General features: G+C 34.9%; 3 protein-coding genes and 2 long non-coding RNA genes across 6 annotated transcripts in view; 3 read left to right on the top strand and 2 right to left on the bottom strand.

The window, feature by feature from the left end:
• LOC136062208 (xanthine dehydrogenase 1-like) overlaps positions 1–3,413 on the top strand; it is a 4,082-nt gene extending 669 nt beyond the window's left edge. Inside the window, exons 3-6 of one of the 2 annotated variants that reach the window (XM_065761018.1) lie at positions 63–224; positions 652–723; positions 2,071–2,118; positions 2,786–3,413. In XM_065761018.1, the coding sequence (XP_065617090.1) occupies positions 102–224; positions 652–723; positions 2,071–2,118; positions 2,786–3,028 (486 nt within the window). In that variant the 5' untranslated portion in view covers positions 63–101 and the 3' untranslated portion in view covers positions 3,029–3,413. The remainder of the gene's footprint in view (positions 1–62; positions 225–651; positions 724–2,070; positions 2,119–2,785) is intronic. The other variant, XM_065761019.1, reaches the window with a different exon arrangement.
• An 18,514-nt stretch (positions 3,414–21,927) lies between these two features.
• On the top strand, positions 21,928–33,382 carry LOC111984282 (DNA (cytosine-5)-methyltransferase 1). Its single transcript, XM_024015905.2, has 13 exons — positions 21,928–22,385; positions 24,639–26,133; positions 26,493–28,008; positions 28,181–28,345; positions 28,523–28,724; positions 28,849–28,960; positions 29,030–29,177; positions 29,279–29,476; positions 29,638–29,916; positions 30,012–30,173; positions 30,284–30,502; positions 30,809–31,723; positions 32,930–33,382. Exons 1-12 carry the CDS (start codon positions 22,286–22,288, stop codon positions 30,944–30,946), a joined length of 4,734 nt encoding a protein of 1,577 aa, XP_023871673.2. The 5' UTR covers positions 21,928–22,285; the 3' UTR covers positions 30,947–31,723; positions 32,930–33,382.
• Positions 33,383–41,327: 7,945 nt separating this feature from the next.
• LOC111991008 (uncharacterized) lies at positions 41,328–43,389 on the top strand. The gene is made up of 2 exons (XR_002880724.2): positions 41,328–41,726; positions 42,937–43,389. It is a non-coding gene; the product is annotated as an uncharacterized LOC111991008 (long non-coding RNA).
• A 726-nt stretch (positions 43,390–44,115) lies between these two features.
• Positions 44,116–46,809, bottom strand: LOC111984284 (uncharacterized). Its single transcript, XR_010624018.1, has 3 exons — positions 46,258–46,809; positions 46,092–46,142; positions 44,116–44,572 (listed from the first exon to the last, which is right to left on the bottom strand). It is a non-coding gene; the product is annotated as an uncharacterized LOC111984284 (long non-coding RNA).
• An 8,387-nt stretch (positions 46,810–55,196) lies between these two features.
• Positions 55,197–59,868, bottom strand: LOC111984281 (uncharacterized). Its single transcript, XM_024015904.2, has 5 exons — positions 59,567–59,868; positions 57,356–58,232; positions 56,331–56,740; positions 55,676–55,745; positions 55,197–55,541 (listed from the first exon to the last, which is right to left on the bottom strand). The coding sequence occupies exons 2-5, from the start codon at positions 58,105–58,107 to the stop codon at positions 55,478–55,480; spliced, it is 1,296 nt and encodes a 431-aa protein (XP_023871672.1). The 5' UTR covers positions 58,108–58,232; positions 59,567–59,868; the 3' UTR covers positions 55,197–55,477.
• Positions 59,869–72,089: the final 12,221 nt, after the last annotated feature.

The raw sequence follows: 72,089 nt of genomic DNA, 5'->3' as shown, positions 1-72,089 counted from the left end.
ATGCCATATCATTTCCTCAAATTCAGATTTATTTTAATGCTTACCAATGACGGGTGCTGTAGGTGGTTTTCTTCTTCGAAGAACTCTTTGTTCTTATTACCATGACATGGGGGACATCAATGGCTGCTTGTCAAGGTCCAGTTGCTATGGCTGCACATCAGATATGTATTCAAGTATGGTTGGCTGTATCCCTCCTTACGGATGCACTGGCTGCAGCTGGTCAGGTATTTAATAATTTAATTTAGTTATTTTCTTATATAATGCCATAACATACTTATTTATATTCCCCATACTATGACCCCATTTATTTTTATTATGGTTGGAATCATTAATTTTGGTGTGATCTTCATGGATTGGAAGTGATTAAAATCAACAAATACAGATTGTTGTAGAATATACATAAACAAGGTGTAAAGTCTAACAACTAATTGGAGAACGAAAAATATGTAATAATGACATTTCGGAAAGATGTCTCTAATAAAAAGGAAAAGTGTATTTCTGCATTTAACCTTTAGAGTTTAAATTCCTCCAAGAAACTATATGAGAAGATTTAGTTTGCTTACCACAGAGCTCCCCCACATTTTGTTATCAGGACTAACCTACATAAAAGTTTGTGTTTTTGTTGACTTCCAAATTGTCATCTATTTGTAGGCCCTGATTGCAAGTTCTTTCTTGAAAGGTGATTATCAGTCTGTGAAAGACATTACAGATTATGTTTTAAAGGTAAGCTTATTGTGTATGCTTCTCCATTGTGTTCTATGTGTCTAATAGTCCTGTGTTTACTCTATATTGCATGTCGGATGGGTCATTTAAGTCCTTAGAGGCAGCTGGGTAAATTACTTGGCAGTGTCTTCGAAAGTTTATGCTGAGGTCATTTTAAATTGCTAAATACATATATGAAAGCAATGTATGAGAGTTGTATGTATATGTTCATCCACTTCCATGTTCAAATTTATCCATTTCTATTATAAAATGTTATATTCAGGATCTTCATTGGCTAAGCTCTTAGAAACTTGCTGCAGATTGATAGTCTTGTGAAGGGAGCTTCAGGTCAAGCTTTACAGAATCTCAATGTGATGATGGGATATCCAGAAAATAAGGGTTTCTGTACCAGCCCTTGTTTCCTTAATAAACTCTTTATTTCCATTTTCAGCAAGACTTAAAGCATGTAAGTCTACATTCAACTGTGCAGTCTATTTGGTAAAGCAATCTCTTTTTAACTGTTGTCGAGGATTGACATTTTGTTTTGATTAAACTCTATCAAGGTTGTTGCAAGTGACATTTTATTGTTTGTTGCAGGAAATGATGTCGCGGAATCTCTCTTGGCGTTAAGTATAATACTGTTTTGTTCTGTAATACTCATTAGTGAAAGAGTATTGTTAGAATAGTGTCTTCTATTAGAAATTATGTATGACTGATTTGACAGCGTTTGATCATGAATAATAGTCACATTTGGGAATTACAGTAGAGTTAAATGTAGCACCCTGATTCAGTGCACAGAAATTTGCAAAATAGTCACAAGTTAAATGAAAAGAATTATATATCACAAGTGTGCCAAGCCAAATTTTGATCTCTTGGTTTTCTTATATATAAAAAATCCTTGTTTGCAGATAGGAACCTTGACTAAGACAGTGAATACGACATTGGTGTCTTTGAAGGGCTGGATCCCATGAATGTCCTTGCTTTAGCAAAAACAAAAAACAAATAAATAAAAACCCACTTTGAGGAGCTCTTTCACAGTTTCTCTAACCAATTGATCACAAAATCCAAACTAACGCATATGCTCAAGGGCCCCATCCATGCATGTAACTTGCAAAAGAGAACCTGTATATTTCATTAAAAAAATCAAGCCCATTTGTGCGTTTCTTTGGTTCTCTTTTGCAAACTACTCGCATGGATGGGGCCCTTGAGCATATGCGTCAGCTTAGGTTTTGTGATCAATTGGTTAGAGAAACTGTGAAAGAGCTCCTCAAAGTGGGTTTTTATTTATTTGTTTTTTGTTTTTGCTAAAGCAAGGACATTCATGGGATTTAGTTGTATTTGCCATAAATAAGGTGTATTTTATTTCAGGCTTATGGAAATGATGGGTGGTACTTCTTTGAAAGTGATTCGCTCAAGGTTCTAGCTGACGCCCTTCTTGGCAGTTTGTTTGTTTTTGGTCTTTTTCCGCTTTTTTTAAACTTTAATCTGTCAAAACTACGTCTGTAGAATCGGGAATGATATGGTTATTTTGAAACGTGCATGTGGATTAGTTAAATAATCAATTAGTTGTGTTGTAAATTCTTTTTTCTAAGCTGCAACAAAGAAGAGTTTTTTTTTTTTTTTTTTTTAAAAAAAAAAAAAAAAAAAAAAAAAAAAAACGTTTTTTTTTTTTTGGTACTGCTATCTACGCTGTAATACAGGATTATGGATTTGCCTATTGTTTCCTCTCTATAAGCTGTGTTTTATTGGTACGCTGATAGACTATAGAAGACTATATTCTTAAACCAAAGACCATAATCCAAGAAACCAAGTGAATGCTACACTGCTTGTTACCTAGGCTTCAAACCATGTTTGCATTGCCTCCATTGATGACTCCCATTTGGTAAATTAAGTATATAAGATTAGGCTATTAACTATGGCTGTAACTTATTACGGATTTAACTTTTTGTATTGTTTTTTTTATGTCAAAAGTAAATTATTGTCTTCCCTTGCTTTTCCGAGTTTGCTGTTGGATTTCTGGTGTAAATCTATACAAGCTTACATTTTACTTCCCTGGCTCATGTGTTTTTGTGTCAATTGACAGGGTCATCCAAATGTGAAGGCCATCCATTCATCTAAAGGTGTTGGTGAGCCTCCATTTTTTCTGGCCTCCGCTGTCTTTTTTGCCGTCAAAGATGCCATTACAGCTGCAAGAGCAGAAGTGGGTTGTAATGACTGGTTTGCTCTGGATGATCCAGCAACACCCGAACGCATCCGGATGGCTTGTTTGGATGAGTTCACTGCACCATTTATTAGCTCTGATTTCCACCCTAAGCTCAGTGTTTGATGCAATAGCCTTATTTCAATTTAGCATATCTCTCAGTTCTCACTGTACAGTTTACTTGTGTTTAACAAAGCTTCCTCGAAATAAAATTACAAGTTCAATTGACTCCGCTAGTCAGGGAAGAGCAAGGGGAACACCCTTTTTGTAAGTTAAATAATGGTATTCTCGTTGTTTACTATGGTACAAGATGTACTTACATCAGCACAATTAGAGGATCTCAACTTACAAGATGTACTTAAATTTTGTTTCTAGAAAAAATATTATAATTTCATTGCTAATTGCTTCCCTGTTTGTAATATATACACCAGAAAATTCAGTTCTCTTTTTTGTCCATTTTGTTAATGGAAAGTATGAATCAAATAAAAATTGAGTGTTTTAGAATTTCTAATGCTAACCTAAAGCATCCTGCTTTCCCTTGCTTTCTTAGTGTTTTTGGCAGGAGAAGAATCTTGACAGCCTATGTATATATATCTCCACTAAATTTATTAGAGTAACATTGCGGTTGGCATTGGCTGAAAAGTGCAGTTTTTTTTACTGTATGTCACATTAATAAGTTTGTTTGATAGAGAATTTGTTCCTATTTATGATTAGTTTCTTCCCACCAATGGCAAATGAACAAAGATGTCACGTAATCTGAGCAATAAAGACCCTTCATAAACCACTTGTTCACCTCTCCAATTGATTGGCCAGGTTAAATTTAAACTCAATGCAGCTAGCTACCAAGTCAAACTGTGCATGAAATGGCTGTCTTGAGAGGAATAGCAGAGTGAAAATCATTGGTTTATGGGCGAAAATGCTATATGATACTCTAAAAATGGGAGGTTCTTCAGCTCACAAAAAAAATGCTAATTACAAAGGCGATAGAACTGATGTCAGTTATCCCACACAAGGCTCCTCCATTCATATTTGTGTCGGTTTGGGAACCTTTTATCTAGGTGAATATGCTAAATATTTTTTCATCAAAGTGGGTTACAGACCTACAGTATACTTTGTACTTCAGGAAAATTTGAAAAAAACGACAAAAAAGGGGAAACCAAAATGAAGTTTTAAAATGTTCATAATGGGGGTGTCAAAGCAATTTCTCAGTGTCAGACCCTTGATCCTTGAGAGGGGTGATTACATGTGTGGCACCTTCCATCCATGCCAACCACAGAGAAACTCATGGGCATGAAGGAAGGAAGCATATCATGGGCTGAGCAAGAGTCATTAAGGAAATAGAAGACTATGCTGCTTCACTCATTGTGGTGCATGCATACTCATGTTTGACTTTAGAGCCAATGTGTTTGTTACCTTGCAAAGGTAATGAATCTGTGGTCATGGTTTGGTTGATGATAAGCTATACGAGAGTTGTGCCAGTGTGATCTAATTGAACCACGTTAAACTCTATGTAGGTTTATTTGCATCCCATGATTCATGATGCACATGGGCGCAAGATGTCTAGGTCCTTGGGAAATGTCATTGATCCGCTTGAAGTAATAAATGAGATATCCTTGAAAGGTCTTCATAAGAGTCTAGAGGATGGGGTATCATCAGTAGTTCCATAACTTGTGGAATGCTGTACGATTTGCTATGACCAAGTTTGGGGATGATTATGTTCCCCCCACAAATGTAAATCCGGATGACTTGTCATTTAGTTGTCAATGGATACTCTCAGTATTAAACAGAGCCATATTCAAAAGTATTGCATGTTTGGAGTTGTATAAATTCTCAAATGTAGCAAGTACTGTGTATTCATGGTGGCAATACCAACTGTGTGATGTTTTTATTGAAGCAATTAAGTCTTTCTTTGCTCGAGACACACTTTGGTTATGTCTTGACAATGGGCTATGATTGCTTCAACCTTTTATGTTGTATGTTACGGAAGAATGATGGAAGCCCCATGATAACATCAAGGGACTAGACAAACAAGAGAGCTCTATGCAAGTATCTCGAAGCTTTGATCCTTATTAATGTGCTATTAATGCATTCAAATCATTCAACATTGATAATTTATGCAATTTGGTTGAAATGTACTATTCTCAAGTTTTTATCAAGAAAAAAACGCTCATATGAGACTTCAATTATAACAATATGATTTTGATTTGAAAAAAATGAGGTAACTGTTTTGCAAACAGTTTCTATATTAAAAAGGAAATTATGTATAATTTTGTTACAAAAATAATAATAATGAAGTTTATTACGTGAAGTATTATAGTCAATCATGAATTTGATGGGAGGTCTTCTTTATATTTATATGTTGTATACCCAATTATACAATGTTTGTATACTTATTAGAGTTTAAGAAGATTATAAGTTTCTTTTATAAAGAAGATCTTGTGTCTTGGTGCATATATTCCTCTCATTTTTAGGGTAGTGTCTATTTGTGATTTGAGTTTATCTTGACACAATAGTTCGGCCCCCCAACACTCTATTTCTGACTTTGCCATAGTGAAAAATTATACCCACCGTAAAATAGCAATAAGCAACAACACACACACACACACACACACACACACACACACAAAAAGAAAAAAAGAAAAAAAAGGCAATAGCTAAGAAAAAAAGCCCATTTGTACCAACAAAAAAAAAAAGAAAAAAAAGTGAGATTTAAAAAATCAGAAGAAATCGAGTGTTTGAAACTTGAGATCCTTAGGAAAAAAGACCAAGATTTAAAAATATATAGAAGAACTCGAGTTTCGAAAACTCGAGATCCTCAAAGAAGAACTCGAGTGTTTAAAACTCGAGTTCTATGCAAACATTAACTATTGAGTTTCTAATACTTGATTTTTATTTTGTAGAAATCGAGTCTTTGGGACTCGAGATCTATTTGGAATTTTAGTCCTAGTCACCAGTTGCACAGCAATTATAAAGCGAGTTTCTAAAACTCGATTTTTAAATAGATCTCGAGTTTCTAAAACTTGAGATGCTATTTTCCTTAATCCTTTGAAACGCCATAAAAAAAAAAAAAAAAAAAAAAGCGATAAACTTCAATATATTAAGCTAAAACGGGCATCTTCCTTACAAACTTCAGCAAGCCAGGGAGGAAGATTAGCTGAATTAAAAAAAACAAGAGCTATTGGAACTTGGAAATTAAATATCCCTTATTACATGACTTGCATATGAGTTTAAATTCCATTCAAATTAATATCCAACTTAACAATGGGATACAAAGTGTGCAACTGGTAATAGTTTAGGAGGGTAAGTGTGCATCCACATATTTTAAGGGGCTAAATGTAATATAAGGTATAGTTTAGGAGGGTAAAATATAAATTTCTCTCTCTCTCTTTTTTTTTTTTTTTTGAGCAGAACTTGAAAAGTTGAATATAGTATAATTATTAAATAGGCGAAAATGCACTTTTAGTCCTTATATTTGGGTCAATTCCCATTTTAGTCTCAAAATTGATTTCGTTGCAAATTTCATCTCTAAAACAAGAAAATCGTTTTTAAAATGGTCATTGCCGTCAACCCATTGACAGAAATCTCTTACGCGACAGATGGAGTGCCCTGCTTACTGACTTGGTCATTAAAATATTATTAAAAATAATTATTTGGCATTTTTAAATAATACATCAGCATTTTAATTAATAAAAAAAAAAAACATAAAAAGCCCAGAAAATAAAAAGCTAGGTTAGAAAATAAATAAAAAATTTACTTTTCATTTTTTTTTCCTCGTAAGAACATACATCCTCAAGCCCATAAAATTTCAAAACCAAAAAAATTCGCATCTTGGTGGACTTTGGAATCCTTTGATCCTAATTAATTATTTCTTAATCTAAATGAAGAACACACAAGTAAGAAGAGAAAACAAAATCAAAAGCACCAGTGCTATAACATTCATAGATTCAAACACACAGACAGCTGCAGACTCAAACTCAAACACACACACTGATATTAAAATCTGAGCTTGAGATGATAGCAAAAACCCAGATTGAGCAGGAAAAAAAAAAAAATTGACAACAAACGTTGCAACCAAAATCACAATGTTATTAAACTCTCCATCTCTCTATTATCATAAACCCAAAAAGTGAACACACAGCAAAAACCTAGATAATGAACACAAAGCTGTGTCCTTTAACAAGTTATACATCACCAAACTCTCATACAACAACCCACAGTTCTTCAATCACCAAATCAATACAAGCCACCATTCACCAACACCTCCCTCTCTAATTCTCTTGCTTCCGTGACTCACCCAACTACCAACAACCGATCGCAACTCACGATTCCAAACCAGTCCACAGCCACCACAGATTTGGGGCTTCACAACAACACACAATATCCACCACCAATCGATACGTAACCCATGAATCCAACTGACCCACCATCCAAACTGATCTCGCCGCCTTCACTCATCCATAAAAGCTCCATGGTCGAGCTTGAGAACCCGATTTAGACCAATCCCATTCCAGAGCACTCAATCTGTTGGGAGAGAGAAAGATCAAAGAGAGGGAGAGTGAGAATCAACAAATTCCTAGAGCTTAAAGTGGTTGTTCATGGAGGGCTCTGGGTAGAAGGAAGAGAGAGGAAGAAGTAGAACAGGTTTGGGGAAGAAAACATTCCAAAAATTCCCTCATGAAAAAAATGTTTTAAACAATTAATATATGAAAACTAATTTAATTAGAATGAAAAGTAAAAAAACAAAAATGAAAAGTAAAAAGAAAAATAATCTAATTAGATTAATGTTTATTTTAAATTATTTATTTATTTTCTGGGCTTTTATTTATTTTTTTTAATTTTTTATTAATTAAAATGTTGATGTGGTATTTAAAAATGCCAAATAATTATTTTTAATAATATTTTAATGGTCATTATCAGCGCCACATCAACAAACAAAGCACTCCATCTACCATGTAGGAGGTTTTTGTTAGTGGGTTGACGGCAGTGACCATTTTAAAAAAGATTTGCTTTTTTTAGGGATGAAATTTGCAATGAAATTAATTTTGGAACCCAAATGAGAATTGATCCAAAATATAAAGACCAAAAATGCATTTTCGCTTATTAAATACAGTGTGAGTGTGAGTTTGTCTCTCTGAATCCTAACAAACCCAAAAAAAAAAAAAAGTTATTAAATATAGTATGGTATTTACAGATTAATTATTAAATTTCATAGTCAACTTCTTTGTCAACATCCTAGGGCCGTGTACAACTCTTACACCGTTATGTTTTTTGGATAAACTTCAATTTTTATTCAAAATGAAAGTCCAGAGAGACAATCTCCCAAACAGGCAGAGTGAACAACTCTAGGGAAATTATCCTTATTAAAACAAAAGGACTCACTAGAAGCAAGATATAATTTTGTAGTGACATGGGCTGCAGGATTACTCTCCTTTTTAACCCAACGAAAACAACACTGAACAAAACAATATGAGAGAACATAGTATAGTTATTAAATATAGTATAGGTATGGGATTTACATATTAATTATTAAATTCCATACTATATTTAATTACTATACTATATTCAACATGATTTGTATAAATATGAGCATACCATGTGCTAGATGATGGTGACACAACAATATCTTGATGGTGGCAAGACATGATCTAGTGCAAAGCTCATCCTCGAGTTGATAGTCGAGATCTAAAATCTTCCGCTCCAAATAAACAAATACTTTGAATGCTTTAGTAATTTGATCATGTTTTGAAATACACCATAAATTTTTCTCTCATCCGCCTTCAATTTATTCGGAACATAATCAACAAAGGTCGATAATAAAATTAAAATTTTTTACTTGAAAAAAATCAGCATATTGTGTAGTCATTTTCAACAAATCAACTAAAACTTAGGAATTGTGAGTTGTGGACTCATCCTCATATTGGACATCAATTGGATTTTCCACAATATTCTCAATAATTACCATCTATTGATTTCTGTCATTATTCACAATTAACTCAAACTTCTTTAATTTCTTTGACCTGTTCATCAAATTTTTGACAAATGGTATCTTCAAGTTTCAATTCAACAACTTGTTGCAAGTCTTGATCTTTTTCAACCATTTCAAAATTTTCTTTAGAAATTAATTGGTGCATCTTGTCAATCCTTAAACCATTTTTTTTCTTGACATATGAACATGGCTGTAATAATTTTTGTTTTGTGGTCTCTCTTTCATGTTTTGAATATATTGCTTTTCATATGAACATACAGATCTGTAATCAACACTTGTATGATCTAGTATATCATAATAGTCATTAGGAAACCATAAATCAATTAACACCTTTTACATTCTTTGCCAAGAGCGGATTGGATGCTTACCTTGACACTTTTTATCGATTTGAATGTCTTCCCATCATTCCTCTTCTTCACTGTTCAATTTATTAAATGTAATCCATACTTTTTAATCATCACAAATCTTCCAAAAATTAAAATACTTTTCCAAATCAAGAAGCCATTTAATAAAATCCAACTTATGTATCTCTCCATCAAAGAATGGAATTTTCTTGTAGTTAGGAGTGCATCTTTGAATATATTGATCCATGTTGTTGTGAGATAATTTCCTAGTAAGAAGAGTAGCAATCACTTGCCGGATTTCACGCATTTCTTGCTGACCCTCTTCATGAAATTGTTTCATCTCTTCACGAAATTGGTAGAACTCAGCCCTAGTGAGGACTAGGTCTTCAACTTCGATGTTGTTGTGGTGGTGGTTACCGTCACGTTGGTTAGCCATCAAACCAGAGTAAGTCGAGGTTTTGATAAACTGTTAGTTTCTAGTAGTAAACCTCAAATCCATGAGGAGTTCGTTGAATTCACTAGAGAAAAAAATATATTCTAAAATAAATTCTAATTAATAGTTAACCATGACGGGAACCAAATTTGACCTAAAAAGCATTAAAAGTATTTAAGAATAAGGAAATAAATGCTCTAAACCTAAAATAACAAAAATTACATAAAAATACCAAAATTAATAAATTACATAAATCAAACAGTAGACTTTGTCCTGCATAAGAAAAATCCTTGATTAATAAATGTTTTTCAGATAAAGTGAGCAACACACTAACACCATTTAAAGTTATAGAAATAAAATAAAGTAAATGATATGCTTACACTATATTTGGTTTATAATTGCTCCTCATCACCATGCCCCACATGGTATTAGTGTTAGATTTTCTTTTTGAAATGAATCCGACCACAAATTGCCTAGTTTACTTGGTGTGCGTGAGTATATTAACAGCTCTGCAACTCTAACCATCTTGGAGTTGGTGTGTTGTTGTATGTTTGTGTGTTAAAAAAAAAAAAAAAAAAACTGTGCATGGGCTTTGTCCCACATTGCCTAGTTTACTTGGTGTGCGTGAGTATATCAATAGCTTTGCGACTCTAATTGCATTGGAGTTGGCATGTTGTTGTATGTTTGTGTGTTATGAAAAAAAAAAAAAAAAAAGAATCCGACCAAAGATTAAAATAGAGAGAGAGAGAGAGAGAGAGAGAGCTATAGCCTATAAGGGCATCCCAACATAAAGGCTCCACTCCAATCTCTCTCTCTCTCTCTCTCTTTCTATATATATATATAATAAAAATAGGTAAAACTGAGAGAAATCTAATTAGATTTCAAATTGAAATTCAATAAAAGTCTAATTTTGCACCACGTGTCCTAACTAATTTAAGTGTTTATTTTTTAATTATAATTTTAGTGTCAAGTGAGTTAATTTAATGTAAAAATTGGATTTCAATTTGAGTTAAATTTTGCGACATGTGTCCCATCTAATCTAAGTTTTTAAATTTTTGTGTCAAATGAATTAATTTAGAGTAAAAAAAGAGGAGTCCAATATAAGTAAACCATAAAAAACATAATTTTTGAATGTTTTTATATTTATGAGCATTTTTTATTCATTATAAGTCATATATATATATTATATTATAATAGGTAAACTGAGAAATCCATAAACCACTATTAGACTTTGCCATTCTTTGCTATAATTCATCGTGTTCCACCGATATGTTGCTTTCTCCACCAAAATTTTTGGACACTTGATCTTCAACTATGGATGACTAAATACAAATTCAATCAAGATTACAATTCATGAAATTTGCCAACACTAAAAGTAATAGTATATTATTTTCCATAAGTTGCTTGGGTGAATCCTTAATAATTAATATTATATTATTTTCCATAAGTTGCTTAGGTGACTCCTTAATAATTAATTTGATTCGAATATGTTCATGACAAAATCTATCCTTATCAATGCATGCTTATTTGATTGTCAGCTAGAATTGTCCAACCGTGACCAGAATCTGACTAAACCATCTGATTCGAAGGGATCCAAATTGAAGTTTAACTAATCTAACCAAGGTGGCAATCAGCGACAGGTCTTTGCTAACAAAATATGACAATCATGGGTCAAGTGTTGGGCCTCCTTACCTAAAACTGACTCCAATCGATCTGACCATAAACCACTATTAGACTTTGCCATTCTTTGCTATAATTCATCGTGTTCCACCGATATGTTGCTTTCTCCACCAAAATTTTTGGACACTTGATCTTCAACTATGGATGACTAAATACAAATTCAATCAAGATTACAATTCATGAAATTTGCCAACACTAAAAGTAATAGTATATTATTTTCCATAAGTTGCTTGGGTGAATCCTTAATAATTAATATTATATTATTTTCCATAAGTTGCTTAGGTGACTCCTTAATAATTAATTTGATTTGAATATGTTCATGACAAAATCTATCCTTATCAATGCATGCTTATTTGATTGTCAGCTAGAATTGTCCAACCGTGACCAGAATCTGACTAAACCATCTGATTCGAAGGGATCCAAATTGAAGTTTAACTAATCTAACCAAGGTGGCAATCAGCGACAGGTCTTTGCTAACAAAATATGACAATCATGGGTCAAGTGTTGGGCCTCTTTACCTAAAACTGACTCCAATCGATCTGACCATAAACCACTATTAGACTTTGCCATTCTTTGCTATAATTCATCGTGTTCCACCGATATGTTGCTTTCTCCACCAAATTTGGTGAGATTCTAACTAGATCCGAAGAAATCTCATCCAAATAAATCAAAATCCATCAGATCTCCAACGGAAGTATTAGGTCTACCATAATCATTGATATCTTGACCAAAATTGATGGTTTCAACTGATTTGCCTAGAAAAATAGGGAAGTTGTGGTAGTCTAAGGCCCGTATACCTTATGGGCGCAAGCACCCACAATGAGCCTTTTTGGCTCTTACTCGTAGGAAGTACACCTTAACCTAGGGTGAACCATGGCAGAGAGTGTAAATAGAGTCGCCACCTAGATTAGGTATAGGAACCATAAATACAGTGCCCTTGTGGAATGACTAATTTTTACCAGAGCATGTGTCCAAAGTTTAGGTATAAGGATGGGAAGGTGTTAGACACCCGATCCGTGGGTCGGCTTCCACTCATTGTGTTCCAAATCTTAATCTCATTAAAGGATCTTTTAACATGTTATTCTAACTCACACACACTCTATCATGCATCTAAAGCAATTAACATGGCTATATCATCCCCAAGCCTAGATTCATCTATCATGGCAATTAATCAACAAAGCAAAATGGTAGCAACATCACAAGGCATATGAAACAAACTACACATTCAAGCATTAAACCAAAAACTCATGGTATTCAACCAAGCATATCAAGCAACTTAAAGCTTAAACGTTCAAATGCATGTTCATGTGATTTATGCATGACTTACCTCATTGCCTCACAACACTTATACATCAATGCATGTTCATGTTCAAATATATGTTCATGGCATTCAACTAACAAAAACCCTAATCAAATATCTAAGCAAGAGAACAAAACAGAACATGTTAAAACCCTAAACCAGAACTCAAAAACATGAAAATCAAAGCTAAATAGAGATTAACTATGTAAAGGAAAACAAGAAAAAATAGAGGAAAATGGATCTGGGTTTTTGGACATGAGTGTGCGTGTGCATATGTAAGGTATGCATGTGCATCCCAACTGTATGTGCATGCATGCTACGAGTATGCGTATACATGCATAAAGTATGTGCACGCATACGTGCCCAGAACCCTAACCCAAGAACTCTTTAGAGCTTGATTTGACCGTTCCCTTTAGTTAATCTAATCAACAACAAAACTAGCAGGTTAGTAAGCTTTAGAACTCAAAGGCCAAGACCAAAATAAGCCCCAACCAAGTAAAACTTGACTTGAGGATGTTTTGTGAAAAACTCCCTCTTTGATTCACTATTTACTAGTGAATCTTCTGTATTTTCCCCCCCTTTTGAAAAAGTGCATATTATGGCTTTTTATAGTGGTAAAATAGGGGTGCGGGGCGGCTCTCAGACAATTTGGGATTCATTTCACACAAATTTATGCGCAAAAAAATTTTCATTTCATAGTTTTTGGAACTTTAGATGCGTGAGCATACTTGGGGTATACCTACGCATACCTTAAGTATGCGTACACATGGTTTGAGTATGCATGTGCATACACATGTATGTGTACACACACTTAAGGTTTCTTATCCCTTTATTTTCCAAAAATAAGTTTATATTTTCCATAAATAATTCCTCAAGTCAAGATTTTACCAGATAGGGCCTTAAAACAACCTTGGGCCTGTGAGTAATGTCATCATTGGGGAACGGGGGTCTAAGTCATAAGGGATACAAAATGAAGTGTCTACATACCCACGGTCAATGACGGGTGGCACAATTCCAAACTGGATATGATTGAGTTGAGTGACGATTTCACCTTAAAACCAACCTAAACCAACCTAAGCCAACCCATGGACAACCTTATTGTCAGCCTTCTTTTTTAATAAAATATGATTCAATTTGAACTTCAATTTTTTTTTTTTTTGGTGATACGATGTGATCTATATAAATATTTTATTGTATGTATTCCATTTTATGTAATAAATGCATGATTATGATAAAGATCCCTATAATATATTCCTTATCCAAAAATAATCTAATAACACACTAGTGGAGGCTAGCTCACTCAATGAGGTGAGCTTGAGTGTTTAACACCTTCCTAAGCCCATATTTGAATTCCAAACTTATAAACTGTTTCATTAGAAATTTGCTTAAGGGTCCAAAGTAATTGCTCAGCGTAACTAGGTGGCCAGTCCAACTCTTTACTCTAACTTTTAGTTAGTGACATACTCCTAGACCTATGTCTAGGATGGGCCCATACAAGCTTGCATTGTTTAACTTAAGGAACTCACATATGTACCATAGCATTCCACACATGTGAGTGTGCACATACATGCACACATATAGTCAAAATTGCATTGACCTCCCCTAAGGTTTGCTATAGTAACACTCGCTACCTTTCTAGTTTGAAATCAAACACTTACCACCCCTAAAATGCAAACTATTTACAATGGCTCCCTTGTATGTGTAATGTTGTTAGTTAACTTTAAAATAGTTAGAAAGGAACCAAAGTATTGCGAAATTCATAATTTATCCTCTCACTTGACAACTAGCTATTAGCCTTGTACATTAAATTGGATGTTGTTTGATTGGATTTTTAAATGGCTCTTGTAATCAAATGGTTTTTGTACTATTGGACGTCCATCCCTAAACTCTTCACACTTGATCTCTAATACCTGATATGTAAAAGAAAAACAATGCAAACAATGAATCATTTTTGCCATCATTAACCATTTCCTTCATTAACTATTAATAATCAACATTTAAAACCATCAAGTTGCAATCTTCCATCGATAATATTCTGGAAGCACCCCGACCTAACTCAACCATCCCATACCAACCACCTAAGATGAATTGACTCATGTTAACCCTAAACTTGTACCCATACTTATCAACTACATTGTACATTGACTAAAATCAACAGCCCACAAAGCAACTCACTTAAAAATCTAGCTTACCTAATTCTTGTTTAATTGGTATGCAGAGCTCCTTAAGTAACAACAATGCCAAACAACCCCTTTAACAAATGAAAAATATTTAACCAGCCCAAATCCCACAACACATTACCATTCGCAGTGAACCTTGATCATTCATGCTTTGTGGTCAAAGCTTGAACCACTGTAGAGCATTGCGCTTTGAGATTGATGATGCACAAAAATCGTCAGTGAGTTGATTGTCTACACACGCATCAATGGGTGTACCTGAAGAACAAAAGAGAAAAACTAATCAAAGGGCACTAGTGAGGTACCGGCCAAAGATTCTCTGAAGGTTAACTTAGTGAAAGAAGAATCTCCAAGAACTCAAGAGTGCAAGAGCTAGGGAATATTCACATACCTTGAGGAGGGTAAGGTTTGAGATTTATATAGTGGTAGAGAGCTAACCCGAATCCCTTGATTTGGGGGGGTTTCCTTACAGAGAGTAAGGTCCCAAGATTCTTGGGATCACCTTTCCATATGTGAGAGATTTGATGGTGTGACAGGATTTTGACCATGGTGTGTAAGTAGTTTCCATATAGGGGTGCGCAGGTGGATCCCGTACGTCTTGTGGAAACCTTAGGTGATGGGATATCATGATATTGGGGATCATTGGGCCTGACAACCCTTCAGGGAGTTGTCCATAGTTGGGACTGATCGTCCTCTATGGTTTGACTATCCCTATGGGATCGACTGTCCCCATGGGACTCGTTGTTCTTGGGGACTAGTCATCCCTTAAGGGTTGGTCGTCCCTTAGAGACTGATCATCCTTAAGGACTGATCATCCTTTGCAGGGTCAGTCTAAAATTTTCCTCATCAGAGACCAACCCATGCTTCATACGAGTTACCCACTCACATTGAAAAAGAGAGGAGAAGCCTGATATGAGAGAGTTATAAAGCGAGAGAGGGAGAGAAGGAAGCCAAAATAGAAATTTGTGAATTAGAAGCTTAAGCGTTGTTTGGTTCCTTAAAATTTTGTTTTTAGTTTTCATTTTCAAAACTTTGTTCTTATAATCCATTTTCGTTACTCAAAAAACCACTTGCATTTGTTTGACATAAATTTTCTAGAATAGTGTGTTTTCCCCTTCCCTCTTTTATCTTCCAATTAAAACTCACAACCACAACAACATCATTAACCACAACAATAGCACTACCAATGGTCGAATTTTCTCTCTAGATATATTAAACTCCATAGCCACAACCACATCATAAAATATCAAACACCACCAAACCTCAAAAGACCCCACAAAAACCCACCACCATGAAAACACAACCACACCATGAACCACAATCCAATGGATCCAAACACCATGAAAACATAACTAAACAAAAACCCACTAAGCTCCACCACCAAAATACCATAAACCCACAACTAAGCAAAAACCTACCACCATGGATCCAAACACCATGAAACACATAGACAAGCAAAAGCCCACAAAACCCTATCACTGAAATACCACAAACCTATAGCCAAGCAAAAACCCACAAAAGAAAATCCCATTAAACTCACATCCAAGCTCCATTCCAAGTCGTTGTTGATATATAGGAGTCACCGCTTGTGAAATAAAGAGAAAAGATATTAGAGTCACACACAAATAGAAAAAGGGAATTGAGAAAGGGGAGAAATAAATTTGTGTGTGTGAGTGTCTGAGAGAGAGAGAGAGAGAGAGAGAGAGAGAGTAACTTGAGTTGAGATGATCTAGGTAGAACAACTGATCTAAGAAAAATAAAAGACTGAGAGAAATGAGAGACTTCCTTTAATTTGTTTATGAGAATTGAAATAGTCGCTGGGGCTTTTAGTGCAAAGTCTGTCTTGATTGAAACAAGACATGCGTGTGGGTCCCAATGATTTCAGTTTTATTGCGAGAATGTCACCGTAACTCAATTCTCATAAGTCATAATTTGAAAACTCCAAAATTTTGTTCTCAGCTTTTGTTCTCTTTCTTATATTTTTGGATACTGAATACGAATAATTGAGAACAAAAAATGGAACCAAATAGATTTTCAAGTGGTGGTGCCCAATAGAAAACAAGAAATGAAAATTGAAAACAATGTGTTTTCAATGAAAGCAAATAGGTTCTTACCTTTTTGAAACCAAGCTTCAAAATGCTTGAGAAATTTAGAAAAATTAATAACCTTTAATTGATTGTGAGAGGTTCTTTAAGAGTATTTGGTAGATTAGCAAGTTGGGGATAAATGGTTTGAAAATTTTGTTATTTTATTTTGTCTGACTAGTGTGTCACATAGAATCCTATAGCTAGTTTTTTTTTTCTTCATTATTCTTAATTATTAAATGATTGCACAATTTTTTGTTTCCCTCTTTAACACCTTTAATTTCTCTTCCTCCATTTGATTATTCTTCTCTCCTTTAAGCTGGTTCAATTACCTTTCTTCCTCAATTTGATTATTCCTCTCTCTATTAAGCCAGTTCAATTGCCTCATGGCATTTTTTTTTTCTTTATATTTACTCTCCTCCATTATTCACATTTAACATTTAATTTTTTTCTTCTTTGTGCTCTTTTATTGTTTCATATTTTTCCTTCACAAATCTCTCAAATCTCTTTTATGTTATCAAATAGTATTGATTAATTGATACTTTAGTCTTTGGCTTCCTTCTAACGCCTTCAACTTTCCTACCCTCCTATGCCCCCTCTCCCCCCCCCCCCAAAAAAAATCAGCTCATCATCCCTCCATAAAAAAAAAAAAAAAAAAAAAAATCAATTTTTTTTACATTCCAAGACATTAAATTATTTTTCCTTATTTTCTTTCATTTACTTCTCTATTCAAATAGCTTCTCATGTTCCCTGTCTCTTTATTTCCACTTTTTCTCCTTACTTACCCTATAAACACAAATGGTATAAATATAATAGTGGTCGCCCCATAATTACAAATGATATAAATGTAAGAGTGCTCGCCCCCAAAGCAAAAATATATCAATATAATGGAATAATGGGTTCCAAAACATTTCCGATGAGTAAAGATTTTGATTTTATGTACCTTATTTTTAGATTTGCATAAGTTCTCTCTCTATTTTTTTTTTTTGTAAGTTGTTTTCATGCTTATCGGTTTATAGATTTTTTCTTCTTTTTGATTGATTAGGGGTATAGTTTCATAGCAAGAGATATGGGTCTTGCCTCAATTGCTTTCACTGCCCTCGACTGCTTTCACTACAAGCGCAAGGAGGCTTGTGACATCCACTAGAGTTTTCATATTGGTCGAAAGGTCTTCTCTCTCTCTCTCTCTCTCTCTCTCTCTCTCTCTCTCTTCATTTTCAATATAAATTTGATTGTTACTGTTTAGTGAAATTAAGATCTAAACTCTCTTTTTAGGGCTTGGGGTTGCATTGTGAATGGAATCGAATTTGGGTATAAAGGGTAAGATTTTGCGAGGAATTATTATGCCAAAAAGGCTTGGATGAAGAAAATGTGAGTCTGTCTTAATCTTTTTTCCCTCAATTTTCCTATTTCATTGTTTGTGATTTTGGTTATTTAAGTGCATTTTTATTTTTATTTTCATTCTCATCATGAATTTGTGACCTATTACAAGAAGGGTAAATTGCAATTACCTACAAATCCTAAATAAAATTGGATAATAATTTGTAGTCATATTTATTTTTATTTAGTTGTCAAATTTTGCCAAATTATAAACTCTTAGCACATGTTTGATGGAATTCCTGATAAATGTAATGTTTATAGAACATGTATGTAATTCTATACTTTGTAATTAAAAAAATGTTTCTTATAATGGAAATTTAATTAGATGGTTTGCGGGTGGGTTCTAGTTAGCTTAATTGGTAAAGTCTCTCATGGTTGAATAAGAAATCTAGGGTTCAATCCCCGCCTACACCAAAAACCGATAAGTGTCTTGGTCTGATGATAAAGAGCTATCATCAAAAGCGAATGCCATAGGTTGAAACTCTCTCGAAAAAAAAAAAAAAATTAGATTGTTTGCGTGAATTTGATCAATGAGAGGTTTTCACCACAAACAAATTACTCAATTTTTGTGTTTGACTCATTTCTTTAATACCTTTATCTTTGGGGTAGGGCGAAATCCATATTATCTCTCTTATTTTGATTTTTGACACCTTAAATTTCTTTCAATTTGCATGTCTCTCAATTGACTTAGATATTAGGTAAAATGTCAATTAGCAATACTCAGATAAAAAGGTGTGGAATTTATCTATGTTTTCTTCAATGGATAGAATCCAAGCAATTAGCCAAATCTTGAAATCATGTAAATTTTGTTTTCTAGATGAAGTGGATATGAATGATATCATGTAACTTATGGCTATGCTATTGGTTAGTAGCTTTTGACATAACTACTTTGCATAGATTATGAAATTGAGTTGGATGTGTGGATTTAGATGGATGAGTCTGTTAGGACATATGTGTTTCACTTGTTAAGAACATATGTCATTCTTTTATGTAATTGGCTAATATTTTGACAAAACACACTTTACTTGTAATTAGGTAGATCTAGATATTTTTAATATTTCAAGAAACAAGGTTTCAAGATCAAGTGTTAAAGCCATTCAAGTTTATCCAAGAAACAAGCTGAATAGTGCAAATTCATTAAAACTCGACAGCTGCATCTATCGAGCTTAAGAAAGCTGTCTCAGCCCGTGTGCTCGACAGCTGCTAGATAGCTCCTATCTGTTGAGGTTTAAGAAAAACAGATTCTCTGTTTTGTTTTATTGGGATCCGTGAATGTGTCTTTAGGCATTCTTTTCTCCTAACCTTAGACATATAAAAGGATTATTTTAAGGGTCGTCAAAGAGTACACAAGTTGCACAAGTGTTGAGCAAAGTTTGTTTAAGCAATTTGTGACCAAAGACAAAGTTTCACCATAGTTCATCATTTTTGTGAAGAAGTTGCTGTATTTGTACACTATAGGGTTTTGTGACCAAGCATTTTCTTGATCTTTATCGTGTGGATGAACTGAAGAACTTTGCAGCCAACAACCTTCTTTAGTTGGTGATTGAAGTTGCGTATTGGGATCCACATAATTAGTTAGTCACATTATGGGAGCCGTGCATCAAAAGGAGAAATTGTCACTACAGAACAAGTCCAATTGGGTATTGGGGTAAGGGTTCAACTGTAAGTTGGTATAAGGTACTGAGATTCCTTTACTTGTAACCGCTTGTTGTGATAATAGTGGAATTTCGAGAGTGGTGACCTTAAAATCATCCGGTGGAGTTTTTGCTATATAGGTTTTCCCAATTCGTAAACAAATCACCGTGTCAATTTATTTTCCACTGCATAATTAGTTTAATTGGTGATTTGTTTGTGCTACTACATGGTTGCATGTTAATTTGATTAATTAATTAAACTTGGTTAATTAATTAATTAATTCATCACAAGGTGTCAATACGTTTTTGGCCTATTAGAGTCTACCAATTTAATTTGTCTCTTAAAATTATAATTTATAAGAAATCTTGATACGCATTATTCTTCAATTTTATGTAAGCTTTGAATTAAAAAAAAAAAAAAAAAAAGCAGTGGAAAATTAGGTGTGAAGTTCACGAGAAAAATGCATAGACATTAGTGGCCATTTGTCAATTATTTTACAATCGGGAAAGTTTGATCACTTGAAAGAGGATGCAATTAATAAAGTTGTTTAAGACACTTCTCAGGAGGTTATAAGGGGTATTTGGTTAGTGTTTTTAAACAACTATTTTCAGTTTTTAAACAATATTTTACGCATTTCAATGCACTTTTTTATCTACACGGATTTTTACAAATATTTTTAAACAACAATTTTCAGTTTTTAAACACATATACCAAATGAGCTATGTCTTTTTTTGTTTTGAATTTTGTTATTGCACATACATTAGCTGGCATATATGTGGTGATGGAGTTCGTGGTTGTGTTTTCAATTTATTTAACAGGAGTTTTGAAATATGGGTTATTAAGAGTGATATTTTATTACAGTGATCTTTGTTTTAAGTTGAATAAATATATGGTATAGTGTATACTTTTATTTACAATGCAAATGTGTTGTGTTATTTACTTTATTTATAGTGCAAATATGTTGTATTATGTTATCTGCTCTTTTAAGTATTTAATTTTATGTTAAATAAATATATTGTGTACCATTATTTAGAGGGCAAATGTGTTGTATTAGTTATTTATTAATAGTGCAAATGTGTTGTATTATGTTCACTACTTTTTGAGTCATATACATTGATAACTATAAGATTACTTTATTCTATTCATTCCTCACGAAAAGCATGGATCTTTATTGTAATATGTTTATTTGCAGTATACCATCGTATATGGGCTTTAAGGTGCAACTACGAAAATATTTTCATTGTCAATAGACCCTAGGGTAGTGGTAGTAATCTTAAAGTAAGAATTTTCTTGAAGCTGCATTTCCATATTTGGCACAAGCACATTATGTCTTAGGGTTGAAAAAATATGAAAAGAAATGACCTAAACAAAAATAATTAGAGAATTTTTACTCAAAAAAAAAGTATAGAGAGAATTAGGTAAGATTTTATATGATTCTTAGAGTTGTTTCATTTTTTATTTATTTAATTTTATATATCGATAATTAGAGAAAAATGATTTGAACTTTAGATATTTTTATTGGAAATATTAGAAGGTGTAAATCAGTTGAGTTAAAAGACTTTTAACGAGTTGTTTTATTTAGTTATAATGTTTGATTGCTGAGTCTCGTCTTGAGACAAATTCGGATCACATTGACAAGTGCTATGTCAATAACATTTTGTGGTAGGTAACTTGTTATTAGTTTTAATTTGAATTTATCACTAAAATTATTTTTTTGCCTATTATTAACAACTTATTACTTAGAATTTTTTGTAAAATTATTATAAAAAATTGTGTCTATAATATTTCTCATATTAATATATCTATGAGTAAGTTGAATTAAAAAAAGAAAAAAGAAAAAGAAAAAGGTAACGATATATATAAATTAGGAGTCACGAGTCCTGAGGCCCATGACATGAGTGGCCGAATGTAATATTGATGTTGGGCTGGACTCATAAGAAGGAAGTCTAGTACTAGTGTATACTAAACAAAGTACAAAACTGTAAAAATGTTTGGTAGTCTGAAAGTGAAAAAAGGAAAATGGAAGAGGGAAAAAACAAACATGTTGAGTAGTAGGAGAGGGTGAAAACTCAAAAAAATGAAAATGAAAATGAAGGAGCGAATTTGCATTTAGGATTTTGGTAATTGGCGCCCAAACCAAATTGCATGTTCCCGCCAGTGTCACTGCTACTGTCCTTCTCTGTCCCTTTAAATTCGATTCATACTATGTTTTTTTATTATCAACAACAGCCAAACAAAGTCCAAAACTCCCAGACACCCATCAGATTTCTCTCTTCCCTTTTTATTTTATATATTATAGAAATATAGAATTAGAGGGTTTCATTTCATTTTTGATAAAAATTATTATCAAAAAGCAAAAGAAAAATGGGATCCGCAGCTCTCTTGGATCATGAGTCCACCGTTCCCAATGGTGAAGCAGCCCCAGCTGCAGCTAGTGCCCCTTCTGATTCTTCAATTTCTTCAGGTACCCAACTTGTTCTTTTCTCCTCAAATTTTCCTATATTTTGATTGTTGATTGCATACTGGTTGTGTTTGCTGTTTTTTTTTGATAAATCGACAATTGGGGTTGGGGAATTTGAGTCCTAAACTGACTCTAAGTGTCAGTTGAGTTAAAAGACTTTTTTTTTTTTTTTTTCTTTTTTGTGACACGATTTTCTAATAGAATCAAGAGAGACGCTCCCAAACCCCAACACCACTGCCTTGTTACAAAGCTGATTACCCCAATTTCTTTCCGCATGTTGTGCCCCCCTTTTCCTAAAATTTCGAAACCAAGCCCCAATTTGTTTCTTGAACCAGTAGTAGTATTAGAGCACTTATAGTTTAATTAGTTATGTAGGATCTCTTGCTCTTGTGCATGAGCATAAATTCCTTAGTTTATTAGGGGTGAATGCCCTTGGATTACCAGGAAATTGATTGTAGCGGGTGGGGTCAATTGTTCAGTGGTTTATTGGTTAGATATATGTCCAAAAGGGCTCTTCTTTATTGGTTAGATATTGTTCAGAGGTTTATTGGTTAAAGTATGTCTTTATATGTTATATTAATTACTCAAGAAAATTTCTCAAGGTGGTTATCTTCTCAACAAGTGGTATTAGAGTTCATAAAACCCACACACAACCTTGGAAAGACCCAACAAAGGAGTATGCCAATGGTGCTAAACAATGTTAAAGGATTTGGATTTGGCCATACCCACCTTGGATTTGAAATAACATCTAACCTGATGGAGTTTTAGAAATCCTTAGCCATAGTTCAATAGATTTGAAGTTCTCCTATGTAAAATTTATAATCAAAATCCAAATTTAAGTATCCAAACACAACCTTAACTTGTAAAAATTAGAAATTTGCCCTTGAATTCAGAATTTACTATTAGTTGTAAGAACCCAAATTAAAACTGTTACCCTAAAGCACATGTAATTAGACCCTTACAACCACATGAATTTGGAGTTCATAAGGGAATGAAATAGAATGATCATAAATGAATGAAAAGTATATTTAAGTAAGGGAAATGAATAAAAAAGAAAGAAATGAAATGGAATTAAATAATTTTGTTTAGATGTTTTAAAATAAGAGGAAATTTCACTTTATCACTCTAAAATATACTTCATGTTATACTTTAAACTTTTCAAATACACTTTTTGCACGCTAAACTATGACCATTGTTACACTTTGCACTTTGATGTTAAGTTTGTTGTTAATTTGGATGGAAAAATATGACATCACGTGAAAATACTTAATTACTCATTTTCTTAATGCATCAAAAACAAAAGATAAATTACAATTTAGTACTCTAAACTATACTCCTTGTTATACTTTGCATTCTAAACTTTAAATTTTTATTCAAGTTAACAACAAAATTAACGGCAAGGTAACAAGAGTCATAATTTAGGGTGTAAAATGTGTGTTTGAAAAGTTTAGAGTTCAAAGTGTAACATGAGGATGGTTAAGTGTATTTTTTCTTAAAATTAAGTAATGGAAATGAATAAAAGGTAAGTAACTTTGTTTGGGAGTAATGCAGAAGAAAAAGAATGTAAGTAACCTTGTTTAGTTTAATATTCATTAAATCTAATTTTATTTTCCTCAATTTTGGGAGAATAAAAATTTGAAGTTTTAAGGAAATAGAGAGGAATGAGTATTTCTTTTAACTTATTCTATTTTCTCATACTTAAACTCCCAAACAAGGGAAGTGAATGCTATTTTAAATTATTATTTTCATTTCTTTCTATTCCTTTCCTTTACTTTCTTCCTAAATTATTATTTTCATTTCTTTTTATTCCATTCATTTCCCTCCTCCCAAACAAGAGCTTAGTTAAATTAAACCTTGCAATTTGACTCTAAAAAATAAGTAGGGAATAGGCGAATTTGCATGGTATTAATAAATCAATCTTTCCATGGCTCCATGAGGGTGTGCACCCACACGTATACTCAAGTTTCAACCATTGGAGGCTTGTTGAGAGAGAGAGAGAGAGAGAGAGAGAGAGAGAGAGAGAGAGAGAGAGTTTCCAGCTCTCTCAGGTTTTCAAACTGGTGGGATTCTGACTGCCCAAAGGTTGGTATTATTTGATTGGGGTGAATTGAATGTTATTTTAGAAACCATACCTGCTTGTGCGTGAAAAAAGTATGAAGTTTTCCCATAATTACAGCAAGTCCTGTATTTGGCCATTTATGTATGTTGTCATGTGTCCTGCATCTTTTAAACATGGTTGAACTGATTTTGTTGTAGGAACGAAGAAAAAGAAAAGCAAGAAAAATTGTCCACAAACTAAAAAGGCATCAGCAACTAGCAAAGCAGGAAAGAAACGAAATGTGTCTGAATGTAGTGAAGAGCCAGCTGGTTCAAGGAAAATGCCTAAGCGAGCTGCTGCATGTAAAGATTTCAAGCAGCAATCTGTTCGAATATCTGAGAAGTCTTGCCTTGTTGAAACAAAGAAGGATCAGTTAGTTGATGAAGAGTTTCTAGCTGTACGCATGACTTCTGGAAAAGATGATGGTCGCCCAAATAGAAGACTAACTGACTTTGTCTTGCATGACGAAAATGGTGTCCCGCAGCCTCTTGAGATGTTGGAAGTTGACGACATGTTTATCTCTGGACTTATATTGCCCCTTGAAGAAGAAAGTCCAGACAAAGGAAAGGAAAATGTAATCCGATGTGAGGGGTTTGGACGGCTAGAATCATGGGACATCTCTGGCTATGAAGATGGTTCTCCAGTGATATGGCTTTCTACTGATATTGCTGATTATCACTGCCTTAGACCTTCAAGTAGCTACAAGAAGTTTTATGATCATTTCTTTGAAAAGGCCCATGCTTGTGTAGAAGTCTATAAAAGGCTGTCAAGATCTTCTGGAGGTAACCCTGACTCCACTCTAGATGAATTGCTTGCTGGAGTTGTTCGTTCAATGAGTGGAAACAAGCACTTTTTTGGTGGGGCATCTATCAAGGACTTTGTTACATCTCAAGGAGAGTTTATTTATAATCAATTGATAGGTTTGGATGAGACATCCAAGAATGATCAGATGTTTGCAGAGATGCCTGCTCTTGCTGCCCTAAGAGATGAGAGTAGAAAGCATGGAAGCTTTATGCAAGCAAAAGCATCATCTATGGGTGGGAGCTTAACAATTGGTGCAAAATTAGGAGATGGAGAGAATAAAAAGAATCATACTGGTTCATCCATAACTGCAGTGGAGGAAAATGAGGATGTAAAGTTAGCAAGGCTCTTGCAAGAAGAAGAGTACTGGAAGTCAATGAAACAGAAAAAAAGTCAGGGTTCAGCCTCCATGTCCAGCAAATTCTACATTAAAATTAATGAAGATGAAATTGCTAATGATTATCCTCTACCTGCTTATTACAAGAACTCCATAGAAGAAACTGATGAATTAATAGTTTTTGAAAGTGATACTATATGTGACACTGATGAACTCCCTCGAAGTATGCTTCATAATTGGTCACTCTACAACTCGGACTCAAGGTTAATTTCTTTGGAACTTCTTCCAATGAAACCATGTTCAGATATTGATGTCACTATTTTTGGGTCGGGAGTTATGACTGCTGATGATGGAAGTGGATTCTGTCTTGAAACCGATCCTAATCAGTCTTCTGCGTGTGGCTCAGTAACACAAGATGCTGATGGCATTCCAATTTATTTAAGTTCCATAAAGGAATGGATGATTGAATTTGGTTCATCAATGGTTTTCATTTCAATCCGTACTGACATGGCCTGGTATGAGCATTTTTCTCACATTAAATTGTGGCATACTATCTTGTATATTTCTTTCTCAATAGAGGCTACTGAAGATTAACTCTCTTTTGTGTGTGTGTGTGCACATGTGTATTTGGGATTTTTATGAATAAGTGGGAACCACAAATAAATTTCATGTTAAAGGTGTATGTTGGTATTGTGAATTATTTGTGATTGTGACTTATTACCTGCAATTTAAGATATTCATAACTATCATCTATGCATCCAAAAAAAAAAAAAAATGAGAGAGAGAGGGGGGGGGGGGGGTGGGCTTGACAGGAAAGGAATCTATATATGAAATATGTGTCAATAATGTTTCTGATTTCTCTCATTCTCTTTAGGTATAGACTTGGCAAGCCATCAAAGCAGTATGCTTCATGGTATGAACCGGTTTTGAAGACAGCCAGGCTTGCAATAAGTATCATCACATTGTTGAAGGAGCAGAGCCGAGTTGCACGGCTTTCTTTTGCAGATGTTGTCAAAAGAGTTTCAGAGTTCAAGAAGGATCATTGTGCATACATTTCTTCTGATCCAGCAGTTGTAGAGAGATATGTAGTTGTACACGGACAGATAGTGCTGCAACTGTTTGCAGAGTTTCCAGATGATAAGATCAAGAGGTGTGCATTTGTGATTGGTCTTACAAGTAAAATGGAGGAGAGACATCACACAAAATGGTTAGTGAAGAAGAAAAAGGTTGTGCCAAAGGGTGAACCAAATTTGAATCCAAGAGCAGCAATGGCACCTGTTGCATCCAAGAGGAAGGTTATGCAGGCTACAACAACAAGGTTAATCAACCGAATTTGGGGGGAGTACTATTCACATTACTCTCCAGAAGATTCAAAAGAAGGAACCACTTGTGATTTGAAAGAGGAGAAAGAGGAGGATGAAGTTGAGGAGCAAGAGGAAAATGAAGAAGATGATGCTGAAGAGGATAATTTATTAGATACAAAGGCAACTCAAAAACCTCGTACAATCTCAAAAAGAACTAATTTGTACTCTATGAACAAGGAAATTATATGGGATGAGGAGTCTGCTGGAAAAACATGCTCTGGTGAAGTGCTTTATAAAAAAGCCATTGTTCGTGGAGAGGTGATTGTTGTAGGAGGTGCTGTTTTGGTGGAAGATGATGAATCAGATGAATTTCCTGTGATCTATTTAGTGGAGTACATGTTTGAAACATTGAATGGAAGCAAAATGTTCCATGGAAGAATAATGCACCGAGGTTCTCAGACTGTTCTGGGAAATGCTGCTAATGACAGGGAGATATTTTTGACAAATGAGTGCATAACCTTGGGATTGGTGGATGTCAAACAGACAATTGTTTTGGATATTCGCATAAAGCCGTGGGGACATCAGCATAGGAAGGATAATGCTAATGCTGATAAAATTGATAGAGCAAGAGCAGAAGAGAAAAAGAGGAAGGGTTTGCCAATTGAATATTACTGCAAAAGCTTGTACTGGCCTGAGAGGGGTGCTTTCTTTAGTCTTCCATTAGAAACTATGGGTCAGGGTTCAGGCTTCTGCTACTCTTGTGAAATAAAAGAAGCACAGATGGACAAGGAAATTTTTAAAGTAAATTCAACGAAGACCTGTTTTGTAAACAGGGGAACTGAATATACTGTTCATGATTATGTCTATGTCAGCCCCCATCACTTTGCAGTGGAAAGTACGGAGCAATCAACTTTCAAGGGTGGAAGAAACGTAGGGCTGAGACCTTATGTTGTGTGCCAAGTGTTGGAGATTGTCACAAAGGAATCCAAACAAACTGACATAAAATCTACCAAGGTTAAAGTCAGAAGGTTTTTCAGACCAGAAGACATTTCAGTTGAGAAGGCATACTCCTCTGACATTCGGGAGGTAAGAGCTTGTGTAAAAGATCATTTGTCTTAAGTATATGTGCCTTTAGTTTTTCTTTTTTTTTCATGTCTTGATTATCTTTTGTTTGTGTTCTATGAATTCATTTATGATTTTACCATTGATTTCTTATAATCTTTGTTTCTAAGATTTTCTTTATATTTCAAATTTACAGGTATATTACAGCGAAGAAACAGATGTTATTCCTGTTGAAGATATAGAAGGAAAATGTGAAGTAAGAAAGAAGAATGATGTCCCAGCATGCAATGCTCCCGCCATCTTCCAACATATTTTCTTCTGTGAACGCCTGTATGATCCTTCTAAGGGGTCTCTCAAGCAGGTATTCTGTCTTCTGCTCCCTCATATAGTGTCACAAACTTATAAATTTGATCAAACCATGGAAAATGAGTAAACCATATTTAACTTGCAAATTATTTTATTGTATCATATACTGGATTTATAGAAAAACTGTGCTCTATTGGAGTGTAAAATTTTCTTCCATCTCTTTTGTGGACAGTTGCCTGCCCATATCAAACTAAGATACTCAACTGTAGATGAAACTGGTGATGCTGCATCTCGAAGAAAAAAGGGAAAGTGTAAAGAGGGAGAAGATGATTTAGAACACGACAATCAAAGAGAAGCTTCCAAGGCGAATTGTTTGGCAACATTAGATATTTTTGCTGGTTGTGGTGGTTTGTCAGAGGGATTGCATCAGTCTGGTAAATTCAACTCTCTTTTTCCCTTTTTTCTTTTGTTTCTTTTAATTGCTACAGTGATAAATTTGGTCTTATATACTATTAAGGCACTTGATGATTGGCTATTTGCTGCACCCAAAAAATGCAGGTGTCTCATCAACCAAGTGGGCAATTGAGTATGAAGAACCTGCTGGAGATGCTTTTAAACTCAATCATCCAGAGTCACTGGTGTTTATTAAGAACTGCAATGTTATTCTTCGGTAAATAGTTGCTTTGAGATGAAAACCTTCTGTAATTCTTGAGTGGCCTGCTAATCTTTTGTAATACAGGGCTGTGATGGAGAAGTGTGGGGATACAGATGACTGCATATCAACTACTGAAGCTGCAGACTTAGCTTCAGCTCTTCATGAGAAGGAGATTAATGATTTGCCTTTGCCAGGACAAGTAGATTTCATCAATGGAGGGCCTCCATGTCAGGTTTGAGCAGATTTGGCCTCTTTCCCACTTACTGTTCATGACTATTTGTCTTGGGAATTTGTTGACAATAGCACTTAAATGAAAGCTACATTTTTCTGTAGGGTTTCTCTGGGATGAATAGGTTCAGTGACAGTAGTTGGAGTAAAGTTCAGTGTGAAATGATCTTAGCATTCTTATCCTTTGCTGATTACTTCCGGCCAAAGTATTTCCTCCTAGAGAATGTGAGGAACTTTGTGTCCTTCAATAAAGGGCAGACATTCCGTTTAACTCTTGCTTCGCTTCTTGAGATGGGTTATCAGGTAGATGTTGCATCACTGGTGATGTATATCTTTAGAAGTATATATACAGATGGTTCAATACTTGTGCATGTCTTTGAGTGGTAGATGTATAGTGTCTGTTTGCATTTATGTATATGTGAGTGGAGATTGTGCAGCTTATGGGCATTGGTTTTTGATCTTAGGTGAGGTTTGGTATATTGGAAGCTGGCGCTTATGGTGTTTCTCAGTCAAGAAAACGTGCATTTATATGGGCAGCCTCCCCTGAAGAGATACTCCCTGAGTGGCCAGAGCCAATGCATGTCTTTGCTGCCCCAGAGTTGAAAATAACATTATCAGAAAATTTGCAGTATGCTGCTGCCCGGAGTACTGCCAGTGGAGCCCCTTTCCGTGCAATAACTGTAAGAGATACAATTGGTGATCTCCCAGCTGTTGGGAATGGTGCCTCTAAGGCAAATTTGGAGGTATGCCTAGTAGTTTCATACATGTTTTTGGTATTCGTTCACACTAATCAAAATTTGACTGGCCTTTAGTACAACTCTGACCTTCTGTTTTACAGTATCAAAATGACCCGGTTTCATGGTTCCAAAAGAAAATTCGAGGCAATATGGTTGTTGTGACTGATCATATATCCAAAGAAATGAATGAGCTCAATCTCATTCGATGTCAGAGAATTCCAAAGCGGCCAGGTGCTGATTGGCATGACCTTCCAGATGAAAAGGTATAGAATGAAATAAGTTAGTTCTGAGTTTATTAACCTATTGCTTGTGATTGTAAAGCTCATATATTTTTTTTCTTGTATCTGCAATTTATGATTTCAATAAAATGCAGGTAAAATTGTCTACAGGACAAGTTGTTGATTTGATACCATGGTGCCTGCCAAACACAGCCAAGCGACACAATCAGTGGAAGGGGTTGTTTGGCAGGTTGGATTGGGAAGGGAACTTCCCAACTTCCATCACAGATCCTCAACCAATGGGGAAGGTGGGAATGTGCTTTCACCCTGAACAGGACAGGATCCTTACAGTTCGTGAATGTGCTCGATCTCAAGTAAGCACTCCATGTCCTTTGATCATTACATTGATTGCCATCAGTATATGAGAATCGGAAATCATTTAGATGGAGTTAAACTTATTGAATTAATTAGAAGATGTGATGAAGTCAAAGGGCTATCCTCAAAGCGAAGGATTAAAGAAAATATGAGAAGTGAAGCATTTTACTATTTAATTAAACAAAGTGGACTAATTCTAGATTTTGAGAATTATTTGGAACATGATCTGATGTACATATAAGTAGTAGAAATAACAAGTTATAATAAAATGAATTCACAACCTAATCAAGATACCTATATTGCAGGGTTTCCCAGATAGGTATCAATTTGCTGGTAATATCATCCACAAGCACAGGCAGATAGGTAATGCTGTTCCTCCAACGTTGGCATATGCACTAGGGAGAAAACTCAAGGAAGCGGTTGACAGTAAGAGGTGTAAATAGTGGGTCGGCTATCTTTTATCATCCTTCTGATTGATTGTTGCATTGAAGCAAATTCTTTTAACGGGGATCAATGTAAACATTTTTGGATAATTCTCCATTTGATTGTTTATAGAAAGTGAAAGTTCACAAAAGTTGTAGTACTTTTTTTTTTTTTTTAAACGTAATAAAAAATCAACAATAACAATGCTACTCATTTTGAACTTGGTAACGGCGCTACTACGACAATAAAGTGAATAAATTGCATTTCAACATATCAAACCAAACACTCTTGTACACTTTATGGAAGGTTGGGGGGGATCCAATTTCATTGCGAGTATATCATTTGGAAAATTAAGTATGGTCAATTTTGTTATTTCATCATTTCTAGTAATTGTTAGAAGAGAAAACATTAGGTTCGGAGGTGGCATAAAACACTGGTTTTACGCCACCCAATCAGCCCACGCCACGTTAGAAAAAAAGCTCCAGCAATAATTCCTCTCCAAACAGCCAAAACATGTCACGCCAGAAATCAGAAAGACCCCAAAAGCTCTCACTCCTTTCCTCTGTTTCTTTCATGCCAAACCTCCATCACCGCCGTAGCCTGATTGTCGGAGCTTGAGCTTAAAGAAACAGTAGATCTCAAAAAAAAAAAAAAACAACCTGCTCGCACGCTCACAGCTTCCTTCACGCCGAACCTCCACCACCGCCACACAGATCGTCGGAGCAAAACCAGTTCGAAGAAGAAGAGTTCCCGGAGCTTGGAAACAAACCGGAGCCGCTGTAAGCCACGATCCAAAGGTTTGTTTTTCATGATTTTCCCTTTTCTCCAATTTGGATTTCGAATTGGGTGTTCTGATTTTTTGTTTGCTTCATCGGAAAGTTTCAAATTTTGAGCATTTGCTTTTTGATGAGAACGGAGGGTGAGTGTTTGTTCATATCTTGTATTGTTCTAATGGAAGATGTTGTGTTGGGTTTTGATGTGATTTGGGGTTTGTTTGGTTTTTGAATTAGGGATGTTTGATTGATTTGATTAAGTTAGATTGACTGTTAGATAAATTGGCTTTAGATGTACAATGTGATGGGATCGAGTTTGGAAATGATAATTGAATACTGAAATGGAACTTGCTGTGAAGAATCTGGCAATTGTGTTGAAAGTTTGAAAATTTGTTTTACTTTTTCACAAGTGGGTTTTTATTGGGTTGCTATAGCTGTATTATGCTTATAAGATTGATATTGTGTTTTTTCTGATTTCTTTTGTTGTGGTTTGAACTGGGTAAATTTTGGTTTTTGAAGTTTATGTTGGGTTGCTGGAGTATTTTTTTTGTATGTTTATTCATGTGTATGTGGATTTTACTTGGTGCAATATTGATATGTGTATGTTGGGTTGCTGGAGCTTTTGTATTTGTTTGCTAGAGATTAAGGGCACTTATTAGTCATTGGTATCCACGACAAAATTTTGTTTAGTGTTTATTCATCTATGCTTGATGCTACTTGGGAAGTCTTGCTAGCTTGCTATTTTGGAAGCAAACAAATTAGCTTTATCTTCTATATATGAATTTTGCTATTGTGGTTCTGTTTTGGTTCTGTAGGTTTGTAGGTTGTGTTGCTTTGTCTGGCTGGGGCTTATTTGAGGTTCCTTTTGGTTTGTTTTTGTTGGTCTCCCTTTTAAGAGCCTTGTCTGTATTGTTGCTGGTTTGGGTTGTGTGGTTCTGTTTTGTTGCTGGTTCTCCAGCTCTTTCAATAAAGATTCTTGATTATCAAAAAAAAAAAAAAAAAAAACACAATGTTAATAGATTAGGAGGAGGGTCTGTTAAATTTGTGCTTTGATGTGTGTGTTTATATTTTTATCTTTCGAAATTCATCAAACACTAGGTTTTTCAAATCTTTTTACAGCCCCACGTGTTCTAACATTGAGAATAAGAATCACCTCAGTATGGAGGATTCTAGTGCTACATGGCCATGAGAATCAATTACATATTCAGTTTTTGGTAACTTTGGTGGCAGGGTGGTGAAGCAAGAAATGGTGAATATTGGAAAGGATGTAACTGAGCTGCTATCACACCAAGAAACAAGCAAAGCATGGGAGAAGAAGTCAAAGTCTTACATCATCTTCAAGGATTAGCTCAAGAGCATTCTCCTCTTCTTTCCTTTGTTTGAATCTGGCATTATCGGAAGGCAGTCGAAAAAGAGGCATAGTTTTGCTCCTCAGGATTGTTTTTGGAGTGTTTGGAAGGAGAATGGCTGCCAATTTGTTTTTGTTTTTTTTTTCTTTGGGGCTTGTAGGGTAGGGGTTAGTAGGCATCAAAGAATTAGCTAGAAAATCAAAAAGTAATGATTTGTCATTGAAGATGGAGCATTGATCCCATCTGAAATTTGTACTCACAGCTTTGTTTTCCACAATATCTGTGCTAGAGTCTTTACAAGTGAATACATCAAGTTACAGTTATATATTGTTAATACTTCTCATTTCTATAGTTATTTCTTCTTTGGTGCTTATACATGTACAGCACAGTGAATCAAGTTATAAGTTTGTCAAACATTGGGAAGATGAGAAAATGTTTATGTTTCCCGTGTTTGAACTTCCAAACATAGAGAATACATTCACCTGAAATAAAACCTGTTACAATTTTTTCTATAAAAGTTTCTAATTGAGAATATATTCCCTTGAAATAATACCTGTCACAAAAAAAGCTTTCATAATTTTTTCTATAAAAGTTTCTAATTGAGAGTACATTCACTTGAAATAAAACTTATCACAATTTTTTCTATAGCAATTCACCTGAAATAAAACCTGTCACAATTTTTTTATTATAAAAGTTTCTAATTGAGAATACATTCACCTGAAATAAAACCTGTCACAATTTAATTCATAAAAGATCAAATGATTGACCATACATCTTGATATAAAATTTGTCACATTTCTTTTGGAAATTTCTAATTGAGAATACATTCATCTAGAATAAAACCTGCCATAGTTCAATATACAAAAAAGATGACCTTACGTTGGAAATACAAAAAAGAAGATGGTTCTATGTCTATCCACCACAATTTAAACATTATATAAAAAACAAAAGAATACAAAAGAAAAGAAAAATTCATATTTTGCAATTCAAGTAATTTTATATTTCAATATGACCTATAAAAAACAAAAGAAAAGAAAAATTCATAAGCAACAATTAAGAATACATTTAAAATTTGTGCTATTACAATACTAAACTTGCCCAATTTGGCAAACTTGTTCTATTACAAAATTAAAATTTAATTGGAAAATTTTACGCTAATATTACAATTATCATTGACAATAGGAGAAAATTGACATTGGTACATATAGCTCCAAGAACATAAAACAGCTATCAAATAGCTCCAAGTACATTGGTACATTTGTACATATAGCTCCACTCAATAAACTTTATTACATAAAACAACTCTAAGTACATCCTTATTTGCACTTTGGTACATATAGAGAGCAAATTGACATTACAAGTAGGAGAAAATTGACATTACAAGTATGAGTAAATTATATTTGAAACTAAAAATATTTTAATAGTTATCAAATAAATGATACCAGCTGTGTCCTAGAGGTTAAAGTTGACAGCAGAGAATTCAATAACCACGGTAAGTAAACTTGTCGGAAAGGCACCTGTAAGAAGCAAAATTGAAAGAAATACAAATCCAAGAAAAAAAAAAAAGGAAACAATTCAATCAAGGTTTTAAGTCAAGGTTTAAAAAAAAAAGGAAACACAAATTGAAAAATTGAAAGAAATATATATAGGAAACAATTCAGCAATCCTATCGTACAATAAGTAACAAACTCAACTCTGCCCTTCATACAGTGAAGCAGTCAAGTCAGTCAAATTACGATTAAATTCAACTTGCAAATGCAGTCCATATTATATTCAACCTCTCATTGTTCTAAGAAGTGTGTGTGAAAGTCACGACATAAATCAATCCACTTGTTATGTTTGTTTGGTGTGAAAGAGTGCTGTGTCATGGCACAAAATAGTGTTTCTCTAGTTATGTGTAAGAAAGATCTTTGACTGTATCTAAGCTTCAAGTTTATTGAGTCTTTGTACCGCTATTATAGTTCCCTAATCAGCTCACCAATCATTTTTTCTATCATCATCATATCCTTTAGGACACTACAGATTCACTCAATTGCTTCTCTTGATCAGCTCACCAATATTTTACTAAATCACTTCCACTAGGCTGCTTTTGCAATTATACATCCAAACTTGGTATCTCTTAACCCATCTTCAGTTCAAGTTGATTGTTGGAATATATCGAGTAGGCCCATACTATTGAGTACCACACTGCCTTGTACTTTTATACAATAGGTCTATAGGTGTAACTTATACTATCCTAGCAAGGTTAGTAGGCATATATATAGTGGCTCTCATGCACTTTATATTTACTTTTAATTATATTACTCAGTTTTTTCATTACCAAGATAAATTTAAAAAAAAATTAAAGAAACTGTGATACCATCTCTCCTGAGCCACTTGAAGAATGCTACTAGCCCACATATATGCTTAATGTCCTAATCTTTTTAGTGGACAGTCTGAAATATGAGTACATTAACTTCTAAATTCACAATCCAACTGACTCTTCCTTATCAACATATATCCTTGAGTATATCATTTGGAAAATTAAGTATGGTCAATTTTGTTTTTTTTTTTTTTTTTTTTTTAAAGTAAAAAAATGCTTTTGTAGAGTCAATTAAAATGCTTTCCAAGTGAGTGTTTCTCTGCTCTAATGGCTTTCGGGATATCATAACCTGCTAGCCTTAGACTGTAGAATTTTTAGTGTGAGTTTTTCTGTTTGAATCCTTGGAGTAACACTGTTATTACCAAGGCTTGTAGGGCTTGTTTCTTGGGGTTCTGGGAAACAGTGAGTGCTTTGAGTGGTAGACTCTAATAGCTTTTCTATGGAGGACATCACGAATAGTTGGAACAAACTATCCCTCTCCGATAGAGAAGGAGGTGAATTCAAATTCCGGGCACAGCATAAGTCTCAAGAGTTCTCGATCGTGGCAAGGTTCTTCACACCTAGAGCTCTAAATGTGGAAACTGTAGCACGTACCTTCAACCCTATTTGGCGATCTAAGAACGGTTTTCAGATCCAAAACCTTGGTGACCACCGGCTTTTGTTTATCTTTGATAACAAATCTGAGGTTGATAGGGTTCTACGCAATGAGCCTTGGAGTTTTGACAAACATGTTGTTGTACTCCAGTACTATAACAAAACCCTTCCGTTGCGTGATGTGGTGTTCAAGGAAACAGCTTTTTGGGTTCAAGTGCACGACATTCCAGTTGCATACCTGAACCAAGCCACGGCAGAAGAATTGTGTGCTACTATTGGTGAGGTGATACGCATGCCTGCTGGTTCCACCATGGGAGGACAAGGCTTTATGAGGGTGCGGGTACGAGTGGATGTCACTCAACCCCTTTGTCGTGGTAGGGTGGTGGCAATGGAAGACGGTGAGCAATCATGGGTGATTTTCAAATACGAGAGGCTGCCTAATCTTTGTTATTGGTGCGGCTGCTTAGATCATGCCGATAGGGATTGCGAAGCATGGATTCAAAGTAATGGCTCTCTCAAACCAAAGGATAAAAGATATGACGCTAGTATTAGAGCCCTGCCCTTCTATTCCTCAAACAAGAATATTGTGTCTGTGCCTGGATATTTTGAAACGCAGAAACAGAAACTCAAAGAGAGGGTAAGTTCTTCGATGAAGTCTAATCGGAGAGGGATGACGGAGGTCTCACGGCGGCAGCATGAACACCAGAAAAGGAAGATGCGTCTAATCCGGGTGACATTAATGCTGATTTGAACTCAGATAAGGCGAATTCAACGCCTTATTTTCAGAGTCAAGATGATGGCATAAATGACAATGCAATAAATCCCACTATTTCGGAGCGCACGATCAGGGAATTTGATTTGCATGAGGATATCCAACATGGAAAAACTGTAATGGAGGACACGGTGGATTCAACGGCATATCATAAAGTCAATGTTGGGCCTGCTTTAAACAGCCCAGAGAATAAGGCTACTTTTGTGAAACCGGGCTTGGTAAGAGAAGCTACAGCTAAGTGGGTTAGAAGTACTCGGCCCACTAGCTCACACGTAGAAGTTAAAACTAATGCACAGCTGGGAAAACGCCATCCTGAAGCTTTGTCCACTGAACATCCTGAAGCAAAGCGTCGATCACTGCAAAATGGGGTCCCTCAGTCACTCTCTTTCTCAACGGTGGAGGCTGTCCAACAGCCCCGCCGAGTACAATGAGTTGGTTATGTTGGAACGTGCGGGGGCTTGGGAACCAACGCACCGTTCATGAGCTTGCATCGATAATGCGGGCACAAGATCCTGCTGTCCTGTTCTTGGCCGAGACATGGGCAGACGAAGATAGGCTGGAAAAACTTTGTGATGAATTACACTTTGATGAGAAATGGGTTGTTCCGAGAGAGACAACGGCAGGAGGTTTGGCTCTACTTTGGAGGAACTCGGTTCAGATTGATGTGGACTCATCCTCACTTAACCACATAGACGTTGTAGTTAATAAAGGGAAGGAGGATTCCTGGAGGTTCACGGGCATTTATGGGTTTCCGGAAGCTAGTCGGAAATGCGAGACTTGGGATTTACTCCGAAATCTTCATCGGAAATACACCCTGCCGTGGTTGTGCGCCGGTGACTTTAACGAAATTCTAGTGTCTCATGAGAAGCTAGGAGGGGCTCCTAGAAGTGAAGCAGCTATGAGAGAGTTTAGAGAGGTTGTGGATGATTGTGGGTTTATGGACCTCGGTTATGTGGGGAAAAAATATTCTTGGCGAGGAAGGAGAGGTGAAAGCATGGTGTTGGAGAGGCTAGACCGTGCTCTTGCTACTCATTCTTGGCTTGCTTTGAATCCGGCAACAAGAGTTCTTTGCCTTCGATACAATGCATCTGATCATTACCCCATAATCATAAATCCTGAAGGAATTGTAGATAGACCTTGTAAACCATTTAGGTTCGAGAACATGTGGCTAAAAGAAAATGGATGTGGTGAAACCGTTAAGGCAGCGTGGCTATCTCCTTTCCCTCTTTCAAACTCTCCGTTGATGCATGAAAAGATAAAATTCTGTGGGGAAAAACTTATGGAGTGGAGCAAACATTCCTTTGGTAGTGTGAAAAAGCAATTGGAAGAAAAATCAAAACTTTTGGAAAAAGCTGAAATTGCAGCGGCTCAAGGGGCTGATTTGGAGGCAGTGAGATTATTAAGAATGGAGGTAAATGAGCTTCTTGACAAAGAAAGCTTAATGTGGCAGCAAAGAGCAAGAGCGTTGCACCTTTCGTGTGGTGATAAGAATACACGGTTCTTCCATAATAAAGCCTCTCAGAGATTTCGCCGAAATAGGATTGTGGGTTTATTTGATGAAACAAATTCTTGGTGCATAGAAAGTGCTCAGGTGGCTGACATTATAGTGGGTTTCTATACAAAGTTGTTCACATCTGAAAGATCCTCCAATGATCATGGTATTTTAGAAGTGATACAACCCGTAGTTACTGAGGAGATGAACACCAACCTGACCAGAGATTTTACTAAACAAGAGGTTGATCTTGCCTTGAAGGAGATGGCCCCTCTCAAGGCTCCAGGACCCGATGGTATGCCTCCTCTCTTTTTTCAATCTTTTTGGCCATTGATTGGTGATGAAGTCTCTAAAGCTGTCTTGGATTGCTTAAATTCATGTCACATTCCAAATGAGTTTAATTACACTTATGTTACTCTTATTCCAAAAGTGAAGAATCCTGAAAAAATCTCTGAGTTTAGACCTATAAGTCTCTGCAATGTAATTTATAAATTGATTTCAAAGGTACTAGCTAACCGTTTGAAACCCCTGTTGCCATCTATTGTGTCTGAGAACCAAAGTGCCTTCCAACCCGGGAGGGTGATCACAGACAATATACTTATGGCATTTGAAACTTTACATTACATGAAAACTCAACAAACTGGCTCTACAGGTTTTATGGCTCTTAAACTCGACATGAGCAAGGCTTATGATCGAGTTGAATGGTCCTTCTTGGATTTTTTGTTGAGAAAGATGGGCTTTCATAGTCGTTGGGTTGATCTTATGATGGAATGTATTACTACAGTGTCTTACTCCATTCTGATTAATGGGGAGCCTTCACAAACCATCCACCCTAGTAGAGGACTACGTCAAGGGGATCCTTTATCTCCTTACCTCTTCCTCCTCTGCACTGAGGGTCTACATGGTTTAATTTCTAAAGCAGCTACTTCTGGTGATATTAGAGGTATCTCTATCTGCAGGAATGGTCCTAGATTAACCCACCTATTTTTTGCAGATGATAGCTTGATCTTTTGTAGAGCTTCAGTCCAGGATTGTACTCATATACAAAACCTTCTTGCTACTTATGGAGAAGCCTCTGGACAACAGCTGAATAGGGAGAAAACCACACTGTTCTTCAGTAAGAATACGGATAGTGAGATCCAAGACTCCATTAAAGATCTACTGGGGGTACCTGAGATAAAACAGTATGAAAAATACTTGGGCTTACCATCTTTTGTGGGTAGGCGTAAGAAAGCAAGCTTGGCTTACATTAAAGATCGAATATGGACTAAGCTCCAAGGATGGAAACAGAAACTCCTTTCCCAAGCCGGTAGAGAAGTTCTATTAAAGGCCGTGGTACAAGCGATCCCAACTTACTCTATGAGTTGCTTTAAGCTACCCACTACACTTTGCCATGAGATTGAGATTATGATTAGGAAGTTTTGGTGGGGCCAACGTGGTGATAGGAGACGTATTCACTGGGTAAAATGGCGCACTCTTTGTAGGCCTAAAGCAATTGGAGGAATGAGTTTTAGAGAACTCCAAAAATTTAACGATGCTATGCTAGCAAAACAAGTTTGGCGCCTATTACAAAATCAAGACTCTCTTTTCTACAGGTTCTTTAGATCAAAATACTTCCCTCATGGGTCTATTTTTGATGCCAAGGATAATAAAGGGTCTTTCGCTTGGAAAAGCATTTTGAAAGGGAGAGAGCTCATTACTCGTGGACTGAAATGGAGGATTGGGAATGGTTCCCAGGTTCGAATTTTCCATGATGCTTGGCTACCTGGATCACAGCTTGGCAGAGTCCAATCCCCTGCCTCAGACAGCCATGCAAATGCCTTGGTCTCTAGTCTAATTAACCATGTGGACCGATGTTGGAGGGAGACAGAGATTGATAGTTTATTCTTACCTGAAGAGGCAGCAATCATCAAAACAATTCCACTTAGTCTATTCGATCAAGCTGACCTTCCTTTCTGGCCTTACACCCGTGATGGCCTCTTCTCGGTCAAATCGGGCTATCACCTTTTGATGGAACAGGATGAAACGGAGCTGACAGGGACAAGTATTGATGGTGCAACTTCACCGGTTTGGAAAGCTATTTGGCGCATGCATGTTCCAAACCGGGTGAAATCTCTTGTGTGGCGAGCTGGAAATAATGCACTACCTACACGGGTGAATCTGGTTCGGCGACACATTCTGACTGACTCGGTGTGCCCAGAATGTATGAATCAGCCAGAAGATACGATGCATGCCCTCTGGTCTTGTCCGAAGTTACAGGATATGTGGAAAGTGAAGTTTAGTAAGCTTGTGACAGATACGAGTTTCTGCTCCAGCTTCTACGATATTCTTGAATGTGCGTCGAAAGGAAAATCATCTTTTGATCTTTTCGCTATGTTGGTCTCTGAAGTTTGGCATCGCCGAAACAGAGTACGAGTGGGAGAGCCTACTGTACCGCTTAGTCAGATAAATTCCAAGGCCTTTTGTGCTCTCCAAGAATTTCAGCAACTTCGCCCCACCCATACTGTGATTCCTCGGACAGCACGTGCAGTAAAATGGAGGCCTCTAACTGCGCCATGTGTGAAGGTGAATTTCGACGGCGCGGTCTTCTCACAAGATGGACTAGCGGGCATCGGTGTGATAATCCGGAATGAACAAGGATTGGTTATGGCTGCTCTTTCACAACAAATTCCATCACCTACTTCGGTGGAGATGGTGGAAGTGTTAGCGGCTCGTCAGGCTGTGATGTTTGCTAAGGAGCTTGGTTTTGACAAGGTGGAATTGGAAGGTGATTCTGAATCTGTTACTAAGGCTATTCTCGGTGACTACATGGACCGTTCCTACATAGGTCATGTCCTACAAGATATTAAGTTTTTGTTTTCTAGTTTTTCCGTTATTTCAGTTAAGCATATTTATAGAGAAGGGAACTGTGTTGCCCACAAACTTGCTAGGAGGGCTGTCAATAGTCCTTTTCTTGTCTGGATGGAGTCTGTTCCTTCAGATATTCTTGATGTTTATCAGCATGACCTTTTAAGGATGCAATAATAATATCATTACCCCACTGGGGTTTTCTTTCTCAAAAAAAAAACATTAGGTTCGGAGGTGGCGTAAAACACTGGTTTTACGCCACCCAATCAGCCCACGCCACGTCAGAAAAAAAGCTCCAGCAATAATTCCTCTCCAAACAGCCAAAACATGTCACGCCAGAAATCAGAAAGACCCCAAAAGCTCTCACTCCTTTCCTCTGTTTCTTTCATGCCAAACCTCCATCACCGCCGTAGCCTGATCGCCGGAGCTTGAGCTTAAAGAAACAGTAGATCTCAAAAAAAAAAAAAACAACCTGCTCGCACGCTCACAGCTTCCTTCACGCCGAACCTCCACCACCGCCACACAGATCGTCGGAGCAAAACCAGTTCGAAGAAGAAGAGTTCGCCGGAGCTTGGAAACAAACCGGAGCCGCTGTGAGCCACGATCCAAAGGTTTGTTTTTCATGATTTTCCCTTTTCTCCAATTTGGATTTCGAATTGGGTGTTCGGATTTTTTGTTTGCTTCATCGGAAAGTTTCAAATTTTGAGCATTTGCTTTTTGATGAGAACGGAGGGTGAGTGTTTGTTCATATCTTGTATTGTTCTAATGGAAGATGCTGTGTTGGGTTTTGATGTGATCTGGGGTTTGTTTGGTTTTTGAATTAGGGATGTTTGATTGATTTGATTAAGTTAGATTGACTGTTAGATAAATTGGCTTTAGATGTACAATGTGATGGGATCGAGTTTGGAAATGATAATTGAATACTGAAATGGAACTTGCTGTGAAGAATCTGGCAATTGTGTTGAAAGTTTGAAAATTTGTTTTACTTTTTCACAAGTGGGTTTTTATTGGGTTGCTATAGCTGTATTATGCTTATAAGATTGATATTGTGTTTTTTTTTTTTATTTCTTTTGTTGTGGTTTGAACTGGGTAAATTTTGGTTTTTGAAGTTTATGTTGGGTTGCTGAAGTATTTTTTTTGTATGTTTATTCATGTGTATGTGGATTTTACTTGGTGCAATATTGATATGTGTATGTTGGGTTGCTGGAGCTTTTGTATTTGTTTGCTAGAGATTAAGGGCACTTATTAGTCATTGGTATCCACAACAAAATTTTGTTTAGTGTTTATTCATCTATGCTTGATGCTACTTGGGAAGTCTTGCTAGCTTGCTATTTTGGAAGCAAACAAATTAGCTTTATCTTCTATATATGAATTTTGCTATTGTGGTTCTGTTTTGGTTCTGTAGGTTTGTAGGTTGTGTTGCTTTGTCTGGCTGGGGCTTATTTGAGGTTCCTTTTGGTTTGTTTTTGTTGGTCTCCCTTTTAAGAGCCTTGTCGTATTGTTGCTAGTTTGGGTTGTGTGGTTCTGTTTTGTTGCTGGTTCTCCAGCTCTTTCAATAAAGATTCTTGATTATCAAAAAAAAAAAAAAAAAAAAAACACAATGTTAATAGATTAGGAGGAGGGTCTGTTAAATTTGTGCTTTGATGTGTGTGTTCATATTTTTATCTTTCGAAATTCATCAAACACTAGGTTTTTCAAATCTTTTTACAGCCCCACGTGTTCTAACATTGAGAATAAGAATCACCTCAGTATGGAGGATTCCAGTGCTACATGGCCATGAGAATCAATTACATATTCAGTTTTTGGTAACTTTGGTGGCAGGGTGGTGAAGCAAGAAATGGTGAATATTGGAAAGGATGTAACTGAGCTGCTATCACACCAAGAAACAAGCAAAGCATGGGAGAAGAAGTCAAAGTCTTACATCATCTTCAAGGATTAGCTCAAGAGCATTCTCCTCTTCTTTCCTTTGTTTGAATCTGGCATTATCGGAAGGCAGTCGAAAAAGAGGCATAGTTTTGCTCCTCAGGATTGTTTTTGGAGTGTTTGGAAGGAGAATGGCTGCCAATTTGTTTTTGTTTTTTTTTTCTTTGGGGCTTGTAGGGTAGGGGTTAGTAGGCATCAAAGAATTAGCTAGAAAATCAAAAAGTAATGATTTGTCATTGAAGATGGAGCATTGATCCCATCTGAAATTTGTACTCACAGCTTTGTTTTCCACAATATCTGTGCTAGAGTCTTTACAAGTGAATACATCAAGTTACAGTTATATATTGTTAATACTTCTCATTTCTATAGTTATTTCTTCTTTGGTGCTTATACATGTACAGCACAGTGAATCAAGTTATAAGTTTGTCAAACATTGGGAAGATGAGAAAATGTTTATGTTTCCCGTGTTTGAACTTCCAAACATAGAGAATACATTCACCTGAAATAAAACCTGTTACAATTTTTTCTATAAAAGTTTCTAATTGAGAATATATTCCCTTGAAATAATACCTGTCACAAAAAAAGCTTTCATAATTTTTTCTATAAAAGTTTCTAATTGAGAGTACATTCACTTGAAATAAAACTTATCACAATTTTTTCTATAGCAATTCACCTGAAATAAAACCTGTCACAATTTTTTTATTATAAAAGTTTCTAATTGAGAATACATTCACCTGAAATAAAACCTGTCACAATTTAATTCATAAAAGATCAAATGATTGACCATACATCTTGATATAAAATTTGTCACATTTCTTTTGGAAATTTCTAATTGAGAATACATTCATCTAGAATAAAACCTGCCATAGTTCAATATACAAAAAAGATGACCTTACGTTGGAAATACAAAAAAGAAGATGGTTCTATGTCTATCCACCACAATTTAAACATTATATAAAAAACAAAAGAATACAAAAGAAAAGAAAAATTCATATTTTGCAATTCAAGTAATTTTATATTTCAATATGACCTATAAAAAACAAAAGAAAAGAAAAATTCATAAGCAACAATTAAGAATACATTTAAAATTTGTGCTATTACAATACTAAACTTGCCCAATTTGGCAAACTTGTTCTATTACAAAATTAAAATTTAATTGGAAAATTTTACGCTAATATTACAATTATCATTGACAATAGGAGAAAATTGACATTGGTACATATAGCTCCAAGAACATAAAACAGCTATCAAATAGCTCCAAGTACATTGGTACATTTGTACATATAGCTCCACTCAATAAACTTTATTACATAAAACAACTCTAAGTACATCCTTATTTGCACTTTGGTACATATAGAGAGCAAATTGACATTACAAGTAGGAGAAAATTGACATTACAAGTATGAGTAAATTATATTTGAAACTAAAAATATTTTAATAGTTATCAAATAAATGATACCAGCTGTGTCCTAGAGGTTAAAGTTGACAGCAGAGAATTCAATAACCACGGTAAGTAAACTTGTCGGAAAGGCACCTGTAAGAAGCAAAATTGAAAGAAATACAAATCCAAGAAAAAAAAAAAAGGAAACAATTCAATCAAGGTTTTAAGTCAAGGTTTAAAAAAAAAAGGAAACACAAATTGAAAAATTGAAAGAAATATATATAGGAAACAATTCAGCAATCCTATCGTACAATAAGTAACAAACTCAACTCTGCCCTTCATACAGTGAAGCAGTCAAGTCAGTCAAATTACGATTAAATTCAACTTGCAAATGCAGTCCATATTATATTCAACCTCTCATTGTTCTAAGAAGTGTGTGTGAAAGTCACGACATAAATCAATCCACTTGTTATGTTTGTTTGGTGTGAAAGAGTGCTGTGTCATGGCACAAAATAGTGTTTCTCTAGTTATGTGTAAGAAAGATCTTTGACTGTATCTAAGCTTCAAGTTTATTGAGTCTTTGTACCGCTATTATAGTTCCCTAATCAGCTCACCAATCATTTTTTCTATCATCATCATATCCTTTAGGACACTACAGATTCACTCAATTGCTTCTCTTGATCAGCTCACCAATATTTTACTAAATCACTTCCACTAGGCTGCTTTTGCAATTATACATCCAAACTTGGTATCTCTTAACCCATCTTCAGTTCAAGTTGATTGTTGGAATATATCGAGTAGGCCCATACTATTGAGTACCACACTGCCTTGTACTTTTATACAATAGGTCTATAGGTGTAACTTATACTATCCTAGCAAGGTTAGTAGGCATATATATAGTGGCTCTCATGCACTTTATATTTACTTTTAATTATATTACTCAGTTTTTTCATTACCAAGATAAATTTAAAAAAAATTAAAGAAACTGTGATACCATCTCTCCTGAGCCACTTGAAGAATGCTACTAGCCCACATATATGCTTAATGTCCTAATCTTTTTAGTGGACAGTCTGAAATATGAGTACATTAACTTCTAAATTCACAATCCAACTGACTCTTCCTTATCAACATATATCCTCTAAAGTTATCAATTTGGAGTTTCAATTCTGACCCCTCACCACACACACACACAGACCTTAAACCAGTTTATGGAATTCATAGAAAGAATACGATGTGTTAACATATGAGAAAGGCTTTTTTTTTTTTTTTTTTTTTTTTTTTTTTTTTTTTTAACTTAACCAAAAACAATTAAAAAAGAAAAAGAAAATACAAATGTAACAGAAGGCTACAACCTAATTTCTTGCACTATCTCTTTCCTCTTTAAACGGGACATCCCAAGAAACTGATTAGATGGCAAAGATTGTAACATGCATCACTTCCATTCATACAAGATTTTCCCCAACTAGTTCTCAAAATTTCCTTGAATGTATCCCAATTCTTCATAAATCCAACACGCAATAATTAATAGACACAACATATATAATCAATACAATTTCTGAACCAATAAGATGACCACTAGTTGAACTGTTGCAACATTTGGACCAGAGTCTTGACAGGTTCAGGACCAATTGAAAACTGAAGAAATAAAAAAGCCAACTCTGGAGAGGATTACCTGTACATCTCCAGCAGCAAATAAACCTTCAACCGAAGTTTTTGCAGTACCCTATACGTACAGCAATCAGAAAATAGAAAAACCAAAATAATTCAAAAACTAAACAAAACCCGATCAAACATTCCTAATTCAAACATCCCGAAAGGGAAAATCATGAAAAACAAACCATTGGATCGTGGCCCACGGCGGCTCCGGTTTGTTTCCAAGCTCCGGCGAACTCTTCTTCTTCGAACTGGTTCTGCTCCAGCGATCTGTGTGGCGGTGGTGGAGGTTCGGCGTGAAGGAAGAGAGGAAGCAGAGGAATGGAGTGAACCGGCGATCTGTGTGGCGGTGGTGGAGGTTCGGCGTGAAGGAAGTTTTTTGTGAGCGTGAAGGAAGCTGTGAACGAAGCTGTGAGCGTACGAGCAGGCTGTTTTTTTTTTTTGAGATCTATTATTTCTTTAAGCTCAGGCTCCGGCGATCAGGCTACAGCGGTGATGGAGGTTTGGCGTGAAGGAAACAGAGGAATGGAGTGAGAGCTTTTGGGGTTTTTCTGATTTCTGGCGTGAGAGGTTTTGGCTGTTTGGAGTGGAATTATTGCTGGAGTTTTTTTCTGACGTGTCGTGGGCTGATTGGGTGGCGTAAAACACTGGTTTTACGCCACCTCCGGACCTAATGTTTTCTCTTGTTAGAACTTAGAACAATGTTCAAACTAATTATAATTGATGTTTTCTTTCTTTAAAGTTGGTTTTTTAGCTTTAGGTGAGAGGGGGAGGGGGGACTCTTTAGTAAAATTATTAGTGATGGACAAAAATTTCTCACTTGACTTGCAAGAGTTTTTCTTGCCTCGAAAAGGTGATGAGGCGGAAATGAGTTTTGCTTGTCTTGTCTCAATTGTGTGGGCATGTATATATGTATAATTGTATATATGTGTGTTTTTGTTACATATATATTTAAATTATGTGTATATATAATAAGATCTTTTTTTTTTTTAAATAATTAATTTCTTTTTTATACATAATATATTTATATGTTCATACAAAGTTAGGTTCATTTACAAATCTACTCTATTAACTTAAATAAAATAAAAAATAATAAAACCAACCCACATAGGTTGGTTCACCTTATGTGAAGACATGCCAATTTCCCGATGGTAGAAGGTCTAATCATTTGATAACCAATTGCCTCCCAACCCTGAACCCTGTAACAGGATTTTAATAAGTCCATTTTATTTTTATTTTGCTATAATTAATTAGTCCACCTTTTAACTATACTTAATAGTTTCCCCTCATCTTATTTCATATGTTAGTTTACCATTTCGTTTTTTTTTTTTTTTCTAATGCATATATTGTTAATTTATGTACCATTACCTATTGATAGCACTCTTAAGTCTCAACCAGTAATCTAAATTAGAGTTATTATTATTATTATAGGGTGTAGTGTAGATAAAAAGAGAAGATGAAAAACCCCCTCACATTCCGTTATGCATTTTTTTTTTAAAGCTACCGTGGTCTTCTAAACCATTGTAGCTTTTGTAAATCACTTTACCTTTTTTTTTTCTTTTAATAAATTCAATCGCTCTTGTTGGAGGATGATCCTATGCTATCCACCAACGAGTTAAGTTAGTCGGAGATGTTGCGCCTGTGAAGCCCAAGGTAGGCGTGAGGTGTTGGGCCCATAAAACAACTCAAGTGATGCTTGAGATGTGGGCTCGGGTCATGACCCGAGTTCTAGGCCCGCGGAAGGTTCTCGTGACTAGGATAAAGGATAGGCCCAATCAGTCTAGATCCATTACACCTAAATAAAGACGGCAAAAGCCTACTTAGCAAATTAAGGGCGCGTTTGGTAGACTATAATAACACTGTAATATAATAGATATTCCTATGGCATAACTATTCGGTTATTTAATTATATTTTTATTACAATGATAGTTATTCCTTATGAATAGCTATTCTTCAAAATGAGGAATAATTATTCCTTTCAAAAGTACTGAATATCTATTCCTTCACCTTATGTAATAACTTTTTAAAAAAAATTCCTAAAAAGTCATTAGTTGCCACATCTTCAAAAGGAAAGAAATAAATTTTCCTTGTTGTTAATTACTAGCTCTATTTTGAACACCCTTAAAATAAGAATATTTTAGGAAATTTAACTTAAAAATAATTTAATTACTCCTTCTTTTTATACTTTACTAAATTGTTGATGCATATCAGAATTTTATTCTTAAATGGTCACCAAATTAATCTATATATATAATAATAGGTGAAGCAGAGAAAATCTAATTAGATTTCAATTGGATTCTCAATTTTGCGCCACTTGTTCTAACCAAAACTCAACAAAAAAAAAATTAAATTAGATTATAAATTTGACTTCAATTTTGTGTCATGTATCTTATCTAAATTTTCTAATTTTTGTGCCCAAATAAATGATGCATTAACATTTAACACGGAAGTCAAGAAAACACAATGATAATGCTCATTGCCTAAGCAAGAACATCTTATTTGCACACTTTTATGGAGATTATAAATTAGACTCCAATTTTATGACATGTATCTTTCTAAATTTTCTAATTTTTGTGCCCAAATAAATGATACATTAACATTTAACACGGAAGCCAAGAAAACCACAATAATAATACTCATTGGCTTAAGTAAGAACATCTCACCTGCACACTTTTATGGGTGATCTCAATAGAGTCTGGAACTCTTCTAATCCCATAACCAGAACCAAGGAGTCCAACGAGAAAGACTATAAAAGTAAAATATCATCTTCTTCTAATTCCATATCGTCATCCCATGTCTCCTCCTCTCTCAACCTCTACCAACTAGATCCACACACTGCCCTCTCCTCCTCCTTACGGATTTCTTTGAGTAAGGTCGGGTTCAAACACAATGTTTAATCCCACTCTTTCTTGCTTCACACTCTTATACATTATGATAATGCTCATTAGCCTAAGCAAGAACATCTTATTTTGCACACTTTTATGGAGATTATAAATTAGGCTCCAATTTTGTGACATGTATCTTATCTAAATTTCTAATTTTTGTGCCCAAATAAATGATACATTAACATTTAACACGGAAGCCAAGAAAACCACAATAATAATACTCATTGGCTTAAGTAAGAACATCTCACCTGCACACTTTTATGGGTGATCTCAATAGAGTCTAGAGCTCTTCTAATCCCATAACCAGAACCAAGGAGTCCAACGAGAAAGACTATAAAAGTAAAACATCATCTTCTTCTAATTCCATATCGTCATCCCATGTCTCCTCCTCTCTCAACCTCTACCAACTAGATCCACACACTGCCCTCTCCTCCTCCTTACGGATTTCTTAGAGTAAGGCCGGTTCAAACACAATGTTTAATCCCACTCTTCCTTGCTTCACACTCTTATATATTAGCGCTTCATTGATGCCCCCAAGAAGATTCCAAACTCAATGATCAATTCTTATTTTTTAATAGATTTTAGTGTGTCTGGATTAAGATTTGTTAATTTGTTAAAAGTGACAAAAATATAATCATATATATTATATTAAGTTGAAGTTCAATTTTAGAATTCAAATCGAATCAAATTAATTTCTAATTGTAGTTTAATTTTGTACTATGTGTCCAATTTGATTTTTAAATGTTAGTGTTAATTTACTTCCCTGTCTTTTTACTGTAATTTTTTATTCAAATTATTACAATTTAATCCGAAATTTTATTTGAATTTTCCTATTGTTGTTACTATCATATATTATCATTCCAATTGTTTAATTAGAATCTGAAATTGGAGTCTAATTTTACTATACACGTGTACAATCTAATTATTTTTAATTTTGCTATCATGTGCAGAAGCCAATGAAATGAAATTAATAATACATTAAACACTCATGCTTTGGGAATTGGTAGTACCAATCTAAATTCATTGGACCTGCTTCGTGATAATACAACTATGAAGGATATATAAAAACACGCACAAACCCATCTCTCTATAGAAAGAGATTGGAGAGAATTTCTTTTATCATGGAATTTCAGAGGTTTTTTCTTCACACAAATGTCCATCATGTTACAAAATGACCCATCATAAAACTACAAAATGAGTACAACTCTAAGGGGTTTTTTTTTTTTTTTTAATTTTTTAAGCTACGAAAATTTCAATCACCAATAGAGATTAAAAATTCAAAAGCGTGAATGGATCTTTGGATAAATATTGTCACCAAAGTTCATTTTTCTGTGTAAAATATATATACTGCTAAGTTTTATTAATGAAATTTCTAGTTAATAATATGAATTTAGACTTAATTGAGTCTTTTAAACATGAATAAACTCATGATTAATAAATATCAATTCTCGTGCGGTAGCACAGGGCTACATACTAGTGAATAGTAATACTTATTACATTCTAACTTGATGTATTTCTTGTAATAATTATTCCTATTTTCATCTAATAATCATTACAGTGTACCAAACATCCCTAAGTCTCATTGATTATTCTTGACTCAAAAAACTACCAAGGGAGGAATTGCTAAGAATACAGTTGAGGAACAAGAGGAGTGGCCACAATCCAAGTAATAGTCACGTCTACATTAATGACGAAGGACCAGCTTGAACAATGTTGGACAGGAAAAACTCCATTTTCATCATAAAATTGGGGGAGGATACACCTGTGGGACAAGAATCTGCTGACATGTAGTTTGGTATTCCACTGAGGAGAAGGATGATCTAGAGATATAAATAAATCTATTCTCACTTACTGAACTGGAGAGAGAGAGAGAGTCTAAAAAAGTGTTCTTACATGGTATTTTCTCGCTTGTAATCTCGCAGAACATCAGTTACGTCACACACACACACACGTATATACAAGTGTTCATTTCAACCCATGATCTTCCTTGTTCATTCTTCCAATCGTGGATTACCCTTCCATCAACAAATTAGTTGTGACAATTAGATCCGTAAAACTCCTTTTGAGGTTCCATCATTTTTGACCCCCACAAATCTCTTTCCTTATATTAAAATATTCCACAAATACACACCTCTCTCATAGCAACAATTTATGGGTGGTCACCAAATTGCATTTCCACACCAACTCGAATCCTACACCATTAGCTCAAAGTGGATTGCAAAATGGAACGTTTATGATTCAAGTTTTCCAACAAAGAAAAGGAAGATCGGAGAGCCACTGACAACAAGGAGAGTGGCGGACATGAAGGCAAAGAATATTTCATCAATTGGTGCAAGAAGCTTGGAGACGCAGTGTTTCGAGCTTTGTCACTGAGATCTAACAACAATTTGAGTGTTTTTGACAAAGAAAAGGAAGATCAAAGGGATCCCATGACGAGGAGGTTGGTGGACTTGAAAGCAAAGGGCATTTTTGTAAATTGGTGTAGGAAGCATGGAGTGAATGGCAATTTGGTAATTTTGTTGGCAAAATTGAGTGACTTACCACGATATCGACGACGTACGTTGGCTGGTATTTAGAGTGGTTCAACAATATTAAATGGTTGGGTGTATTTATTTTATGTTAAAAAAAAATATAAAAAGAATTATTTTAATGTGATGTAATGTAAAATGAAGAATAAGATGTAAGGTATTATTAAAATAACTATGTAAATAGATAAAGTAACTTTTTAATAGTTTTACATAGACTTTTAACAAACTAGATGAAATTGTCTTTATAGGTCAATTATATATAGCATAATTTGAAGGATTCTTTGTTTTTTTTTAATTTTATTTTAATTTTAGCTGTAAATGAACATATATATATATATATATATTCTCAAACTACATGTAATATGCAAATGATTTATAAGCCACACGAGTTTATATGAAACACTTTCTTTAACAATTTACCCAAGTACATTGATTTGAAATTATGATTAAATTATAACCATAGACACATGATCAAACAATTGAAAACTACATGTATTTTTTGAAAAAAAATTTAAATGTCATAATAAGAAAACAATCAAAGTTGGAGAGATTATATTAAAAAAGAAGAAGAAAAATTATTTGGGCAACCAATCAAATGGGCTGTTTGATCTATTAAAATCCCTAGCACAAGACTTGGGTTTTCGATTTTGGGTGGGGTGTCTAGTTTTGGGTGGTCATTTGAAGTTTATTTATCACAAATATTTTTTTCATTTAACTTTTAGTTTATTTTGTTTATGTACAACTTTTTATAGCTCCATATTTTCAAAATATAAGTATACTTTAATCCACTTTTTAACCAAAAAAATTTAGCAAAAAAACCAATTAAATTGATGCCAAACAAACACTGACTGTGGTTGCTCAGCCCATAGATTTGAAGGTCTATTTCTCACAAGTATTTTTTTTCATTTAACTTTTAGTTTATTTTGCTTATGTAGAAGTTGTTAAAACTCCAAATTTTCAAAATATAAGTATACTTTAATCCACTTTTTAACCAAAACAATTAGCAAGAAAACAAATAAGTTAATGCCAAACAAACATTGACTATGGTTGCTCAACCCATAGATTTGAAGGTCTACTTGTCACAAGTATTTTTTTTCATTTAACTTTTAGTTTATTTTGCTTATGTGTAACTTTTTAAAACTCTACATTTTCAAAATACAAGTATACTTTAATCCACTTTTTAACCAAAAAACAATTAGCAAAAAAACAAATAAGTTAATGCCAAACAAACACTGACTGTGGTTGCTCAACCCATAGATTTTTCAATGGTTTTACTATCATATATATGCTTGGGTTTGAATGAGTGAAACGACAATAGGGAAGAGAAGAAAGGGCAATGACGACAATCCCACGTAGATAGGGGGACATAAGACGATGTTACTTTGGGTATATACTGATTTTCAAAAGAAATATTACTATATTACATTTTTTTAATTATTAGAAATATTGGAAACAATTTTTTAATAATTGAATATTTCTAAAAAACTAAAATTATATATAATATATATATATAGCTAACAACATTTTAACAGTAATGGATGAAAAAGCCACATTTATAATAAATACAAACTTGAAGGATAAATTTAATAATGTTAAAATTTCAAGTACTAAAATAACAATTAAATCAAACTTTAAAATGTGTAAAATTAATTTTAGCCTAATATATGATAATAAGAAAACAAATATTCATCATTAATTAAATTCAAATATGGAAACATTTACAAAATTATTATATTCTCTTATCATTTTTCACATCTAAAAACTTTCTTTTTAAATTTAACTACCAAACGAATGTAATAAGTTCAAAATGTTATATTACCATAATTTACCAATGGTTCCAAATGTCAAAGAAGTTCACAATTTAAAAGTTCTATTACAAACCAAGAACCTTGTTAGCTCGTAAATATTTTTAGTATTTCTAATGAAGACATCCAAGATTCAAATCTCTCCACACATAACTATCGAATTAATAAAAAAAAAAAATACAAAAGCTCTATCACAAAGCTCTATGACTAAACTGATAAGATTAATGAGAAATGGATTTGCTTGAGATAATTTTGTCTAAAGAAAACTTTATCTTAATGAGATTGTGGAAACAACCTCACCTAAAAGCCTTTAAGGCATGTCTGACTTTGCATTAGACAAGCCCTAAAGAGCCTTACGAGTCGTAAAATCTTTAACAAAATGTACTACCCACTTGATCATTTTTAAGGATGGCATCAAAACAATGTGAGTTTTGAGTCGGGGTGCCTTATCTCGACCCTATCCCCTATTCGAGGCATGGAGANGTAAATGAACCTAACTTTGTATGAACAGTTCAAATCCCACAAAGAAATAGACCTTTTTTTTTTTTTTTTTTTTTTGTTTATTTATTTATGGCAAATTAGTAAAACTCAACTCTACTACTCTAGATGTGATTATTTATTAAATAAGCAAAACTCAACTTATTAATTGTGTAAATTTGTTAATAAGTTTATAAGATATTAAATTATTATTTATACAATTTATTGATAACTTAAGTATTTTGTAATAAAAATATAATTTTGTATGATTTGAGATTGTAAATCTAGTTTTTATAGGTTTACAAAAGGAAAATTAATGAATAAATTATACCTTGCATCCCTATGAATTTTTTTTTTTTTTTTGATAAGTAAGAATGTTATATATACGAAAGGCTACTCTATGCATGAAAAACATAGAGCAAACCTAGAAAATACAAGAAGAAAACAGAGAAAAAAACAAAAAAAGAAAACCAATCAACATATTAATTACAAAGAGAAAGAGAGCTAAGGAAAGAAAGGAGAGAATCACTAGTCGTGAGCCTCCACACCCGAGACCAATCAAAAGGAGTTCCACTAAAAGAAACAAGCATCTAATCACCGGAATTATTTAAATCCTCAAAAGTCCGCCGATTCTGTTTCATCCAAATATATCAAAGGATACACAACAGAACTAAATTCAAAATCTGGGATCGATCTAGGTATAACCCAAGATAAGCCAAAAGTTATAAAGACAAAGCACCATAACCGATAAACCATCTCACAATGAAGAAGTGGTCTACCGTCTCTTCACAATGTCGGTACATAATACACCAGTCCACAAAAACCAATCTCCTCAATCTTAGATTATCACCGTTCGGATCTTATTCCAAGCTACACACCAAACAAAAAAGGAAACTCGCCTAGGAACCTTTGCTTTCCATATAGCTTTCCAAGGGAAGACAATTGAGAGAGAGTCTCTTAATTTGTTATAATATGATTGGATGTCAAAATCTCCATTAGGCTTCAACTTCCATCTCATCTGGTCTCCTACATCCATCGGAGGAATATTAGCTCCCAATATATGAATAGAATGCAACCCTTCATCCATCTCCCAATCATTAAATTCTCGAATAAAACGAACATCCCAAATTCTTCTACCCTCCGCCCCCTGCCTTAACAAAGAAACTTTTACAGATACCTTCATATCAATGACATCCCTATGATTTGTTATAAGTTGTTTGCCTCAAATTTTAGGCCCTTTCTCTTTCTTAATTTGAACTGAAGTGACCACATCAAACCAACCATATATATATAAAAGGGACCAAAATCAAAACAAATTAAGCCCATAAACGGAGGGTTACATTCCCCTGGGAGGATCTTTCCATCTTGGCTAGGATAAAATATATATTCGTCACTTCAGAACTGCCAACCCAATTTTAAATCATAGGGGTTCTAAAACAGCTAGAAATCGTATTATTATTTTTAATAAACAGACTTTATAATAATGTAACTATTCCATAGCAGTAATATAGATGATCTCAATTAATCATACAAAACTAGATTCCTATTGCTAACACATTCATTGGTGCATTCCTAACAGGACGGAGTTAATATTACACCTGAGCTTTGTTCATAAATGAAAATCCTTCATAGAATGAATTGCTATGCAACTTGGGATGCAAGGGTTGAAGGACATAATCCTCAATGGGCAGAGATAGGTTATTTTATCAATCACTGGTGACAGAACTTGGGTCGAACTGTGATCACCCCTGGCCTCAACTCGTCAAAACAATATCTGAAAAATAACATTTGTGTGGTCATTTACTTAACAAAACTCAACTACAACATCACCAACTCATTAAATCATTCGAGGGAGTGAAGAAAGCGAGAGTAAAATATTCATTTAGCTAGGAAGCAGACATATTTAACCTGTGTTCGTTAAGGTAACTTCTCACAGCTGTTGGAATGGCAGCATGTCCTCGACTATGATTACCTATACCTGAAGGTGCAAAGTAGCATTAGTGTCCTGCTACCATAACACATATTGGAATGCACACCTCAAACTTCCCCCACAAATCTACATGAAGGATTTCATTCAGTTGGGGCAAACAGTAATGTTACAGACCTCATGAACCACATGGTATTCAAATTCAATGCAGGCGCTTTAAATATCAGTTGGGCCACTAGCATTAAAATGAACTTGAAAAGATATTTGGAACTAAAAGATGAGAGCTAGTGAGACAAAGAAGACGCTTCCTAACAATAGCGGACTTGTGTAGTTAATGGCACATTTCCATGAAGATATACATGCATTTATACATGAGCTAAATAGCAAAAAGAAACTTCAAATGAAGCATAGGTATCCAAAAATGTCTATATGTCATAATGCTCATCCTAGTAAGGTTTATGGGCCCACCAACCTGCTATGACTTCTAACGGTGTGGACTTATAAACTTAATGGCATACACATGCATGCACAAGCAAAACAGCAAAACACAACTTAAGATGCAGCATAGAGATATCATATACGGATATGTTTATGTGCTGTATAGTTCATCCTAGTGAATTTTATAAGTCCATTTACCTGTTATGACTTCCAATGATGTAGGCCTCTGCCTTGATGATGCTTGTTGTATTTCTAACTTTTTTGAATCCATGTTACTAAAAAACTCAAGTGACGGAGAAGGTATAATCCCATTTTCTTTCATACCCCTATTTGTTGAAGCTGCATGATTTGTACGTGCTTGGGTTTCAATTTGCTGCAGACGGTCTTTCAAGGCTTGAATAGCTTCTGCTGCATGAAGACCATGTAAATCCAATTTCCACGTATCGTTTTTGCTATTCCTGATGCTCAATATTTCCTTGGCTGCCTTAGCATTGAGTCTTTCAGCAGCCAACCATTCTTCTCGAGCCTTCATTGAGTGCTGTTGGGCAGAAATGTGATCACCTCTTTGAAAGGCATTAGTTGCTGCTCTTGAGTGCTGTGATGCTGATCTGTTCATTGAAAGAATGGGAAATCTCATTGACCGTTAAATGGTGATCATAATTCCATAAAACCCTCCATTATCAATCCCATTTTCCTTCTCCCTTTTTAAGTAATCTATCATTTAGGAGTTATTTGGACCAAAGGGGCACTGTTAGCAGTACAACAATTTAGATTCAGAGCAAAATTTCCTTTAATCTTGGAAAAGATTTATCATTTGGTCTAGCTCAACGTACTAAAAAATTTGCTCATGTACATCAATGACATCTAAGTTACTTTCTTGATTTATAACTACATATACTGTATTCTATTGACAAGAGGAGTAATTCATAGCTCTAATCATACTCTTTAGAGCTCTAGCTTGCCACTATTTGGAATCACACTTGAACTTAATTGCAGAATTTTAATTGATTATTGCTTGACATGCTTAATGCATTCATATTGAGATAAAACACAGTTATCATCAACAAAAGTTAAATATTTAATACAGTATGTCAAAGACTCAAAGCTTCAATCCCAAGCAAAAGCAAATGACAATATAATAGGAGGGTTTTTTATGGTACGTAACAACACAAAACTTAATGGGAAAAATGATCGATCATGCAAATATATGTTTCCATACACACCTCATCATTTTTAGCGCATCTTTTCTATGGATCAAGTAAACATCATCTTCTTCCCACTCAGGTTCAACAGGTACAGACTTCAATTGCTCTATAATTAGTTTTTCATCAAGAGTCTCATCAGGAAACTTCCTCCCAAAAGAATCATTTTCATCCACCAATTCCTTGCTATTGTATTTGAGACAGTCATCTAGAGTAGAGCTTACATCAGTGAGGTTCATTGTCTTTCCCAGGATAAAACTTTTGTCCGTAGAATTTAATTCAACATTGGGTGTTTGCTTATTCTCTTCAATGCTATCATTGGCAACCAGCGCTTCCAATAAATTTGAGGCCCTATCCATATTTTTGTCTGCAGCTTCCAAGATGTCCTCAATCAAGCTCTTGTCAGCCCAATGGTGGAGCTCTTTGAGCTTATTCACGACCAAAACATGACTGTTTTTTTCCATATTCTTATTGCTACATGTCCCACTAGAACCACCAACTAGTGTTGGGTTTTTGTATTTCCCATTCTCTGCCAAATTTGCAAAATCTACAGACGGGAGTAGTACTGATGAGAAAGGCTTATTATTTTTCATTAAATTTTGAGAAGAGACTGGAGGAGTAAGAGAGTTTGCTATGGGCGGGAAGGGGTCCTTGATGACATCGCCTTCAAGGTTTTGCTTTTGTCGCTGCTTGAGGTCAAAGGCAGCCCAACCAGGAGTTTTACCCCTTCCCCGTGACATCCTATTAGATAGAGAGACGGCAGTAATGGTCATATTGTGTTGTCAACCAGCATGATGCAGACCATTCCGAGAGTACGTCCTTTGTTAATTTGTAATGTACTCGGTATTAAGATGATCACTTGAATTGTGAAAATTACTCAAATTACTTTTTGAGGGACCTGGCATGCAACATAATTGAATCAGCAAATCTTTTTTTTTTTTTTTTTTTTTTTTTTTTTTTTTTTTTATCTTCCCATGGCCAGATGTGCTTCACACATGATTTACCAAAAGACTTTATTTATAAGACTAATACATATAAACACAGAATAAAAGTTTCCATACCATTGGGTCTAGGAAAATTTAGCTCATAATGCTAAATTCCCTATCTAATTCCAATTAAATCACAAAGATAATAACCTCCCTATGGGTCAAGTCATTATTTTCATGAATTAATTGCAACTTAGATGCCATTATGCCTAATAAAGTACTATAAAATTATCTTTATGTGAGTATTGCCTAAAGATGCTATGTACTAAGTCATTTTGATATTCAAAAATTTTAAATGACAACAAAAGATCAACTAAACTTCATATTGATCATGGCATTAACACTAAGACCATAAAGTGATTTTTTTTTTGCCATTCTTTAGTCTACATTGTGTCTACTGTACATGAAGTAGTCTTCGTCTAATTAAATTTTNTTTTTTTTTTTTTTTTTTTAAATTCAGGGGGAAAAAAGAACCCAAAAAGAAAAAGATAATAAAAATTGAAAAAATAACAAGAAAAAAAGAAGAATAAGATTAAATGTCAAACAAATAAGAGGGAAGAAAGAAGCAAAGAGTCACTCTGAAGGTCACACATAAAATTTAATAGGAATAAGCTGAAGTTAGATGAAACCTAGACATACAATCTAGCATAAAACAAAAAGCATACTGAACTGCCCTTTACTCCTTTCCTGAAGTAGTCTTCGTCTAATTAAATTTTTATTACTTATCAAAAAAAAAAATAAAAAAAAAAAGATATTTTAGGACAAGATAAGTACAAGGAACCAACAACAAACTTAAACAGATCATTTACTTAATGATCAATGGTTCATAATATATATATACCAACATAGTACATCATTCAACAGCAACTCTATGACATTGTTATAGAGATTAATCATTAAAGTAATATCATTTAAGTGAATTGATGATAAATCACAACGTGTATCAAAACCCAAATAAAAATACTCAATCCTGACTACTAGTGTTGTGTTTCTGCACAAAATGTCTAATCATGTGTACAATCTCACTGTTTAAAGGAATTGATATTATTTAGAGCAGACTTATTTTAAAAATTTTTTATTTTTATTTTTATTTTTTAAAGTCAAAGTACGAGCTAAAAGCCTAAAACCCATTTTCCTGATGCCATTTAGTTTCAACTTTCAACTTTCAAGTCAAGCCAAAATTGCAGAATTTAATACAAAAAATTCGGCAGTGCTTAAATAATTTGCATATTTAAGAAATTCATACCTTTTGTAGAGACCAAATTTTGGTGGGTGTGGGCGTGGGTGTTATTTGGGAAGACTAAAGCGCAGGAGTATCTCCACAGGTAACCAAGGCTGAGATATCACAAGAACATACGGTGGTTGTTGTCGGTACAGATGTTTTATAATCGAACACTCCCACAATCCGACCACTCTGCATCTCTTATCCATATAATAATTCTGTCTCTGCCTTGTGCTACTTTCAATTTTTTATGCAAAGAGAGAACGAGAGAGAGAGAGAGAAATTTTTCTCTCAAAACTCAAAAAGAGTCCCGTAGATAAAGTTGAGATTCGTTGTTAGAGAGAGGAAATTAAGCTAAAAACAGACTCAACGGCGGCTTTGCCAAATTACGAAATTACCCTCACTATTTGATGCCTTTTCCGGTTTTTAGTTTCTACTTAGAGCATCGGGTCTATAATTTTAGCTAAGGTCATGCTAACGAGTTCCCTAAGGGCATTCGTTAATAATTAATTTTAGAAAAATTTTGATACCACTTTCATGAGAAATAAAAAAAATTATCAAAATATTAATTACTTTTTTTTTTTTTTTTCATTTCCTACAAAAACTTTCTTTAAATAGATTATTAACCAATGCCCTGAGAGCACTCGTTAGCATTTTCCTTTTAACTATTTAGAACTAATAAAAGCTATTTTATCTATTTTACCTACACACATGCTGCAGCAGTGGATCTATTTTATCTTTAAACACAATAAAATAATATAAATATCATAATAAAATAATATAACCACTGCAATAAAATAATATATCCCACTATCCAAAAAACATTCACAGCACTAACCACAACCATCTCTACCATCAGCCATAGCCACAACCATAGCCACAACCACCACCACCGGCCACAACCACCACTCTACTTTGGCAACCACAACACAACATAGAAAAAAAAAAAAAAAACCACAACCACAATCACAACCCCATCGCCACCAGTCACCACAAACCACAACAATAAACCACAAAACTCATAGTCAAAATCCACAAAACCCACTGCCAAGGCCAAAATCATCCACCACCACCACAACCAAAATCCACAAACCCACTGTCAAAATCATCCACCACCACTACCATAGCCAAAATCAACCACTACCACCACCACCACAGCCACCAAACTCATGAAAATACATAAAAAAAAAAAAAAAACTAAATCACAGCAAAGAGAATAGAGAGATGGGCAGCAGTAGTGGCTTGTAACTGGCGACATGGGTCTGAGGCGATGGCGGCGTGGGTTTGAGGCTGATCGGCGACGGTGAACGAGGGAGCTTCGGTGACATCGAGCTTCAGTGACGTTGTGGATGAGGATGAGTCGAGCTTCGTGGGTCAGTGACCAAAGTTGAAAGAGTGAGACTGGAGTTGAGAAAGTGAGCTTCAGAGATGAGATGAGAGAGAGAGAGGCACGGTGTGAAAGAATGAAAAAAAAAAAAAAAAAGGAGCAAGTGTATTATTTTAATCACCGGCAAAATAATTTTTTTTTCTCTTAGCTACAGTGCACATCTATTTATAAATGTGCACTGTAGCAAATCAGCTAAAAAAAATAAGTATAGCTCCACTGTTGGAGCTTGCTTTTTGTGTGTGAGGAGTCAAAATATACCAATATAACTTTTTAGCACTACTGCTGTGAGTCCTTTTAAGAATCACAACGGATTGGGTTTGGGGTGGGTTTCTTTATGCCTGAACTCACCCTGCGAGCCTGCCCCTGTTACTCAAACCCACCCCGTTTACTAAACTTTTTTTTTAACCCCCAAACCCGCCCTGTCCAGCCTTGTCTCGTCATGCTTGGCCCAAAATCACAAACACAAACACAGAAATAAAAAAACAAAAATTTCCTATTTTCCCTTTCAAAATCACAAAACACAAACTCAAATTCGAACACAAACACAAACAGATTTCACAAACATAAAAATTTCAGATTTTCCCTTTCAAAAAAAAAAAAAAAAAAATACAAATACAAATCCTAACACAAACACAAACACAGATTTCACAAACACAAAAATTTTAAAATTTCCCTTTCAAAATAAAAAACACAAACAAAAAAATTTCATATTTATGATTTTCCTTTTCAAAAGCAAAAACACAAACACAAACACAAACAAAGAAAAAACAATGAGAGACGAAATGAATGAAAAAAAAAAATCATAGAGGGTGGCTGTGAGAGACTAGTTGAGGCATGACAGAGCTTGAGGTCGGTGAACGAAACAGTGAGGTGTGTGCTTGAGGGCCAGTGGTGACTGGTGTGAGTGAGTGAGAGTGGGTGGGCGGTTGAGACTAAAGAAAAAGATATGACAGGAGAGTTAGTGTTAGAATAGGTTATAGGTGTGTGTGTGTGTGGGGTTTTTGGTAATTTTAGTTTTAATTGGGTCGGGGTCGGGTTCGGGTTCGGGTTCGGGTTCGAGTTCGAGGCGAGTTTCACTAAAACTTGTACTTGACCTGAACTCGGTTCGGGTTTTATTTTAAAAACCCAAACCTGACCCTATTGTTTCACAAGTTCGGTAAAACCCACCCCTTTAGGGTTGGGTTGGGCCGGGTACCCACAGGTCAGGTACTTTTTGCCATCCTTATTTCTACTTTCTACTATCACATGATTTACACAGCTGTGCAAGGTGACACATGGTCTATTTTCATTTTTTTTTTTGATGATATAGGAGAATTTCATTTAAATTAGTTGCACGACATAGAACATATTGTACAACAATCTTTATTGTTAATCAAACCCCTACAGGTAACTAACCCTACCCATCAGAACCAATGATTGCGTAATCTAGGGGCTTTTCACCCTTGACAGGCTAGACAGTTTTTGGGGGCCATTTTTCCATTGCGGAGCCACGTGTTGTTCACTGGAGGGGTGACCTTGCTAGACCAGGATTTGTATGAGGAATAGCATCTAGAACTCGACATTGGACCAAGTAGTCCAATGGCTTTCGGCTTACTTTTAGGCCTACAAAATGGGTAAAGCCAAAATCTAAGAATCATGATAATGGTTGAATAAATAGATAATATGTGTTTGAAATAATAGCTTTGATTAATACTTGTAATAGTAGTTGAAATTAAGTAATATGTATTTAAAGGTGAAATAATCATGTATTCAATAATATAAATTTATAGATATGGCAACGTGGTGACTTATCTTTTTATGGTTTGTAGCTCCAGCTAATCAGTGAGTTGATAGCATTCCAGCAGAATGACTCCAGCGGTGGAGAGGTAGTATGCTATGATAACTTCAAGATTAAAGGGGAAAAATGGGTGCAACTAGAAGGAGAGAGAGTATGTCCAGTTATGTGTAGAGGCTAAAGTTTATCCCCTTTATCATGCATTTAAATGAATTTCCCCTTGATAATGCTCTTTTAGTTATAGTGAAGTTATGAATAGTATTGCCTCCCATGAGAAGGGCTTTTGTAAGATAGGTTTGTGTCTTCTAGAAGAAGGGCTTTTGTAAGATAGGTTTGTGCCTTCCATGAGAAGGGCTTTAGTATGAGTATTCGATATCTCTTGAGAAGTATGGAGACGGTAAAAGATATAGATGTTTTGTGGGATGTAGTATTTGTAATATGTATATGTAATAAGTATGGATACTTGGTGAGAGATGGGTTTGTAATATATATGAGAAATATGTATGTATAATTTGTGAGAGATGTAATTTGTAAGATATATGAGAGATATGTATGGGTATTTTGTGCGATATGTAGTTTGTGAGATGTATGAGAGATATGTAAGATGGTAAAGGAATTATGTTAGAGCTATTAGAAAGATCATAGTGATGGCTTATGTTGCTTTCCAAGAGGAAAGATTTTGTAAGAGAAGAGTATGGAGATGTGTTTAGGTATTTGGAGATATGAGCAGCAAGATAGATTTATTTTTTGAAAATAGAGAGTGAGAGAATGAGCATAAGATGAGTAATGGTGTTGGTGTGTAATAGTGTATTTAGCAATGTTGCTGGGATTTTTGCTAAGGGACGGATAAGGGCTTATGAGTAGTGATGTTAGGGCATTTATGAGCTAAGGATTGAAGAGCTTAGTTTATAATTTGGAAACTAAGAACTCAGAAGCTCAGAACCTCATTAAGAGCTAAAAAGATAATTAGAGGGAGAGAGAAAATAGAGAAATTTTTGAGAGATTAGTTCTTCTCTATTGGCGTCCTTTGGTGTGTTGATGAGGGGTTCTATTTATAGCTGAGTTTAAGGGGGTATTTAGCAAAGAATCTCGGCCAAAATCTGTCCTAATTAGCAATAAATCTTCAGAAATCCATATTAGGATTTGGCCAAAAATGGTATGTTTAGCTATAAGGGATTTTTGTTGTTTTGGGTAATATTACCTAGAGGAAAGATTAGTAAAAAAGGAAAGGATTTTAGCAAGAAAAAGATAGTTTCTTTGGTTGCTTTTGGTTTTTAGCCAAATAATGAAATTCTGTAATGTTAAGGTTGCTGAGTCAGCTATTCCATCAGTTCTAAAATAGTTGTCCTAGTTGTCTGAAAAAGCTTTCACAGTTATCATAAGATAGCTGTTGCATGGGGTTGAAGTAGATAAGGTCAACTAGATGATGTCAGGCTGCTGGAGAGAATATTTAGCATATATTTAATGGATTTGGCTGAAAACTGTAAGATCTCTTTTAAGGATATCTTGCTATTTTGGGTATAGCAGCTAGCTGCTGGGATTTGAGCATTAAATGGCTAGTGATTTCACTTTCAGCCAGGTGTCAAGTGTTGAACACACTTTCAGCCAATTGGCAAGGGAATATTTGGTCTGATTATGGCTGATGGTAGTTGGGTATTAAAGATATCATGAATATTTTATATTTGAAGATTAAAGGTAGCCAATCAGATTTAGCGATGTGTTTGAATTGAATTTTAGCCGAAAATAGTAATAAGTTTATGTAAAATAATATGATTAGATTTCTAAATTTGTATTGGAATAGCTGGAGATTGAATGAATAGTTATTTTGTCAGCATTAGATGGCTAGAGTTTTTGAGTATTTTTTATATGATTAGTATTAAGTTTTAGGAAACGAGCAATGAAGAGTTTTATCATTTTAAGTGTTATGTGATAAGAGAGGCTTACTATATGTTAACTGATACACACTGACTCGTTAGAGTTCAGGGAGTTGGAGAAGACACACCAAGTAACATGTTTCTTTTATCAACTTTAAATCGCTGAAACTTTACTGAACACACTCCTTAGCCTTTCGAACCATGACTCCCAAAGTTTCCTCGAAAAGACTCACGAGCTTGGATCATAAGCCGAAGATGAGATGACATACCTTGAATTTGGTTGTCATTTTGTGTAAATATGGGCTTTTGTTGGAGAAGCCACTTTCCATGAATATGAGAGAGGTAATATGGGTCATGAGTTTTCATTCATTGCTTGAGCCTGATCCATATGTTGATGTTGATGATGTCGTGGGTTATGATCCCAATTAATGAAGAGGAAATGTAGATCATAAATCTGCCTCTTGAATTAAGGATCTTGTGGGCTATGTGAGCCCAATCAATGTAGTTGGATAAGCTATAAGCTTATTTTGGGTTTTAAAGGAGATTTACCCAAAATTCAATAATATGTTGACTTGGCGTGAGTTGCCAATGAAGTAATGCCATGTGGCATGAAAAAAGAGTCATCAACAATAGTTTATCCTCATGTTTAGGAGATCTCATTTTAAATTTTTTGCAATTTATGGCTGTTAGGGTACATATTTTTACATTTATTTATTTATTTAAATTCCACCTATCTATGCTCAAACATCACCAATAAATCATTGAGCCTCTCTAAACACTTTTTTTTTTTGCCTTATTATTATGCTAGCCCACAACTATTCTCCACACCACCACTAAATTGGGCCACAAATATTAAAATTTATTAGACCCAATATTTTGTGAGGCCTATAGTTCATATTTATGCATAAATTATTTTATTAAAGGGGTTCAAATCCCATGACCAAAAACCATGATTCAAGTCCATGGCAAATTATCTATCAAAAGGCTTAGTTCTTATTGGTAATATCAAAAAACTAAATTCTCATTGGCAACATTAAAAGCCCAGTTCTCACTGGCAATATCAGAAAACCCAGTTCTCACTAGCAATATCAAAAAGCTCAATTCTCATTAGCAACATTAAAAGCCCAATTCTCACTGGCAATATCACTAAAAACCCAATTCTCGCTAGCAATATAAAAAAAAAAAAAAAAAAAACCAATTCATATTGGTACTATTTAGTGAAAAATCCAATATTGTTAATTCTTGGGAAATACCATATGATTAAATTACCTATGCCTATAACCACGATTTTTTTAAAAGCTTGAATGCTCATATGTTTCCAAATTCATGGGAAATTATGATTATTTGATTCTACGGATGATAATTATTCATCCTACAAGCTCGTCCATCATTACAAAATAGTATATTACATTCATTACCCAAAGATTCATTACAAATATCTATCAAAACCCAAACTACATTGAATATCCACTAACAATAAGAGTCCATGAGAGATGAAAACCCATGGGAATGTATGTCATTGATGTCCATTTTGTCGGTCCAAATGTGTAATAAAAGGAGAACAAGCCCAAGTGAAAAAGGGGCATAAGCATGGCCCAGCCAAAGGGTCCATCCCATGTGAACAAGCCTAATCCCAAAGTTCTAGCCAAGGTAGAAGACTGAACCAGCTAGCTAGCTTCCTTCTTGTTCATCCTTGACCAAGATTTAGTTGGAGATTCCCTCAAGGGGCAACCAAATCTCTAAGAATGAACTAAGGGCTATCCCATCAACTTTCTGCCACTGTCTCCCTAATGTGAACAGTGCCCAGAGGTTGTACTAGCAACTAAAGTCTAATAGGTAATCGGATTTCATCATCTTCCTTAAAACTCTATCTCTAGCAGAAGGAAGTCATAACCAAATTACTCAAATTTCAACAAATTAATTCCATAAATGCCAAAAATGTTCAAGAGTTGGTTCATGTGCCAAGCCCATGAATCCTAAAGGGGAAAATTTGGGAAAATGTGGTTTGGAAGGCATAAAGGGATCTCCAGCGGAACCCTTTGAAGTAGGTCTAAAATTTGACTCCTGGCTTGGGGTGCTGAATCCTACTCCTTAGGGTCCAAATTTCAGTTGTAGCACCAAGATTCTTCCTTAATACATGCCTTAATCCTATTGGCTGAACACAACCTCAGAAATCTCAACATTTAATGCAAGAGTATCCAATTATTCATTCATGTGTCATATTGCCCAAAGAAGCAAGGCAGCCAAAATAAAATCTACCATTTATAGCCAAATCCTAGGATGAGCAGTTTGCCATTCTGCCTCCTGACCAGCGTTGCGTTTTTGGATTCTTGCTAATCACCCCTTTAAGCTTCACTATAAAAGGGTAATCACATTAGCCCCACAAACACACACCAACCTCCCTGGAAATTTCTTTTATTCTTGCTACTTTGCCTTATTTCAGCTTGTAGTTCAGCTTCCTCCAGTTCATAAATCATCCCTCTCAGTCAATAAAAGCCCACACTCACCTAGCCTCAAACTTTCCTTTTCCCTTTTCTGCATATCCCAAGTTCATAAATACTCCCTATTCTGTCATGAACAACCCTTTTCTCCATTAAAGACTTAGCCTTAGCATTATTTTCCCCATTTTGCTACAAGCTTACACACTTACTCACTCAAAACAGCCTTTACTACCCCACTCATATCCTAAATACATATTTCACAAGAATCTTGGTTCAATATCTGCTGCATTGAGCTGGAGTCTCTCTCTCCCTTCACACCATGCCAAATAACCATTTTCTTCTCACCATGGAGTCATTGGTCTTTATTTTTATTTTTCTATTGAAGGATATAATGTATTTGTAACAATGAAATTTTTCCCTCATATTGATGTAGTAGTAGTAGAAAGTACCCTAGACCCCTTTGACCAAGACACATAAGGATTGCCTGAAGTGAACACCTTCTTAAATTTGTTTAGTAATTGACTGCTGGACCATTAGTTTAATTTTACCCTACCACTTGAGATTTTATTTTCTTGCATTGTTGTAACAGGACCACTCTATTAATTAACTATTATGAAGTGTTTTATTGGGCCTTAATGCAGTTCTTGCTAAGGTATAGCTTTTATTTCTTGCTTAGATAGGCTTATCTCTACACCGAAAGCCTTTGGGCATCTTATAACCCAAAATTGAGTTTCGGCTTAGCCTCTCCATATTTCATTTGAGGACATCAATTTCCCCCTCAACAATAGCATTAAGTCCTTGACTTAGTCTCAGCTATGAGCTGACATAACTCACATGCACACATTGTTTACAAAGAAAACTCCTAACCTTTATTACTCAATCGCAAGTACAAAAGAAATCTCACCCTTACAAGACTTAGAGGAATACACTCAAATCTCTCAAGCCAATTTTGTACTCCGTTGTTGACACTCCTAACAACATAAGGATAAAATCATGTACAACAATAATTGTCTATGGCAGTTACCACCAAGTAACTTCTTGCCTTTCGAACCATCTACCACTTGGGTTTGACTTGGGACAATGCTAACTGTTGTTTTCTTGGCTATTTTGGAATGATATGGCAGGCTTGTTTCTATCATCCAATTTTAATGACATGGTTTATTTCTATTGGTTCAGAGTACAAGATCAACATGCTGACCTTGTACTCCAGGACAATACAATAATTTCCCCTTGGAAAGAGAGAGTGAGGCAAGATAAACCACAATTCAATGGAAAAGTAAACAATGGAGTGCACCATTGTTGGTTGGAGTCAGCACTAATAAATCTAAAAGAAACTATTAATGAACAGGATGTTGGGAGCTGTCTTTCAGCGAACAACCACATGTTGTCTGTTGGAGGGGTAACCTTGCTAGACCTAAATTTGTTTGGGGAGTTGCGTCTAGAACTCGACATTGGGCCAGGTAGTCCAATGGCTTCCAACATATTTTTAGGTCTACAAAATGGGTAAAGCCCAAAGTCTGAGAATCATGATAATTTTTGAATAAATAAATAATATGTATTTGATATAATAGCTTTGATTAATAGTTGTAATAGTAGTTGAAATAAAGTAATATGTATTTAAAGGGGAAGTAATCATGTATTGAATAAAGTAAATTTAGAGATATGGAAACGTGGTGACTTGTCTTTGTATGGATTATAGCTCCAATTGTATAGTATAAGTGAGATGATAGTATTCCAGCAGAATGACTCCAGTGGTAGAGAAGCAGTATGCCAGGATAAGTCCTTCCATGATGACTTCAAGATTGAAAGGGAAGAATTGGTACAACTGGAGGGAGAGAGAGTATGTCTAGCTGTGTGTAGAGGCTAGTTAAGTTTGTCTTCTTTACCATGCACTTAAATGAATTTCCCTTTGATAATGCTATTTTAGTTATTGTGAAGTTATGAATAGTATTGCCTTCCATAGGAAGGGCTTTTGTAATAAAGGTTTGTGCCTTCCATGAGAAGGGCTTTTGTAAGAAGTATTTGTGTCTTCTAGGAGAAATGTTTTAGCATTAAAAGTTTATGCCTTCTATGAGAAGAGCTTTTAGTATGAGTGTTTGATATCTCTTGAGCAGTATGAAGATGGTAAAAGTTATATATGTTTTGTGGGATGTAGTATTTGTAATTTGTAAGATACATGGAGGTATGAGAGATATGGAGGTTAAAGATAGTAAAGATATGAGATTATAACTGTTGGTGAAGTTACAGTGATGACTTGTGTTGCTTTCCAAGAGGGAAGATTTTGTAAGAGAAAAGGTTTTGTAAGAGACGTGAAGAGAGAGATGTGATTATAGGATATGGGCAGTAAGATAGATGTATTTTTTGAATATGGAGAGTGAGAGAATGAGTATAAGAAGAGTAATGATGTTGTAGTTCGTTTAGCAATGTTGCTAAGATTTTCTGCTGGAGGATGGATAAAGGCTTATGAGTTATGAGTAGTGATATAAGGGGCATTTGTGAGCTAAATGCTGAAGAGCTTAGTTTCTAATTTGGAAACTAAGAACTCAGAAGCTCAAAACCTCATTAAAATCTTAAGAAGATAATTAGAGGGAGAGGGAAAATAGAGAAGTTTATGAGAGAGTTGTTCTTCTCTATTGGTGTGCTTTGTTGTGTTGATAAGGGGTTCTATTTATAACTAAGTTTAAGGGGGCATTTAGCAAAGAATCTCAGCCAAAATCTGTCATAATCAGCAATAAATCTTCAAAAAATCCATTATTGGATTTGGTTGAAAATGGTATGTTTAGCTTTAAGGCGTTTTTGTTGTTTTGGATAATATCAACTAGAGCAAAAACTAACAAAAAAGGAAAGGATTTTAGCAAGAAAAAGATAGTTTCTTTGGTTGCTTTTGGTTTTTAGCTAAATAAGGAAATTCTGTAATGTTAAGGCTGCTGGGTCAGTTGTCCCAATTGTCTGAAAAAGTCGTCGCAGCTGTCATAAGACAACTGTTGCTTGGGGCTAAAGTAGATGAGGTAAGCTAAATGATGTTAGGCTGCTAGACAGAATATTCAGAATTTATTTCATAAATTTAGCTGAAAATGGTAAGATCTCTTTTGAGGATATCTTGCTATTTTGGATATAGCAGTTGGCTACTAGGATTAAGTATTAAATGACTGGTGATGTCACTTTCAGCTAGGTGTCAAGTGCTGAACACACTGCTAGTGTTCTGTTGGAAATGCTTCCTCTCTTAGGTATTTATATTTTTGGTCCAAAATTCTGTTACAATACATTTTTAGTAAGTAATAGAATGATTGATTGATAGTTAATAAAGTTTTAGAGATCGAGTCAAGGACTCATTGTGTTGTGACTTAATCTTGGTGAGTAAAAAGAGCATTTAGTGCTCTGCTCTGGCAGCTAGCATAAGAATATTTAGTTTGATTATGATAGATGGCAACTGGGTATTAAAGATATTGTGAATATTTTATATTTGAAGATAGCCAATCAAACTTAGCCATGTGTTTGAGTTGGGTTTTAGCTGAAAATAGTAATATAATTTATATAGAATAATATGATTGGGTTTCCAAATTAGCATAACAACAATTGGAGATTGAGGGTGTATTTGTTTGGAGTTGAAATAGGGTGGATGGAAAACTTTGAAGAGAAAATGAGAATAACTTTTTTGTAGTGTGTTTAGTTAGGTAGGGAGGAAGGAAAATAAATGGTGGAGCCCAAATGTTTTCTCCCTAGGCCTACAAAAAAGTTTTCTCCCCAAAATGGAGAGAAAACTTGGTGGAGGAAATATGATAGTTGAATGACAAAAATGCTCACATGCAAGTTGCACATGGGCTTAACATTGTTGTTTTTATTTATTTATTATTTTATTATTATTTTTATTTATTTTTTATATTAGCCTTTGGCTTAATGTTTCTATTGTTTTTTTAACAATTGTTTGCTTTATTGGGCGCCCCCCCCCTTTTTTTTTAAAATAATTTTTATGGACATAATATTTATTTTTTTAATAAATTTAGGTGATTACTTTTTTTTTTGGTTGCTTGTCACTTTTTTATTTTAATTGTGCATCATTTTTTAACAAGGGTATATAAGTAAATTTATACAAACTCACTTTTTTCATCCCTTAACTTTTTCACTCCCAACCAAACAAGGAGGAAAATTAAAATCTTTTTTATCCTTCCACTTTTCCACCCCTTCAATAAAACGAATCTTGAAAATGAATAGTTATTTTGTCAGCATTTAGATGAATGAAGTTTTTGAGTATTTGTTATATGATAAATATTAAGTTTTAGGAAAGAGCAATGAGGAGTTTTATCATTTTAAGTGTTATATGATAAGAGAGGCTTACCATATGTTAGCTGCTACACACTGACTCGTCAGAGTTCTAAGAGTTGGAGAAGACATGCCAAGCACCATGTTCCTTTATCGAATTTAAACTGCAAGAGTTTTACTGAACATACCTCCTGGCCCTCCAAACCATGACTCTCAAAGTTTCCCCAAAGAGACTCATGAGCTTGGACATAAGCTGAAGATGAGATTACGTACTTTGGGTTTTGTTGTCATTTTGTGTAAATATGAGCTTTTGTTGAAGAAGTCACTTTCCATGAATATAAGAGAGGTAATATGAGCCGTGAGTTTTGATTCATTGCTTGAGCCCAATCCATATATTGATGTTGAAGATGTTGTGGGCCATGTGATCCCAATTATTGTAGTTGAATGAAATATAAGCCTAGTTTGGGCTTTAAAGAGATTTACCCAAAAAATCAATAATCGATTGATGTAGCATGGGTTATCAATGAAGTAATGCCATGTGGCGTTAAAAAAAAAGTCCTCAAAACACGACAAGTACCTTATATCTATATTAAAAGTAGAGGTATAAATTACAAATAATAGAACACTTACAAGTGCATTAAAATAACTATGGGCCTAATGGTATCAGACCAAAAGGCAGATATCTTGATGAAGTGCTTCTACTCTAATGTGAAATTAATGAGGCATTCATCGACTAGAAGCCTGAAAAATAAATAAAGGTCATATGTATGAGTATGACAAATGTATAAGGTCAAATTTATTTATTTGGCAG

Source organism: Quercus suber, unplaced genomic scaffold, assembly GCF_002906115.3.
Source record: "Quercus suber isolate HL8 unplaced genomic scaffold, Cork oak 2.0 scaffold_392, whole genome shotgun sequence".
In the NCBI taxonomy this organism is placed as follows: Eukaryota; Viridiplantae; Streptophyta; class Magnoliopsida; order Fagales; family Fagaceae; genus Quercus; species Quercus suber.
This window is presented reverse-complemented; position numbering and strand designations above follow the sequence as displayed.

Coding starts and splice junctions, on each gene's coding strand:
- LOC111984281 (XM_024015904.2), bottom strand. CDS start 58,107: ATGACCATTACTGCCGTCTCTCTATCTAATAGGATGTCACGGGGAAGG. Junction 56,741..57,355: donor GATGCGCTAAAAATGATGAG/GTGTGTATGGAA, acceptor TTCAATGAACAG/ATCAGCATCACAGCACTCAA. Junction 55,746..56,330: donor ATCATTGGAAGTCATAACAG/GTAAATGGACTT, acceptor TTGCACCTTCAG/GTATAGGTAATCATAGTCGA.
- LOC111984282 (XM_024015905.2), top strand. CDS start 22,286: ATGGGATCCGCAGCTCTCTTGGATCATGAGTCCACCGTTCCCAATGGT. Junction 22,386..24,638: donor TGATTCTTCAATTTCTTCAG/GTACCCAACTTG, acceptor ATTTTGTTGTAG/GAACGAAGAAAAAGAAAAGC. Junction 29,917..30,011: donor CCTCTAAGGCAAATTTGGAG/GTATGCCTAGTA, acceptor TCTGTTTTACAG/TATCAAAATGACCCGGTTTC.